General features: G+C 45.4%; 3 protein-coding genes across 4 annotated transcripts; 1 reads left to right on the top strand and 2 right to left on the bottom strand.

Annotated features, from left to right (window-relative positions):
* Positions 1–2037: 2037 nt before the first annotated feature.
* dysf (dysferlin, limb girdle muscular dystrophy 2B (autosomal recessive)) lies at positions 2038–24310 on the bottom strand. Its single transcript, XM_077588340.1, has 57 exons — positions 24123–24310; positions 21874–21929; positions 21718–21809; positions 21553–21658; positions 21356–21479; positions 21036–21292; positions 20849–20977; positions 20723–20785; positions 20610–20660; positions 20515–20545; positions 20327–20442; positions 20137–20263; positions 19967–20070; positions 19833–19901; positions 19720–19763; positions 19556–19638; positions 19368–19400; positions 19153–19268; positions 18959–19072; positions 18713–18890; positions 18513–18637; positions 18343–18449; positions 18077–18272; positions 17862–18008; positions 17594–17725; positions 17353–17519; positions 17168–17282; positions 17000–17105; positions 16801–16943; positions 16556–16729; positions 16404–16488; positions 16264–16341; positions 15793–15974; positions 15589–15729; positions 15497–15526; positions 15391–15426; positions 15285–15326; positions 15109–15208; positions 14829–14992; positions 14480–14660; positions 14142–14215; positions 13654–13713; positions 10326–10424; positions 10133–10261; positions 9908–10063; positions 9748–9839; positions 9513–9683; positions 8470–8612; positions 8261–8400; positions 8108–8196; positions 7910–8005; positions 6062–6203; positions 5892–5991; positions 4164–4336; positions 3972–4081; positions 3761–3908; positions 2038–2522 (listed from the first exon to the last, which is right to left on the bottom strand). The coding sequence occupies exons 1-57, from the start codon at positions 24208–24210 to the stop codon at positions 2466–2468; spliced, it is 6411 nt and encodes a 2136-aa protein (XP_077444466.1). The 5' UTR covers positions 24211–24310; the 3' UTR covers positions 2038–2465.
* Positions 24311–24589: 279 nt separating this feature from the next.
* Positions 24590–36749, bottom strand: adgra3 (adhesion G protein-coupled receptor A3). The gene is made up of 19 exons (XM_077589338.1): positions 35966–36749; positions 35595–35666; positions 34361–34432; positions 32481–32552; positions 32340–32411; positions 32103–32263; positions 30739–30952; positions 30457–30621; positions 30186–30387; positions 29322–29471; positions 29096–29254; positions 28846–29013; positions 28423–28633; positions 28157–28353; positions 26973–27097; positions 26773–26896; positions 26558–26703; positions 26400–26495; positions 24590–26323 (listed from the first exon to the last, which is right to left on the bottom strand). Exons 1-19 carry the CDS (start codon positions 36169–36171, stop codon positions 25057–25059), a joined length of 3879 nt encoding a protein of 1292 aa, XP_077445464.1. The 5' UTR covers positions 36172–36749; the 3' UTR covers positions 24590–25056.
* A 255-nt stretch (positions 36750–37004) lies between these two features.
* Positions 37005–48433, top strand: LOC144065311 (coiled-coil domain-containing protein 149-like). Of its 2 annotated transcripts, XM_077588040.1 has the most exons (12): positions 37005–37152; positions 37960–38061; positions 38139–38177; positions 39291–39398; positions 39463–39579; positions 39645–39817; positions 39876–39948; positions 40055–40139; positions 40199–40343; positions 41195–41271; positions 45488–45577; positions 47530–48433. In XM_077588040.1, exons 1-12 carry the CDS (start codon positions 37105–37107, stop codon positions 47703–47705), a joined length of 1233 nt encoding a protein of 410 aa, XP_077444166.1. In that variant the 5' UTR covers positions 37005–37104; the 3' UTR covers positions 47706–48433. The 2 variants fall into 2 exon arrangements, with proteins under 2 accessions (XP_077444166.1, XP_077444167.1); XM_077588041.1 differs by lacking the exon at positions 38139–38177.
* Positions 48434–60948: the final 12515 nt, after the last annotated feature.

Here is a 60948-nt window from a genome sequence, read left to right as displayed (position 1 = left end):
CTGATCTATTCTTTACCTGATTTTTTTTTTTAAATGGTCCCTCGCGTGTTTTGCGTCATGGCGTTACGTCTTTGTCATCGTGCCATTTCGTGCATGTCAAGTCTAATTTGTGCCCATATAAGCCGCACCCTTGATTTTTTTCTATTACAAATAAGGCTTATATGGGAGAAAATATGGTAGATCGTGGTTTTGATTGGCTAAGAATTGCAAAAATCTCAGTTTTCCAGTGGAAAACAGGACTTTGCAACCATTTTTTTAGCATAATGACGACAGCCTGTGAAGTAAAAATACGGGAAAAAAAATAATAATACAGGAGTTCATAGGTGAGACGAAAGAACGAGGTCGACTTCCGCGACGGGCCACCCACGCTGCGCGGTCAGCGGTTCAGCCGCAGTTCACGATGGCCGTAACAACGCCCCGAGGACGAGGGCGAAACCCGAAACGAGACCAGGCGAGCGGCCGAGGATGAGGCCGGCCGGATGCGTAGCGCCAGGCATGAAGGGAAAAAAAGGCGAAGAGGGGAAGCCTCATTTGAAGCACGGCGCGCTCCGGACACAAATCACTCCGGGTTCGTCGGCGGGTCACGTCGGAACGGGAGCCCGTGCTGTCGACTCCACGTTTATTGATAACGTGGTTATAATAAGGTCACCCAAAAATTGGCTTCCATGCAGTACACTGGACGTGGCGTTTTCTTTCGAGTGTCCGTTTAGTTTGTAAAAGCCGTGTGATTGGACGTCTGTCATCTTCAAATCAAAATTTTAGGTGGGAATGTTCCTACGGCCAATATATGAATTCATATTTTCTCATCATGCAACAGCAGCAGCAGTAGTAGTAGTAGTAGTAGTAGATTGGTTGTACTACTAGTAGTAGTAGTAGTAATGGTAGTGGTAGTGATAGTAGTAGTAGCAGTAGTAGCAGCAGCAGTAGTAATAGTAGTAGTTGTAGTAGTAGTAGTAGTAGATTGGTTGTACTACTAGTAGTAGTAGTAGTAATGGTAGTGGTAGTGATAGTAGTAGTAGCAGTAGTAGCAGCAGCAGTAGTAATAGTAGTAGTTGTAGTAGTAGTAGTAGTAGATTGGTTGTACTACTAGTAGTAGTAGTAGTAATGGTAGTGGTAGTGATAGTAGTAGTAGCAGTAGTAGCAGCAGCAGTAGTAATAGTAGTAGTTGTAGTAGTAGTAGTAGTACTAGTAGTAGTAGTAGTGGTAGTGATAGTAGTAGTAGTAGTAGTAGTAGTAGAGGTAGCAGCAGTAGTAATAGTAGTAGTAGTTGTTGTAGTAGTAGTAGCAGTAGTAGTAGTATTAGCAGTACTATTAGTAGTAGTAGCAGCAGCAGTAGTAATAGTAGTAGAAGTTGTTGTTGTTGTAGTAGTAGTACTAGTAGTAGTGGTAGTGATAGTAGTAGTAGAAGCAGCAGCAGTAATAGCAGCAACAGTAGCAGTAGTAGTAGTAGTAGTAGCAGCAGTAATAGCAGCAACAGTAGCAGTAGTAGTAGTAGCAGCAGCAGTAGTAGTAGCAGTAGTAGTAGTAATAGTAGTTGTTGTTGTAGTAGTAGTAGCAGTAGTAGTAGTTGTTGTTGTTGTTGTAGTAGTAGTAGTGATAGTAGTAGTAGTAGCAGCAGTAGTAGTAGTAGTAGTAATAGTAGTGATAGTAGTAGTAGTAGTAGCAGCAGTAGTAGTAGTAGTAATAGTAGAGATAGTAGTAGTAGTTGTTGTAGTAGTAGTACTAGCAGCAGTAGTAGTAGTAATAGTAATAAACTAAACCCTAAAAATCAAGTTTTTGGTGGTCTGACAGAAAAAAAAAACCAAGTCGCACTTGAGTATTAGTCGCAAGCCTGACCAACCTATGAAAAAAAAGTGCGACTTATAGTCCGGAAAATACGGCATGCCCCCTCTGCCCGGCAACAGCTTGTTATGTTGCGTTTGTTAGGCTACAGTTGTCTAAAAAAATATTTTTGTAACATTAATAGGTGCTTATTTTGTTGTTTGCTGTTTTACTGTTACTTGGTGTTAAAAAAAACAAAAAACACCCCCCCAAAAATGCATTTTTTTCCCTTCCATTGTGCATTTTTTAATACTAAGGTGCCACTTATAGTGTGAAAATGACGGTACCTCAAGTAGCTTGAAGGCACGTTACATACATTTAAATGAAAGCGATTATTAACGGGAAACGAAAAAGGAAGAAAGGCAGAGGCCAGAAGCGAAACCGGTTCCGAGCCTGGCACGTCGGCACGCTACCAAAAGTCTTTCCAGCATTTACGCGCTCAATGAGACTTTTGTTTACAAGCCGGGGGCGAATAAGTCAACTTTTCCACTGGGGTCGAGTTCGCAGACTGGCTTTCCATCTTTTCTGCTGCTCAAGAACATGGCGGCGGGCGGTAGTCTTCAAAAAAATGCATTAGCGAGGGACCACCAAACTAAAGATGAGTGCGGTCGGCCATGTTTGTGGTGGAAGAATTCTCTCAGGGGTTACTCGGGTACTCGGGCCGGTCCAAACGGGCCCACCATCCTCATGGCGGCGTAGTTCTGCAAAGACAATTTGACTTCTGTTAGGTCATGTTGGCTAGCACTTTCATTGGGTTGCTAATTGACGTGATGCTCAATTGGGTTTTAGTCTAAAATCCCATTTTTCATCTCGCCGTTCCGGTTCCAAAAACACGTCTCATTCCGATACTAGCTTAAACCAGATATTTTTCGATGACTCATTTGGACAATTTGTCCAATTCGGACAAAATGAGGACTTTGATGGATTTGTGGGTGATGATGACGTGAGTACATTGTAAAATGGCTAAATAAAGTACAACCGAACTCAGTTTTGCTTCCGCTGCCTTTTTAAAAACGTGTTTTTAGCGTGTGGGTGTAGCGTGTATGTTTAAGTAGTAGTAGTAGTAGTAGCAGCAGCAGTAGTGGTAGTAGTAGCAGTAGTTGTAGTAGCAGTAGTGGTAGTAGTAGCAGTAGTGGTAGTAGTAGTAGTAGTAGTAGTAGTAGTAGTAGTAGTAGCAGTAGTGGTAGTAGTAGCAGTAGTAGCAGTAGCGGTAGCGGTAGTGGTAGTGGTAGTGGTAGTGGTAGTGGTAGTGGTAGTGGTAGTGGTAGTGATAGTCATAGTAGTAGTAGTAGAAGTAGTAGTAGTTGTTGAAGTAGTAGTACCAGCAGTAGTAGTAGTAGCAGTAGTGGTAGTAGTAGTAGTAGTAGCAGAAGTAGTAGTAGCAGTAGTGGTAGTGGTAGTCATAGTAGTAGTAGTAGTAGTAGAGTAGAAGTATTAGAAGTATTAGAAGTAGTAGATGTAGTAGAAGTAGTAGATGTAGTAGAAGTAGTAGTAGTAGTAGTAGTAGCAGTAGTGGTAGTAGTAGAAGTAGTAGTAGCAGTAGTAGTAGCAGTAGTAGTAGTAGCAGTAGTGGTAGTGGTAGTCATAGTCATAGTAGTAGTAGTAGAGTAGAAGTATTAGAAGTAGTAGATGTAGTAGAAGTAGTAGATGTAGTAGAAGTAGTAGTAGTAGTAGTAGTAGTAGCAGCAGCAGCAGTAGTAGCAGTAGTAATAGTAGTAGTAGCAGTAGTAGCTGGTGTATGTTTTGCCATGCCTGGCTGCGTCTGTAAAAACGGTGCGTCCTTTGTGTGTAAAACACAGAAATAGCACTCGTTACTGACACTGCGGCTGAAAATATGATGCGTCGTATAGTCGTGAAAATACGGTAGGTTTAAGGTAAAATACGAATGTGTGTCCATACTAAGAATAATAAAAAAATATTTATATTGGACAAAACTTGCCGGGAAGGAGTACAGGAAGACACCAAGGAAGAGAAGGACGAGGAAGAGGACGAAGAAGAGGAGAATGAAGCACTTGAAGCGTCTCCACAGGATGAAACGCATGGTCTTGTAGGGGGACGAAAACCACAAGAAGGAGGTCTCGGGACGCCTGGAACAGCACATTGTTTTGCTTCAATATTTCTGGGTGGTGTTCTTCAAAGTTCTCGCTTACCGAGGTTCTTCCAGGTGGGGATTCATGTTGGGCTCATCTCGGCCGAGTCCTGCCGGTCTTTCTTCATCTTCTTGTTCGGTCACCACCTCCAGAGACATCTCCACCTTCCCCTGTAGACCCACCACACGTTAAAAACTGTTTTTCAGAAGTTGTCCCACGTCTAAGTTCGGTTTTACGTGGTGGTCTTCTTACCGCTAGTAGTTTTTGTCCGTCCTGGTCTCGGACGCAGGGCCACCAACCCTTGACGGTCTTCTGCTCGAACAGGGACACCCGAAGTTCGGCCGGTTGCTCCAGCAAACGCAGATCGCACTTCTCGGGCGACTTGGCCGGGCGCAACATGCGGTTCAGGTCCATCACCAGGTGACCTGGCAAGGCACGTTTAGTTGCTCCGCCCCCGTCACGCTAAGTTTCATGGCTTTTACGGCGAAAGAATGGAAATACAGACGCTCCCCTACTTACGAACGAGTTAGGTTCCGAGTGATTGTTCATAAGTTGAATTTGTTTGTAAGTTGCTCAGTGCTATATTTTGTATTATAATTTATGTTTAAGGCCTATATAAGTATATTGAAGGTTTATATAAGTGCATTTGTATGTTTAAGGCTTGTATAAGTAACACGCATTGGTTTGTACTGAAAAAAACATGCAATAAAATGGAGAGAATATGTACAGTACTGTATAGAGAGAGAGAGAGATTTAGGTATTAGAAACTGGCCGAAAGAAGCGATCTAACGACGATTGCATTCTTTTTTTCATCATAAATGATGCGGTAGCACTGTATGGCATCATTCAATTGATTTGCAAACTTTGTGCAACGTTCAATATTTGGGTTCTGCTGCTCGATCTTTCTGTTTATAAATGGTACTGACGGTCGAACGATTCTAGTTGTATATGTGCAACGCTCACCACTCTCACGCGCATCAAGCTTCGTTATTATTGCCACTCATTTCAAATGAAATGGCTTGCCTCTTCCTTGCATCTCCCTCAATAGAAGCCTTTCGCTTTTTACCAACCATATTGAATAATGGCTGCACGAGATATTTCATGATAAAATTGAAAAAGGTTCTTTGCGCACTGGAGATACGTCACGCACGTACGCAACTTACGCACTGCAACGACAAAATCGAACTTACGAACATTTTTCGACATAAACGCAATTTGCAGACATGTTCGTATGTACCGTTGTTCGTAAGTCGTATGTTCGTAAGTAGGGGAGCGTCTGTAAACGGTTCAATCTTCCGCCTCCCTCTCGTCAGGTGGCAATAAAATCTGGGGAACATCGCGGCGTTTTGATGTTTCTTCGTCCGCCCGCTCGCCGGCCACAGGAATTCGCGTGATGGCCGGCGAGCGGCGAGACGTTTAATGCGTCCCGACTTGGAAACGCGTCTCCCTCCGAAAGGTCAAAGCTGTTTCTGATGATTTTATGGATTACGAAGGAAAATGAGATCAGCGTCGGCCCCCTTTTTTTCCGTATTGGCGGACCTTTGAGGGATCCCGAGGTGAACGTTAGCGCGGTTTGATCGGAGTTGACGTTAAATATGGAGGCATTGCGGCGTGATGAACGAGCGGAGGGAGACGCCGCGTCCTCTGGAAGTGTTTTTCCAGGGTTCGCCAGTTCTCCACGTTCGGAAAATGTCTGACCCTCGCACCGAGTGGAGGAAGGCGGCGGTCTCGCTGACGAGCTGGAGACGGCCCGGAATGGAAGAAATGCTTTTGAGGACCAGCCCAATAAAGCGGAGCGACAGCAAACGCCGCGGCGAACCCGACATGGTGACAGATCGCAATCTGGATTCCTCATTTTCTTTCCTCGCTCGGAGCAAGAACAGATCGCTTGCCAGAAGGCGAGCGACCGAGGTTATCGCGTGTGACGGCGAGCTAGCTCGCCAAAATTTTGAAGGGTCGGGAAACTAACGGTGGTAATACCAAGGTAGTCGTCGAAGGAGAACTTGTCGTTGTCCCACACCTGAATGGTCAACCTGGGCGCCAGTTTAGTTTCACTTCTCCCCAGATTCCAGAAATGATCCTGTGGGCGGAGACGAAAAAACCGTCACGGGCGACGAGAGGTCACCGGGAAATCTTGTTATTCCGTTTACCTTTTTGTCCACAACGCAGAGCTGCTCGGCCGGAAAGTAGAGGAAAGGGAAGACCAATCTGTAGTTGAAGTTGGCTTCCCCATCCAGCGAACGGTAGTGGACGTCCGTCTTCTGCTTGTTATGCTCGTGGCCGTCCAACCAGCTGAGGAAAAGTCATTGGAGGTTAAAGGTTTTCACCAAGTCTCGGGGTGCAATAATAGCATGAGATACACATTACAGACGCTCCCCTACTTACGAACGAGTTAGGTTCCGAGCGATTGTTCATAAGTTGAATTTGTTCGTAAGTTGCTCAGTGCTATATTTTGTATTCTAATTTATATTTAAGGCCTATATAAGTATATTGAAGGTTTATATAAGTGCATTTGTATGTTTAGGCTTGTATAAGTAATACACATTGGTTTGTACTGAAAAAACATTTAATAAAATGGAGAGAATACATACAGTACTGTATACATACATTAGAGAGAGAGAGAGAGAGATTTACTAGAAACTGGCCGAAAGAAGCTATCTAATGACGAATGCAGTTTTCTTTTTTTCATCATAAATGATGCGGTAGCACTGTATCATCATTCAATTGATTTGCAAACTTTGTGCAACGTTCAATATTTGGGTCCTGCTGCTCGATCTTTCTGTTTATAAATGGTACTGACGGTCGAACGATTCAAGTTGTATTCCCGTGCAACGCGCATCAAGCTTCGTTATTATTGCCACTCATTTCTAATGAAATGGCTTGCCTCTTCCTTGCATCTCCCTCAATAGAAGCCTTTCGCTTTTCACCAACCATATTGAATAATGGATGCACGAGATATTTAATGATACAAATGCGCACTGGAGATACGTTCACGCACTTCCGCATTGCAACGAATTGGGCAGAAGAAGGTAGATGCTGGGTGAGCTGAGCTCTCACAGCGCCAGGCGTCGGTATTAGCGGCGGAAAGAAGTACTACTCGGAAAAAGGCGTGCAATACAAAATCGAACTGACGAACATTTTTCGACATAAACGCAATTTGCAGACATGTTCGTATATACCGTTGTTCGTAAGTCGTATGTTCGTAAGTAGGGGAGCATTTGTACGTGTCGTTGGGGTTGCAGACGAGAACCATTGGGTTCACGGACCCCAACCGATGGGGTCACGAACGAGAACCGTTGGGGTCGCGGGGAATACCGTGTTTTCTTGCATATACACCGCATTTGTAACTAAAAAAATAATGACTGAATCAAAGGTACGGCACAAATTAGACCTGACATCCACGAAACTGCAAGGTGACAAAGACGAAACGCCATACCGCACGACAATTCGGCCGATATGGTCATTTATTTCAAAATAAAAAGCTAAACTAAATTTATTTGGACGTCTTTACATGAAATTCAAGAAAAAATTTCAACCCTATCTTGCATAAAACGTGAAAAAAACTCACTTATTTGTGCTTGCCATTGCTCGCTCAGGGCGCCGCCATCTTACCTTTTACCGGTAGTTAACAGTGCTCTGATTGGCCAGACGCGAGTAGCCTTGATACATGTGTTCGTAGTGTTTACCATGTCAGCACACCCTAATAGTTGTTAAGGCTAATCAAAAGTCTTATCAGCATCGATCCCTGCGTAATGTGTATCCCATGCTGTTATTGCACCCCGAGACTTGGTGAAAATTAGACCACTATGACACACTTTTTCTTAAGATTTTCCCTTGAAAGTAACACATTTATACTCCCTATTAAACCCACGAACATGGAGGTGAAAATTATGAATCAGGGGGCGGCTTATATGAGAGAAATTGTAAAATCCAACGATTTTAAGGCAATTTTAAGGGTGCGGCTTATACGCGAAGGCAGTCAATGTGAGCGAAAATACCCTTTTACGTAGATGTCGCTCATCTTCTCGCCGCTGATACTGACGTCGTCCAGGATGACGTCGCTGGTGTTAAAGATGATGCAACGCAACAAGAACCTGCACGGTTAGAGTCCCAAATAACAGTTCTGTTATACGGGGTCATTCCAGAGTTTTGGTCCAGAATAATAAGGAATAAGCTATTAACACTGAATTTCTTACTTCTTAGCCTTGCGGGGTGTGATGTTAAAGGGGGGTCCAGGTGGTCCCAGACACTTGGGGAACACGTCCACCCACATCATCAGGCGCCCCTGCGGGGAAAAAGACAATGAGAAGCGAATGGGGGATACAAGTAAGAAACCAACTGGGGGGTACCTGTTCAATATCGGGCTGCAGGGGGTTGTACAGAGGTCGGGTCTCCACGTGTTCGGGGACTCGACCCATTTGCCGCAAAACGTGGAGTGCAAGGCGTTCTTCCACCGGACCCAGGTGGTGTTGACACTGCTGCCTGTCAGCTAAGAATCAACACTGCGTTTAAAAACAAAAAGTTCACCGTTGTCACGGTGCGACGTCCGGCGTCTCACCCAGATCGGAGGCAAAATACTGGACCCCTCGAAAGAGGACCGTTTCTCGGTGGTAGACCGGCTTGGCTAGGTTCTGCTGCTCGCATACGCTGGATAGCAACTGCCTGGGGGTGAGCTGGTCCCGCCATCGGTTCAGGCCCGAGCTAACCGTCAAAAACCACAGGACCGTATTTTCACGACTATAAGGCGCACATAAAAGTCTTAAATTTTCTCCAAATTATAATCCAGTGCGCTTTATATATGGACCAATACTAAAATTGTTATCACGATAAAATAAAATAAATCAGTCGATAGGGTACACCATCCTTTACAGCTCTCACAATTATGACAAGCAACCCCCGACTCTACTATTTTCCCGTAGAAAAAGTACTGTGCAGTGACTGCTGGGATATATAGTTCTTTTGTCAATACACCCAATGGATTGTGGCCTGGCGATCGGCATCAACACAGCTTTACGAAGCATGGACGCTAGCTACTAGCTAGCTACTATTTGCGAATGGATTGTGGCCTGGCGATCAGTATCAACACAGCTTTACGAAGCAACGTTGATGGATTTGTGGGTGATGATGACGTGACTAAATTGTAAAATGGCTAAATAAAGTACAACCGAACTCAGTTTTGCTTCCGTTGCCTTCTTAAAAACGTGTTTTTTGCGTGTGGGTGTAGCGTGTATGTTTAAGCTGGTGTATGTTTTGCCATGCCTGGCTGCGTCTTTAAAAACGGTGCGTCCTTTGTGTGTGTAAAATACAGAAATAGCACTCGTTATTGACACTGCGGCTAAAAATACGATGCGCCGTATAGACGTGAAAATACGGTACATAAATATTTAACTCATTTTGGAATTCAAAATGGACACCTGGATCACCCTCACACGACAAAGACAACAGCAGAATCTCCAAAAACCTAAAACTCACCCTTCCCTATCACACCCTAATCCGACCTATCCTCTTACACTTTTGGTTACTAGGGCCTTGCATCCCTACAATTGGCTCCGCCTTATTCCTGTTTGTCTCCGTCGGCATCAAATCCTGGCAAACACTCACACACAGTACGACTGCGGCAGACCGCAACCGGCGCCGAATTTGGACAGCAAGCGGTTCTCCAAGTCGATGACCGTCTCGCCGATCTTCTCGTCTTTGGTCAGGCCGTCGTGGTCGTAAAGCGAAACCCGTAGATCCTTATCCTGGGGGAGCGAACAGCTCAACTCGAACATCCTGGACAAAAAAAAACGTACCCGTTCGAAACGCAAACGCTGACGACCACGTGGATCGGACTCACTTTCCAAAGACGGGTTCCAGTGTACAGGGGGTGTAGTTTTCTTGATCGTTGATGGTTCTCTTCCCGAGCGCGATTTTCACGTAGGGATCGCACTACCCCAAGATGCAAGGACAGTAAATACCAGATAGATTTCGCGTTTTGTCGGTTTGAAAAAGCAAACCTTGCCGTTAGCGTCTTTGGGCTGAAGTCCCCGAGCCTGGACCACGTAGACTCGGACCAGGCACTCCTCCACCCCGTTGGGGGGGAGCTTCCTGAACTTTCGTGGCGGCGCGGGGTCCGAGCGGTCTTCCGGCAGGGCGTAAATCTTAAACATCCCCTGCTCGGTAAAAGCCAAACGGTCTTAGCGCTCTAGCGGGGCGTCGCTGTTTGGACCCCAGAGATTCACCTTGAATTCGCCGACCACCGAATCGTCTTCACCTTCCGTTTTCGTCTTTCCTCGGCGCAGCTTGAAGGTTTGACAGAAATCCCCAAGACCCTGGAAGGCTTCCACCTTCTCCAGTTCTTTGTCATAGACCTGCGGAAAAACGCCATTATCCGATGCGGTGGAAACGTGGGCAAGAAAATGGAGTCAGACCAACCTGCAGGGTGTCCGAACTCTGCTCCAGGTAAATCCCGCACTTGTCAATTTCTCCGGTGGAGGCGAACAATTTGCTCCACCAGTCCATCAGCTCCTCCTCCTGGCAGGGGGGCGCAATCAGGAGGTCAGCCGTGGAAACGGGCGCACCTGACGCCTACGTCAAAGACGGCGCCCCCGCCTCCCCGGGGGTGTCGGAGCAGACCCAAAGTAGAAGATTAAACACGTTCTAAGTCGCTTGTTAACACGTTTCTAGGACTTTCTCCTCAAACCACATGAAAAGTTCGCTCTTGGAGAAAACAAGAAGACTCTTTGTTCTGGAATGCGCGCTGGCGTGAAAGTCAAGCTTGTAAAACGCGAGCGCGGCTTGCCATGAGTCATGTGAGGCCGCGCTCGCCGTCTTCCATTCTCTACAAATGTTGACTGACGGCTTTTTGCGGTTTGGACGCGAGCCCTTCGGATTTTTATGTTGCGCAGGTTTTCCTTTTTTTTTTTTAGGGGGAACGGGGACTCATTTTCCCAGAGCGCCGGCGTCGTCAAGTTGACTAAAAGTCGGCCGTTTTTTTGACAGTCGAGCGGTGGACGCGGCCACGGCAAAGGACGGTGGCTGCCAAGCTCCGCCCCTTTGTGAAAGGCGAAAATCTCACGCGCCATTTTTTCCTTTGTGTGGGCGCTCCAATTGGGTTCTCACGGGCTCGGCGTTGGAGACCCTCCCGGTAAGGGAAAGAGTAGCGTTTAACGTAGCCTATACAAAATATGGAAACTATATTAAACGGTATGGTTTTTGTTCAGGACGATTTTGAAGCCAGCTAAACACTTTCACTTTTTAAAACTACCGTATTTTCTCGCATATAAGCCGCATCCGCGTATAAGCCGTACCCTTAAAACGGCCTTAAAATCGTTGAATTTGAACGATTTCTCTCGTACAACATGCTCCCTGATTCACAATTCAAAAAGGAAGTCATGTGAGCGGTACAACCAGGAAGTGTGTCCGTAGCGGTCTAGTTTTTCAACCTAAGGTAAGATGGCGCCGCCCTGGTTGAGCAATAGCAGGTACAAGTGAGTTTTTTCACATTTTAAGCCAGTTCAGTGTATTTTTTAACCTGAATTTCATTCATAGACGTCAAAATAAATTTGGTTTAGCGTTTTATCTGTTTATCTTTTCTTTATTTTGAAATGAATGACCGTATCGGCCACATTGTCCTGCGTTATGGCGTTTGGTCTTTGTCACCTTGCAGTTTCGTGCATGTCAATGTCATGGTCTCGTTTTCACCAAGTCTCGGGGTGCAATAACAGCATGGGATACACATTACGCAGGGATCAATGACTTTTGATCAGCCTTAACAACTATTGAGGTGTGCTGACATGGTAAACCCTACGAACACATGTATCAAGGCTATTTGCGTCTGGCCAATCAGAGCATGTTTAACTACCAGTAAAAAGGTAAGATGGTGGCGCCCTGAGCGAGCAATGGCAGGCACAAGTAAGTGAGTTTTTTTCACGTTTTATGCAAGATACGGTTGAATTTTTTCTTGAATTTCATGTTTTATTTTGAAATAAATGACCATATCGGCCGAATTGTCTTGCGTTATGGCGTTTGGTCTTTGTCAACTTGCAGTTTCGTGCATGTCAAGTCCAATTTGTGCGCATATAAGCCGTACCCTTGATTCAGTCATCATTTTTTTAGCGACAAATACGGCGTATTTGCGAGAAATTACGGTATTTGTTGGCGAAAACTAGACTTTTGTCCTGTACCTGGGTAGATTAAAACAGCCTGAAAGCTGGTATTTCTTACCGACTCCAAATTTTTGGTGTCAACGCGACAACGATAGCGCTATTGACGCTATCAACGTGAGCGAGCGCGATGACGTCGGCGACAGACGATCCTCTGAAAGGCTTCCAAGTTCCGAAAGCGAACTCGAGACGACCGGTAATCTGGTCGTCATCATCATCATCATCATCATGGCGAGACCATGAAAGAAGAAGCGTCCCATTTTTTTTTTTTTCTGCCGCCACGACTTATTAGTCCTGGCTCTTCGGGTTGCCTTTTTAACGCGGGTGCTTCTGCTTTATTGACTTTGTCCCACCGTAATGCGCCCGTGGCTCGGTGTCTGCGGTGCAGAAGCCCTGTTGACTTTGGCCGCAACCCGGCAGAAAAGCAAGCCTTTAATTTGGCTGGCTTCAATATCTCCCTCTTAATAAAACAAATATCTCTGTTTAGAGAGAAAGAAATCACCCTCAATTAGGGCCCAGCGGCCTGGGGGAGGGGCCAAAACGCGTGCAACATGAGCGCTAACGGGCCTCGTCTGCTCCGGGTCACGCTAAGTCTTCTAATTGACCTGGCTTGGGTAAATAAAATGGAAGAATGTTACGAGGAGCACGGTCGTGCGTGGGGGGGATCCGGTTTCGCGACGAACCGCACCGCGAAGGCCCCGTCTCGCGAACGCCGCTTCTTTCGGCGAGCCGCGACCACAAGGGCGCGACGTGTCGTGTTTCGTCTCATCTCACCGCTGCCATCCATCAGTGTCGCCGTGGAAATATACGCCGTGGATAAAAAGCCTTCCAATGACCTGACGTCTAGTTAGCGGGTGGCTACGTGCTTAGCTTTTTTGAGAAGCGTTGAAAAAAATCGATCGTCAGATTTTTTTATGTTGACACTAAATTGGTCCGAATCCATTTTTTGTATTTTTCATTTTAATTTTTCGTATTTTTCATTTTAATTTTTCATATTTTTCATTTTAATTTTTTGTATTTTTCATTTTACTTTTTTTGTATTTTTCATTTTAATTTTTTGTATTTTTCATTTTGATTTTTCGTATTTTTCATTTTAATTTTTCGTATTTTTCATTTTAATTTTTCGTATTTTTCATTTTCATTCGTTTTATTTATTAAACATGGAAATATAAAAAGGAATAAAATGCTATTAATTGACTATTTGGATTGTCTGTATTGTGTTTGTTGACACTAAATTGGTCGGAATCCATTTTTCGTATTTTTCATTTTAATTTTTCGTATTTTTCATTTTAATTTTTCGTATTTTTCATTTTAATTTTTCGTATTTTTCATTTTAATTTTTCGTATTTTTCACTTTAATTTGTTTTATTTACAGTTACTGGTCTTCTTTTGTTGGAAAAATAATAATTATAAAAAGGAATAAAATGCTATTAATTGACTATTTGGATCATCAGACTTTTGTTTGTTGACACTAAATTGGTCGGAATCCATCTTTCGTATTTTTCATTTTAATTTTTCGTATTTTCCATTTTAATTGGTTTTATTTACAGTCAAATGGGTGTGCATTTATATAAATGTGAACAAAGTTTGTTACCCACGTGGAGGCTGCTGCTAGAGGCGGAGAGGTTAATGATAGCGGAATTGCCTCCGTCTGCAAGCTACACACTCGTGCACACACACACACACATACACACACACATGCACACACAAGGTCAGTAGCATAGAAATGAGATGGGTAATAAACATCCTTTCATTTCGCCTGCAATATTAGCATTAAAATTGCTATCAATGGCATGCTTCTGGGGTGAATGGTCGCCAATGGCGTGGACGTAAATGGGTGTCAATTGAATGGCCGTACATGGACATCAATGAATGTGAATGGTCACCAATTGCCTGTCCGTGGGAAATCAGGGGATGTTTTTCGCTCCAAAAGATGACATTTTGCATGAGTGAAGATGATGTAAATTAATGATAAGATATAAGCTAGCGTCAATTAAGGAAAAGTGTTTTTTTTTCGTTAATATCGCAGAGCAACGAGCAAAGCTTGCAGATTTCAGCCAATTGGAGACGACTAAAATGAGGCCACCTGATGCGGGATGAGTGGCTCCTCGTCATCAACGGTGATGAAGGCGTCGCCGCTGACCACACGGGGCATCGGACCTACGCAGACGAGCGGATCAGTCCAGAACATCGCCCTTACCAACATGGCCGCCTCTACCAACATGGCCGCCCCAAAAAGGCCTTGCCATGCCTTCGCTAAGAATTCAAATGAGCTTATCACGAATGGACGTCCAAGCCGATTGAACTGGGTGGGCTCCGCCCACTTCAAATGGATTGGACGCCTATCACCACTCATTAAAAAATGAACTTTAAAAAAAGAACTCTCAAAGAATGCCGTGTTTTTCCGTCTATAAATCGCCTCACCTTTCCCCGCCTCCGACCGATCGCTATGCGCCGGATCTCCGTCCTCCTCCTCTGGGGGGCAGCGGTACCCCTCCAGGGACAGGATGGTGCACTGGCCCACCACCGGCTTCCTGCCGAACTGACGGTTGTCGATGACCTTGATCACTAGGGGGGGCATGTAGAGCTCTTCTATTGGCAAATTCTGTCAAAATCGAAAAACTGAATGATATACGGAAAGTCTAGTCGAGACCTTCAACTTCCGACCGAGAGAAAAACTCAGGTAACGTATAATAAAGTAAATTGAAGTGGAAAATAGGCAGTAAACAACACGGTAGAAAATGCTGGGTAATAAAACAAGGTCAGCGCTTACCACGTCGAGAAAAAGGGTGTTGACATCGAAGTTGGCTTTCTTCTTTACGTTGCGGATGACGCAGCTTTGGACTGTGATGCCCGCACACTCCACCTGCAGGCTGGGAGACGTAACGCTGGCCAACTGGAAGCTCTTCAGGTTCCGAACACCCCACGCCAACACCTATACACGGGAGATCTTTTTCCTATAGGTCTTAAAAACCAGTTTTCCCAGACCCCAAGATAAAGGATGCTTTTAGGAACAAAGTGGCTTCTAAAATAGAATTTAAAAAGACTTTCTTCGATTGCAGTTCTCTGCAGAACAGGTTTAATCCCACGAGGAACCACGTAGACGTTGGGCTCCCTCTGAGGGGGGAGGCACGGAAGGTCCGACTCCTCTCCCTGCCACGAGAACGCAACATTTTGAAACATTCACCAGGTCCCACGAGGAAAAACTGCATTTTTTAGGAAACTCTACCCATGGTTGCACGCTGTCGCAGTGGAATCCCGGGAACATCAACTAGGCAAACAAAAACAATATATCTGTTTTTATCCAATTCATCTTTGACAACTCGGGGACTGACCTCATCCAGGACATTGCTGCCGCTCCTAAAGTCGGCCTGAACATAAAAAAATAAACTATGATCACAAATCTGCAAAGTACAGTAAAGGTAGAAGACGAGGACACACCTCCAACCCTAGAACGTGGTGAACCGCTGGCTGGAGAAAGAAGAACATTTTCCTGAAGACAACCCTTCGGCATGCCCGAAACAACTACCAACCGTGTCCCGGCGTATGAGCTCAAACGCCGCCAACAATTCCCCAGCGTCCTTCTCGGCGAGGCGGATCGGGAACCAGGCCAGACGGGGCGAGTGTCCCAGCGAGGGCGAGCATATGCAGCGACCCATGAACTCATCCGCTCCCTGCGTGGTTGAACGAACCAATTGGGTTGAACTTCTTCTTTCAACCGCATTCTATCCACTCACGTAGGTGTCCTGGTCATAAAGCTCCACCACCACGTGCGGGGGGCCGGCGGCGGTGGCTTGAGGGTCTCCGAAAATCTCCACATCGTAGAAGATGAGCGTCTGGTCCCAGGTGGGGTTGAGGGTGTTTCGCACGGTTACCGTCTTCTGGGACTGATGGAGGAAAGATACGATGGCGTAGGGGTCTGAAATTTAGAAACCAAAAACCTTGTCATTTGACTGAAACATAAACAAAAGTCAGTAATACCTCGTTTATCGCGGTTAATAGGTTCTGCTCCAATCAGTGAATAACCACACTGTAGGGAATGTCTTTTAAGGGTGTCTTACTATTATCTGGACTTAACTCCTGAAGATAGACACTGCTCTCTAGTGGCCAGTGAAATAATCTCCAATTGTTCAACTCCCAAAGATGGGGACTGCCCTCTTGTGGCCAGTGAAATAATAAATCCATTTTTTTCTGGGCAGCTGACATACCAGAAAAGCTGTCCTTGTCCATGGCCATCAGGTCCCGACCTTGATACAGGTAGCAACGCAGGTGGTAGCGGGTCCCACCTAAGAATAGACGAGAACATCAGCAGAAGATGAAGACCACCCAGCGGTTAACGCAAACTCACGGTCAAAAAAGCAGGAAATGGTGGGTCGGTTGACTCCGAAGGTGGTGGTGATGGACTTGTCTTCGTGTTTGTCTTCTATACTACTCTGTTGGCCCAAGACGGGACGCGGGGTCAAAGGGTTGGCGGCTTAATCCGGCGCCACCGCGTCTCACCAGGGAACACTCCAGAGCAAAGATGGCCGCCGGGCCCGTCTTCTCCAGGGGCTCCATACGGCACCTCCACCTACGCCTCCGGAAGCTGTCAGTCTTCTTTGGCTTCAGGTGGAACCTCCAGCCGAACAGCGAGGAGTACTCCCAGCCTTCCCACGCCGCCTCGTCCGGGCGCTGCTGCAAGGCCAGTCAGTACATTTAGTGCGATTTGGAACAGCGCTGTAGTTTTAAAAAAAATAATGAGTCACCTTTCTCAGGGCTTCCATCTTCTGCCGGTCCCGCCTCCTCATGCGCAGCCACCGTCTGCGCCGGTTGGTGTGGTACATCTTCTCCGCCGGTACCCACGACTTGGGCCGGCGGTCCGGCGGCACGGTAATACCGTACTCCCAGCCTGCAAAGAGGAGTCGCGTCGGAACTGGTCTTCATATTTTGAGGTCCATGACGCACCGTGATCGTCCACGCCCCTGTTGAGGTCTTCGCACCACTCTGGGTCCTCCCAAACCCAGCCCGGAGGACACTCCACGTCGTCTTTCGGCACAGCCTTTTCCCCGTTCTGCAAAACGCACGGTTTCAAGAACTGGTGTACCGATGGAAAACTGCCTCGCCACTACGTACCACGTCGGTATATCCCTCGGGCATGCCGATCCACTGTCCACCAGGTAACCTCATCTGGTTTTCAAAGACTTCCTCCGTGTAGGTCATGTGACCAGCGTCCGCATCAAACAGGAGTCTGCCATCGAGTTGTAATCATATTAGTAATAACAATATTTCCGATGTATGACTTCGGATTTGCCGCTTACGTCCTTTCTGGACTGATGTACCAGTCCCCGGCCCACGTCCAGCCGGGCGAGGGTTTAAAACTCTCTTTGGGGAGTTTCACACGTCCCGTCACGTCACTGAACTTGGGGTAAGTGAGACCCGTGGTTCCCCAGCTTCCCACCAGAGCGAGTCGGGTCTGATTCTCGTACTGTCCGGAAAGCAACAAGCGAGAGATGTTTCCCAAAAAATTCTAAATCGTAATTGGCCGGCGACGAATCTTACCGTCTCTGCGAACACGGAGAGTTTTCCCTCCGCAAACGGGTTGAAGTGTTTGTCGTCAACGGCCAGTCCAAACCACACTTTGACCCTGAGCTGACCCGGAAGTTTGGCCTCCCCGCCGCCCCCTTGTGGGTACTGCGCCAGAGGTACACACACGGTTTGTCGCTAGTTCTACCAGTCTGTTCCCGGTAGTTCCCCAACATTTTCTTTCAACATCAAGAATTTATCATATGTTTAGCAACAGGTAAAATACAACATCGTATATTCTCACTTTAAGGAACACGGTCTGCAGAAGTCCGCAGTGTTTGCCGCTGTGGCGTTCCGAGTAGAAGACGGTATGCGCCGGAATGCGGTAGTACGCCACCCTTCGCTCGCCCTGCAGCATCCAGATCACGATATCGGGGAGGCTGTTCTGAGGCTGCGGAAAAACGTCATTCGCTTCTCTTATCCGACGTCCGTCTTTCCCCGCGTTCTTGTCATACGCACTTCCTCGGCCAAAGTCCTCAACCGGCTGGCCCAGTCCTCCGCCTGCTCCATGACGGAGGAAAGCTCCGTCGCCGGTCCGTGCTTGAGGGCCAACGCCGCCACCGTGATCTGCCGCAGGTGCAGGGCGCGGATGTGTCGGAGGGAGCGGTCCAGAGGGGTCGCGCACGGCCAGTGTTCGAGAGACGGCAGCTCCTGACTGGATACACCGCTTTCCTTGACGATATTTTCAAGCCGGGTCTCAACGAACGTAGGGAAACGCAGCTTACCTGCAGTCTGCGATCACCTGATCCAACAGCTCCACCACTCGCAGTTCCAGTTCATCCATGTCGCTTCTTGCCTTCATTTCCAGCCGAACGCGTTGCAGGTTGGCCTCCTGGACAACACGGACGCACGCTAGATGAGTTTTGCCGCAAACACGCGAGCGCTGGAAGCTCACCAGTCGGTCTAGCATAGCCAAAAGCACGTTGAGCGCCTCGATCCTCGGAGCGATATCTTCCCACGCCGAGGACAGAACAACAACCGGCTTCACGTTTCCCCACGGGAGGTAGTAGTAGTGACAACCTGGAGTTCGCAAAAACCACGGCAACGCTGGGAATGACGATTGATCGGGTCTGGGGGGGACCCTACGTCACCCACCGTCAAACACGGCCCGGCTAAACTGCGTGGTGGAGGCCAGCGGAAGACAGCTGTAGTCGAACTTGTTCCCGTAGTTCCCGATGCTGACCTCAAACTGCACCGCGTCGTCAACGTCCTGGAGGAGCGTGGCGGAGTAGAAGGCCACAAAGAGGGAGAACTTCCTCTTCCTCAGGAACTTCTGCCGGGTCAGAGTTTTAGGAGTTTCGGGTGCGAAATGAGCGACTCCGTGTCCGGGGTCTGTCAAACCTCAACGACGAGCAGATCGTCTGATGGAATATCTTCAATTTTGGACTCTGGTTTGTCTACCAGCTTTGTGGTGAGCTCCAGCAAAACCCGACCCCGGTAGGCCGCGCCCTCCCCCTGACAGGCACAAGAAAACCACCTTCCCAATGTGACCTTAAACCTCAAGTAACAGATGATGCTAAGGCTTCAGAGGTTACTTTTCCAAGGTTCAACGCTCCATGGGGGTCGTTGAAGGTGCTGAACTCTCTGGGACTGCCGTACAAGTTGACAAAACACGGGCCAAACGTGGGCAGGAATCCAAGCGTGTCGTCCACTGCGAATACACACATGGACGAAAACTTAACGGACGAGTTTCTTGGACAAACACCAAAGGGAATCAGCAAGAGAGGAAGAAAAAGGCCAGAAGACATACTGCCAGAGGTCACGCTCCGTGGGGTCAAGTCGTCTGAACAGGAAGTTGCAAGGAAGGACAGACATCCAAAATAAAAGAGCAAGAAGACGCTAAGTTTTCCAAAGTCTCAAACAAGCGTGGAAAGGAGAAAATGCGACAGATTCAGAGTGTCTTTCAATTTCTGGGACAAATAAAAATGGACAACGCACCCTCAATCTCGCCTCCAGGTGCGGAGATCTTGGACATACAGAGGTGGGCGGTGCCAATCACATCGTTGTGACTGGCTCGGTCCCTGTCGGGAAAGGAACAGATCGATCTCGTCATTTGCAGACGCCAACAATATCAAATATAAAAGCAGTTAAGACAAGTCCACCAGTCGAGAAGGCGGATCCTCATCTTCTCACACATGGACGGAAACTGGATGAAAAGGCAATACAGGTTTGTTGAACATCTAATCCGATTTCACCCATAGACTGGAGGTCTCACCCGAATTGGCATTGTGAGACTCTGGTGCCATTGTGGATTGGCGTTTTTCTCCAAAACCTTTGTACACACCTGAAAACGATCCAAAAAACACATGTAAAATGCGCAATTTTACCCACACGGGGGTATACACATACTGTTTTGCCAGCAAAATGGATCTCCACCAACGGATCCACCAAGTTCTTCCTATGGCTGTCGAATCCGAAAATCTGCCTGACCCCGTCCATGAAGGCATCGTCCACTGCGCCATTGAGGAGGGTCAACTCCATGCATGCATACCGACCGCCCCATGGCACCCTGGACTCACTCTGAGGAAGGTCTTCAGCCCTGAAGACCCTCAAATTGAAAGCCGCTGCTCTGAGGGACAGACCGGCGGGTTTCAGCAAGTTCCCCTCGATGTCCTCCTTGTCCTCCACGCCATCTTGTTTGTCCGCCTGCAAATTCCCAAAAGAATCATCAACGTGCCCCATTCTGAAAGGAACTAAACAAATTCTCACCGGCGGCTCGTCTCCAGCGGCCAACACCCACAAGCTGACTTTGAGGTAACCCCGGACCCCGGCAGACAGGTCGTCGGGGTCACAAAGTAGTAGCCATTTCCTCAAGTAGCAATGTCCTGGCAAAGACACGGGTGTCGTCTTTCACGGCGGAGACAACGGGGACGGCGGTAAGCTCCCTCGCGACTTACGGTGCTGGCCGTAGACCACGCCCAAGTCCAACTGTGGGGACAAGCGAATTCAGTTGTCATAAGAGCCCTCCTGTGGCGCCGCCGCGAAGGCTCACCTTGAATTCGCCGATGACGGCGTCCGTCCGGAGCGATCGCGAGTCGCACACCTGCGTAGCCAAACCAGCGGCCTGTCAAAGAGGCGAGATACGGGGACGAGGCTGCCACTCACCGTCATGTAGATGGCGTCATCAAACAAGTCAGATGGCGTCTCAAAGTAGTTCAGGAAGAACATCTGTGCACGGAAAATATCATCAACATTCGTCGAATATCGACTCCACGGAAATATGTTTTCAACCTCGTCAAAAGTTGGATTGTTTCCTCTACGGATGCGGGTCCGCCTGCTCTGCCCAGCCACCGTGACCTTTACGACCGGGTTGATGTTGACCCCCGGGAGTTGTCGAGCTTCTATCACCCTCACGCGAACCTGCCCAGGTGACAAAGATAAGCCCGAGCTGCGTATAACTCACCTTGCCCTGCCACACCTGAATGTCTTGAGGTTTGTTAGCCAGCGGCTTGGGTTGACTGCTAGCGCCTCGGCGCCTCCTCTTCAACCCTCCGTGGGTGTTGTAAGATGGCGGGGAGCGTTTGGGAAGCTGGGCTGCGGGGGATTCCCGTCCCTGAGGACCCTGGGGGCCAACCAATACCAGCGAGCGTCCATCTTCCGCACCCTGATCCTCTGGGACCTCCAGCATGATCATGCTCTCCGTGTCCTCCTCACCCAAAGTGTCCAGGGAGATCACTTCGCCAAAAAAACAAGTTCGTTTTTATAACGGGCAAACGGTGTCTTCTGCGGGGGTCTTACTTGTGACGGTGTCCATCTCCACATTTGGGTTGGAGTGCGGCAGGGGGTCTGGCAGGGAGGGGGATTGGAAGATGGGTGCTGATCCGGGTGGAGGGATGTAAGAAACCTGCAGGGTAAGCGTAGCCTAGAACAAAAAGAAATATTCCCGTGGGATTAGTTTTTGATGGGGATTGTCAGATTTGGCGGAAGTCTCTCACTCCCGTGTTGTTCCGTTTGGCGTCCAGCAGAGGGACGGTGAAGCAGGCGGCCAGACCGGGAGAGCTGAGGAGGTCTCGAACGGCAAGACGACTTTCACCCAGAAACCTGCACGAAACATCGGCAAACATCTGGCCACCGTTGACTCCAGCGTCGGCAGTACTCACCTGTTCCTCCCCATCTTTTCGTGGTCCTTGACGACGCAGTGGATCTCGGCCCCCGGGTCCAAAGGAACTCCCTTCAGGTCCCATTCAAACCCCTGGAGGCATCAAAACGTTTACATCAAAACGGTAAACCGGCTGGACGATGATTCGCCAGTGTACCTCGTTCCAAACCGGATTGGGGTTGTTCTTGATGACCTTGGTCTTCTTCTTGGACCCTGCGGGAAGTTAAACGAGGACATCATCCCTGGTTTATAAGGACACGGAAAAGAGTCATTTTCTTTCTTCTACTTGGCTTTCCTGTTTTCACCAAACACCCGCGTTAGCACACCTCTGCTCTCGGACGCTATCTTAACAAAACACCTCCACCCTTCCTCACAGGGGGTCAAGAGGGGTCACGTGGTCTCCATCTCCCAGAGCAGACGTTCTGGCTTGACGTCTCGGAAAGCGGATGCGGGCCGAGAATAGACGGCGTACCCGCTCTTTTCCTGTACCTTTCAATTTGGGCCGAGGCTGACCGATGAAGGTGCTCTTCACCGGCGTGCCCGACAGCAGGAAATGGCGCTTGCACAAAGGCAGGAAATTCATAGAGGAATCAGACGTCAACTTATGGGAATCGAACTTTCGGGCCGTGTCCGCAACAGCGATACAAGCGTCTTAAGACAATTTGAAGGTAGCCGTTCTTTTCTTACCTCGAAAGATGACACTAACCAAAGGGTCCGAGTGCCTCAGATGATTGGCCCGCTGAACAACACAACGCAACATGGTAGAAACCCCCAAGTTTGTCGGTTACATCCCCTGCCGACTTGCCGGAGACCAAAAACTAAACCGACCAACTCTTGTCAGCCTTCCCAATCCAAAATGTCCGTGTCTCTCTTGTAAAATCCAACGCAAAGGAGACCAGTCCTCACCAAAGCGGCTTCTCCGCAGGACTGGGTCCCACTCAATGGGTAACAATTGAACATGTCCGGAACACCTCACACCCAGAGGAAATCCCAACATTTCCTGTTCTCTCTTCCTCGCCTGTCTCCTGCTAACTGCAGCGTCGCCATCCCTTCTTATTTATTGATTTCATCCGCACCCGCATGTTCCTTTACCCTGAGGATGTCCAAACAGTTTTTTCCAAAGCTCCCCCCACAAAAAAAAGGCCAACTTGAAATCGATGATCGGAATCAGGTAACAATTAAAAAAGCTCAGGGTTTTAACAAAAAACTACATTGATGTCTAAAATGTCTTTTCCTGTGTCTGTATTCTCACCCTTTTGCTACTGTGACAATGACATTTCCCAAATATGGGATGAATAAAGTTATCTAATCTAGTCTAGTCTAATCCAATCTAATCTAGTCTAAACTAGTCTAATCTAGTCTGATCTAGTCTAGTCTAATCTAGTCTAAACTAATCTAATCTAGTCTAATCTAGTCTAATCTAGTCTAATCTAGTCTAATCTAGTCTAATCTAGTCTAATCTAGTCTAATCTAATTTAGTCTAGTCTAATCTAGTCTAATATAATCTAATCTAATGTAGTCTAATCTAATGTAGTCTGATCTAGTCTAATCTAGTCTAATCTAGTCTAATCTAGTCTAAACTAGTCTAATCTAGTCTAATCTAGTCTAATCTAGTCCAATCTAGTCTAAACTAATCTAGTCTAATCTAGTCTAATCTAATCTAGTATAATCTAGTCTAATCTAATTTAGTCTAGTCTAATCTAGTTTAATATAATCTAATCTAATGTAGTCTAATCTAATGTAGTCTAATCTAGTCTAAACAAGTCTAATCTAGTCTAATCTAGTTTAATCTAGTCTAAACTAATCTAGTCTAATCTAGTCTAAACTAGTCTAATCTAGTCTAATCTAGTCTAATCTAATTTAGTCTAGTCTAATCTAATCTAATGTAGTCTAATCTAATGTAGTCTAATCTAGTCTAAAGTAGTCTGATCTAGTCTAATCTATTCTAATCTAATCTAAACTAGTCTAATCTAGTCTAAACTAGTCTGATCTAGTCTAATCTATTCTAATCTAGTCTAAACTAGTCTAATCTAGTTTAAACTAGTCTAATCTATTCTAATCTAGTCTAAACTAGTTTAATCTAGTCTAAACTAGTCTGATCTAGTCTAATCTATTCTAATCTAGTCTAATCCAATCTAATCTAATGCTGCAAATCAATTAAAACTGGTCCGCAGTTTTGACTCCGCACTTTCCATATTTGTATAAAAAAATGAAACTACCAACGAGTACACAGCACCTTCGGGGGACACTGAAACCACTTTTCCAATAATAGCCTCACAGCTGTTTACCAGGGGGAGGGGCTAAGGGCTATAAGCAATAATAATAACACAAATAAACATTGCTTTTTAGGCACATTATGATTAGATCTGCATCCCACTCCCCGGCTATCCGGACCACTCCCTTTACCTTCGTGTGAGACGGTGCAGTAGGCGTCGCTGATGTCGTCATCTGGCGTTCGCAGGCGTTCCGCGCAGAGGATGAAGACTCGCAGCATGATCTGAAATCCAAATATTCTTCTGTGAGATAATTATTTCATAACGGTGAGGGAGAAAATGATAGACTGCTACGTTAGCTGCAGCTCGAAGCTGACTCACTGCAGCCAGTATGCACACACACACAGACGCACACACACATCGGCACCCCTGCGGACCTTATTTTTGGACCACAAGTGCACACACCCACACCAAAATACCCAAACTCAAGATCACTGAGGTCAGACTTCTTTGAAAAGCTATCATAATTTAATTTAAGGGGAAATTAGGGTCATATTTTTGGTTATTTGACAAATGATTAAAAATGGGTTCGTTTGGATAACAAATAAAATCTATATTTTTCCCCAGGGATTACATCATAACTACAAAATAGGATAAAAATGTTGTAATATTTTTTTTTAATTTTTGTGTTATGAACAGGCTTATAAAAAATAGAACATTTATAGAAAGCACATCAGCGGTACAAACATGCTATGAATTGTGAATTATATTTTTCATTTTTTTTAAGTAAGTAGTGCATGGGTCGGCAATTTAACGTTTTTTCACAGTGGAATGAATCTTGATTAATAAACAAAAAAAATATTTTTCTGATGTGAAATAGGAGAAAAACACCAGATTTTTATCAATGCTGGAACTTTAAACCAATCAAATGCGAGTATTCCAGGGGATTGGACGTCAAGTGGTGTCAATGACAACAGTGACTTTACATTGGAGCGAATATGCAGTAATTTAGTGTAAAACTAAAAAAATGTGTACATTATTACAAAATACACAATTGAATCAGAACTTCATTTGAAAAATAAAGATGGCCGACCCCTCAACTACTACCTCAAGGATGGAAAGTGTCTTCATACGGTAGTTTCATGTTTCCAAAAACCAGTTTTGATACAGGGGGCGCTCTCGTCCGCATGCGTTAACGGACTAACTAGTCCGTTTTCTTTGACCGCGCCGCCATTTTGGGCGACGAGGTTGATCCCGTAGCATTTGGTTTCCAGTTCCACGCCGGCGAACGGCTCGGACGAGTCTTTGGACCCTTCGGCGGCGGTCTCGGGCGCCGTGCCCGCCTTGCGAGGACGCCGCGGTAGGCTAGCGCTATCGCTGCTGTCGTGCTGCAGCTGACTCCGGTGGCGCTCTCGGTATGCCATGTAGGCTGCGCGGCGGCTGTTCCGTGCCGCTACGTCGTAATAGTGGTGGCGCCTGCTGGGGGCGCTCTGAACGCTACCGTCCACGCTGGTGGGCACGTCGTAGGCATACTCGCGCAGCACCGTGAGGCGGCTAGCCCGGTGAGCGCGAGATCGGTTTTTATGGGGCCTGTTAGCGGCCGGGTTGTTGTCCGGAGGGCGGAACTGCACCTCCACGGGCGCAACGTGCATTTTGATGTCGTTATCCACCGAGTGCTCAGTCAGGCTGTTGTCCAAAACCGGCATCGGCGGCGCGGGGGTAGAGCAAGGCTTGCATTGGGCGGCCTCGGCGTGCAGATTGGTGAGCTTGCTACCGTGCGCCGAGTTCCGCACGCTAGGCGCGCTCTTGTCGGTGTAGGAGGAGTCGGCGCTGCTGCCGCCAGCGCCCTTGCTGGACTGTCCGTCCGTTTTAGCCGAAGGCGCCGCGCCGGGTAGGAGCGTGTCCTCCTGCGCCGAGTAGTCGCGTCGACTGCAGCAACAGGCGCGCGACCAGAAGCGCCGCATGTCCCTCCTGTTGACGCAGTGGTGCGCTAACATGAAGGCGGCCAGGGCTAGCGCCGCCACGCCGAACAGGCAGGAGAAAACCAGATCCAAAGGGTGGTCCTGCGACACGGCCGTGGCGCCGAACACCCAGAGGCCGGCGTAAATCCCCAGCGCCGCCGCCGCGCCCGTCAACTGAGCGCCGAAGGTGTGCTCGTTCTCCAGCGCTGCCGGCGGGGCGTCGCTGGGGGCCAGAGGGAGGCGGGCGCCGTCCCCGTCCAACTCGCCGGCCAGGTGTCGCTCTTCCTCGGAGAGCTCCTTGAACTCGTAGCGGCGCTCGGGGTGGCGCCGAAGCTGAAGAAGGATGCTGAGGAAGTACATGCAGTCCACAAAGACGATGAAGCCGGCTGGACCGTAAAAAGCGCCGATGCTTGGCTCCCACGCCATCCAGCAGCTGGGAAAATGAAATTATAGAATAAATATGCTAATACTTCTTATGTGAATGAGATCAATTCAAATTCTCTACTTACTACGGAGCATTGATTTGGCTGCCGTAATTCTTGATATTCGCCGCGGCCGTGATACCGCACACAATCGTGGGGATCCCCCCGCCGATGAGGTAGAACCTTCGGGGCGACCCGAACGAAGCTCAGACCTCGAACAAACGAAAACCACATCACGCACCTACCTCAACATCGGACGCGGAGGTGGGGGCGGCTCATCCGGTTCCTCGTAGCGCTTAGCTTTGCGTGTCACTTGCTTGTAAATATTGCGCGCCGTCACGCCCACCCAGAGGGCGGTGGCGAGCGTGGAGTAGTGGAGTAAAATACCAACCTGGAGCAACCCCCAAAAAAGCTCATTAACAATCAAAACATTTTAGAAACTAGAAAATTCAGTTCTCACCGCTTGACACACGGGGGCGTGGCGCGTCTGGTTGATCCCGCCCACAAAGACGGCACATGTCAGCGAGATGTGGAAACAGAGGTTGACCAGCATGTGCCAACACTTGCGGCTGACGCGCACCGACCTTCAAGCGGGGACCGGCGCGAGTCAATTAAATGCGGAAAAAATTCAATGGAAAAATTGACAAGACTTGGCCTTACTTGTGGTGGTAGATGTAACTGACAATGATGGTTGCCAGGCAGAATAGAAGCACGATGGCGGTGGCGTAGACGACCGGATGCAGCAGCTGAACGCTGGGAGTGAAGTAGTCCACAGCGCTGAGGTCCTGCGGTCAAACATTTGACTCGTGGCAGCATGTTTTTGGCCATTTTCAGGTTACGGAAGTCTCGAACCAATCAAAATGCAGTCAACGAGTGACTTGAGATACAAAAAAGTTCCCAAGTTCCGAAATCCCCCAAAAGATAAATGCATTTCATTATCTGTTATTTTAGATATTTCAGCGGCGCAGGGCACATTTTGATCGGCTTTATTTATTTTAAGACATAAATAAATAATGTCCTCCTAATTTTCACATTTTTGTGTTTTCTCACATCTTTCATACTAAATTGGGAACCTTTGACCAATTTTAAAGGGTTTAGTTGGTAGTTGTGTGAGGACCGTGGAACGAATTGGAGAATTTACATATAAAGTACACCTCTACTTACGAAATGTTCAAGTTACGATATGTTCAAGTTACGAAAAAAGTCTTGGTACCAATTAAGAGGTACGACTGTAGTGTATTTCTCCGTGGTTTAGTTTAGTATGTAGTGGTGAACGCCCTCTAGTGGTTCTCCTTGCTCATTCAACTGACTGACCCCAGGCAAACTCCAAACTCCGCCTCCAGCCTGTACACCAGGGGTGTCAGACTCGGGTTGGTTCGCGGGCCGCGTTAACGTCAACTTGATTTCACGTGGGCCGGACCATTTTAGATATAATATTTAGATTTTTTATATATAAATGGATTAGAAGAACTGGATTAAAAGCCCTGAATATTCTGTTTTTTTATAGATCTAAAACAATGTTTATTTTAGCTTTTTTTAAATATATTTTTAGATTTTACAAAATGATTTTTGAACTAAAAACACAGAAAAAAATGGATTAAAAAATTACAATTATTGATTTAAAAGGGGGAAAATCAGCAAATTTAATATACATCTATACTCTTCATTTTAATTTGATCCTAAAACAGAAAGTCGGCACTCATGATTTACTTTCCCGGGCCACACAAAATGATGCGGCGGGCCAGATTTGGCCCCCGGGCCGCCACACATGACACATGTGCTGTACACTATACAAGGGCCAAAGGCCGCCTGTGTTACAACAGGACTATTTGTAAGCCGCCTACCATGAGGAGTCCGTAGTTGCCCAGCGAGTTGCAGGAAATGGTCGTGAAGTTGTCATGGTGGCCCAGGATTCGGCAGCCCTCGCTCTGCCAGCCCCCCAGGCTGGTGTTCCAGCAGGCGGACATGGCGTCGGAACCGCGGGCGAACCGTCGCAGGGTGATGTTGACGGGGGTCCGCAGCAGACGTCCGGAAATGCCATCTGAGTCATTTCAAAGCAATCGTCAAACATACAGGACAAAAAAAACAAATCCAGTCCTGGGCCACTTGCCTATCTTGGCCATGATCACCGGAGTGGCCACGTTCCTCCGTTTTCCACTGTCGGCCAATCGGGAGGAGTTGCCGGTCGATGGAAAAAACTTCCCGTTGCGGAAGCCCAGCAGGTGGAGCTTGTAGACCGTGTCCTCCTCTTGACCGGGAAGCAGTGGCGCTTGGGTAAAGAGTCCCTGGGGAAGCTGCAGGGACGCCTCCACGGTGGTGCTCTGAGGAACCAGGACAATGCTAACTGAGTCAAAGTGTAAAGAACGTCAGAGGTTTGTGGGCATGGAACATGCGGATTCCTTTGAGAAGACCGAAAACTAAACGCAACACGAGCCTTGGACATCATGTTTCCTGCTAAATTATAATTTTAATAAGAGTACTGCAAGTCCTTACCCATGGAGGACTGTAAAAACAAAACGTTATCTTCACCAACCTTCAGTAAGACACTGGAGAACGATCCGGTGGTGTTACATTTAAAGGTGAGTTGGCGGTCTTGCCCAGGGGTTCTCTCTGGACCTGGTCTTTGGAACAGCATGCAGGTCATACCGTTCCATTCGCTGGCCTTGACTAAGTGGGCTTCCAGTGCTATATTAGGGGACGTCTGTTGGCAACCCGAGAAAAAACGGAAAACAGCATTCGCATTACGGGGTTCAGTTTCGTTTGCGTTTTGTCAATGCACCGACCAGGGAGAAAGCCTGCGCCAATGCCAAGCGGTGGGCGGCGATCTTCTGCAGGCAGGCGATGACGCGGGAACACGCCGTGGCGTCGCGCTGGGCCGTCCACAGCACCCGCTCGTCGGCCAGCATCAGGTTGCTGGCCATGCTCACCATCACCTCGCCGAGCTGGAAAACGGAAAACCAAAACCGTAACGAGCCAGGAGAGACTCCAAAAACGAAAGTAAGCGCTTACATCTTTAAACTTATCCACAAACTTGGCGAATTTTTCAATCATCTCTGCCACGAAGATGATATCCATCTTGTCCGAGAAGTTGGCGGCGTCGATGGTGTAGACCAGGAGACGACGAGCCCTCGGGACCACGTTGCTTTCGTTCAGGGGCATCTGATGAAACGGACCGGGTCAAAACCACGGAGGCGCGGAGAAATCCAAAACGGGAGGAGCCATTTTCACCGGTACTCGGACGTTTGGTCGAACGGACGTTCGGTAGAAGGGAGGTTCGGTAGAAGGGAGGTTCGGCAGAAGGGAGGTTCGGTAGAAGGGAGGTTCGGTAGAAGGGGACGTTCGGTAGAAGGGGACGTTCGGTAGAAGGGGACGTTCGGTAGAAGGGGACGTTCGGTAGAAGGGGACGTTCGGTAGAAGGGGACGTTCGGTAGAAGGGTACGTTCGGTAGAAGGGAGGTTCGGTAGAAGGGAGGTTCGGTAGAACGGAGGTTCGGTAGGACGGAGGTTCGGTAGAAGGGAGGTTCGGTAGAAGGGAGGTTTGGTAGACCGTACGTTTGGTAGACTGGACGTTTGGTAGAACCGACATTTGGTCGCCGGGTTGTTACTGTTGAAACCAGCGCTCAAAATTATAATCATGAGAGAGAGTGAGTTTAATATCTAAATATCTAATATTAAAATATCAACAGTAAACTCTCTGTCATAATTTGACAGCGAGCGAACCCGGCGACCAAACGTCCGTTCTACCAAACGTCTGTTCTACCAAACGACCGGGGACCAAACGTCCGGGGACCAAACGTCCGGGGACCAAACGTCCGGGGACCAAACGTCCGGGGACCAAACGTCTTTCGACGAAATGTCCGGTCACGATTTGCACCTGGTTGATGACGTAGAGGAATCGGGTGACGTCTTTTTGGAACTGGCAGCGAGAGTAATCGTCCTCCGCCCATAACCCGTCACGATTACAGTCCCGCCAAGCTCGCTGTTCCTCGCCCGAGGCCCCCATGTAGCTCCCGCCGCTCGACTGCAATCGGTTGCAAGGGAGGAAGGCTCGGATTCCTGCCAAGGTGCGCGGCCAGCTAGAATTTTGTCGGAATTGGCGTTATTTCAGAAATCTTTACCGGTCCACATCATTTTCGTGAACTGACCGAAACTCGCCCTTGTTGTTGGTGACGCGTTCAGGAGCGCAGTATTTGGCGGAACTCTCCAACACGACGATGTGGACCGTCCTGGTGGTGTTGCCTCTGCTGGTTCTAACCCGGCACTCCCAGTTGCCGGTAAAGCCGGGTTGGATGTTTGATATGGTCAATGCGCTGCCAGGAGACACAAATTTTAATCTGGTTCAATGTCACGGGAAGACAATAGACAATTTTAGCTTGAGTTTTTTGGTGTAGGTCCAAGTCAAAACTTTGTGGGTTGCATTCACCGACCTGGCAATCAGCGAGCAGTTCTGCACCATATGTTTCTCGATGTAGATCCCTTGGGCGGCGTCGGGCGTCACCATGTGCCCGTTCTGGTACCACAGCACCTGCATGTCCTCGGCCACGAATGAGGCTTGACACTGGAAGGGCAGGCTGTCCCCTTGAAAGACCACCTGCCGCTGGGACGGAGTTAGCCGGAAAGACGGCAGCTCCAGTGGAGCATCTGCGAAAACGGGTGAAAACGCATCGGGAACCTTTCGTCGTATGACTTTAAAGTCCCACTGTCGCCATGTTTGAACGCGCTAAAGCACATGTGTCAAAATGGCGGCCCGGGGGCCAAATCTGGCCCGCTGCATCATTTTGTGTGGCCCGGGAAAGTAAATCATGTGTGTTTAATAGTACTAAAATTAGACGGAGAGACTTTTTGCACAGCAACGCGCTCGTAACATAACAAACAAATTTAAATGAACTTGGATTACGATGCAGACTCTCAAAAATAAGTTTAATCTAACACACCGCTGTCAAAGTGGCGGCCCGGGGGCCAAATCTGGCCCGCTGCATCATTTTGTGTGGCCCGGGAAAGTAAATCATGAGTGCCGACTTTCTGTTTTAGGATCAAATTAAGTATAGATGTATATTACATTTCCTGATTTTGCCCCTTTTAAATCAATAATTGTAATTTATTAATCAATTTATTCTGTTTTTAGTTCAAAAATCGTTTTGTAAAATCTAAAAATAGATACAAATAAAAATTAAAATAAACATTGTTTTAGATCTATAAAAAAATGAATATTCAGGGATTTTAATCCAGTTCTTTTAATCCATTTATAAAAAAAATATCTAAATATTATATCTAAAATGGTCCGGCCCACGTGAAATCGAGTTGACGTTAACGCGGCCCGCGAACCAACCCGAGTCTGACAGCCCTGGTGTACAGGCTGGAGGCGGAGTTCGGCTGGGGTCAGTCAGTTGAATGAGGAAAGAGCATCAACTAGAGGGCGTTCACCACTACATACTAACCTAAACCACAGAGAAATACACTACAGTCGTACCTCTTAATTGGTACCAAGACTTTTTTCGTAACTTGAAAATTTCGTAAGTAGAGGTGTACTTTATATGTAAAATCTCCAATTCGTTCCACGGTCCTCACACAACTACCAACTAAACCCTTTAAAATAGGTCAAAGTATCCCAATTTTGTATGAAAGATATGACAAAACACAAAACCAACCCGAGTCTGACACCTTTGCACTAAAGGATCAGATCTCGTCAAGGCGTATTCAAAGGTTTTCGCGTTGGGGCGATTGACACAACAGGAGGCGCCAGACGTTTCGTGGCGAGAAACAACAATGCGGAAAAAGTAACTTCCCCTACCGCAGGTGAGAAGCTCCGGCCTGACGGCGGTGACCGGCTGTCCCTGTAGCAGTTGCGGGTACGAGCACTTGGTGCTCTTAGCCGCCACGTTCCTGTCACGGAGCCAGTGCAGCAACCAGGACAGGTTGCAGTCGCATAACAGGTACGGCGTCTGGAAGTCCCTACGAGTCCAGAGGGGGCAAAGCATGAGGGTGACCGGTTGCCATGACGGGCGATCCTTACGCCCTCGATACTCACAGGTACTTCAAGGAAACCAGACTATCAAAGGTCCCCTGAGCCAGCGAAGAGAAGAGATTCCCCGAAAGATTTCTGCAAACAGGATCGGGTGAATGAGTTCTCCAAACGGAACTGAATGGTCAAACAAATCCAAGCCCTCACAGTCGGATCAGACTCTTGAGGCCTCGAAAGATGTCCACGTTGAGGCAGCCGATGCTGTTGTTGGCCAAATCCCTGCGGCAAAGAAAAAAATCCTGAACCAACGATGGGAAAAAAGCGCACCTAATACACTTTTTTAAAAATCTCACGATCAAACGGTTCTTTCGAGGGAGGCGTGTTGGGACACAACTACTTCAAGGTGCGCGTTGATGGGCCTCCAAGTGGATGTTTAGACTTCAAAAGGGCCAACTGGGGTGATTCATCACGTTTGATGACTGAGCGTCGGTAAGCTGCCGCGTACTTTGCTAACCCGTTTGAAAGTCCCGAGTCAAAACCGGCATGTCGACAAACGAGACCGGGCTTCTTGTCCTTTATTCCGCACTCTCAAAAAGCATGGGGGGAGCACGGCGACCTATGAAGTAGGCCGCATGCATGATTAACAGCATGGAGGGGGTCGGAAGGGGAGGCAAAAAAATAGCCTGATGTGATTAGGCTGGAGCTGGGACCTGTTTTGGGGAAAGAGGGTCTGCCAACTTTGATATTTTAACACAGAAATATTAAATTTTTGCTCTAAGACCGGGGGCCCCGGGTACATCCACACCCTCCTTAATGTCCGCCCCTGGTACAGATGACAAACACACCCCGTTTCTGAGGTCTAAAAGCCCATCCTTGCACTGGTGTGTTTGTGACAGTTAACTGCATTAACCAACAAAGTGAAGTGTAACTGTAACTGGGTAATGTGTATAATGTCTAGCCCCGAATGTAAGACGACCTCCACTTTTTCAGTCTTATTTTAATGCAAAAAACACTGTCTTATATCCGGGCCAATTCGGTAGATGCTAATAACTAGCTCACACCAGTGGCGGGCCGTCAGGGCCTTCAAGGGCTTCTCTGCTGGCCTAAGAAATATCTGAATCATATATTATATTTTGTCCATCAATATTTATGAAATAATTCCAAATTGTCTGTTAGCTTCCTTTCATTTATTTCCCCCTGGTTGCACTGCTTCCAAATGTGTGTTTTCATATTGAAGTATTTAACCAATCACATTTCAGCCATTATTTGTTGCCAGGGTCAGAAATCTGCCTCAAGGCCTTCACAATCAGTTCTGCAGGCTCTGCTGCATTAAACAAGCGTCGATAAGACTGTTGCTTTAACCAATCAGATTTCGAGTTGGCAACACCACAATGCCTTCTCGCAGGCGTATGGACACGTCATCGCTTTCACCAACTATGATTGGCTAGTGATTAGCCAGAGCTACCAAACTGTATTTGGAGCGAGCTGCACAAGCAAATATATTGTTGTGTTGATTTAAGACCGTTTTCAAGACGGACTATGCCAGAAATACGACAGGACAGGCTCGACTTTCAGCATTAGCTTCGATGGCGATAGAAAAGAAGGAAGAAAGAAAGGAGGATGGATATTGTGTACAGTTCAAAAGGATTTTGGTGAGTAAATTATGGCTATATTACTAAATAATATTTCAATTGTGGGCCCGGTTCTGATATCTGAAAAGCTCCAGTGTTTGTATTTAAGCTCTAGTGTTTGTATTTAATCACTAAATGCTGCTAGGAAGTGGATTTTACCCATTGAAGGCGCTACGAGAAAATGCACGGACCGCCACTGGTTTGTGAGAAGGCCTCACAGGCCCCAAGCTGTCTCTGGCAGACAGCCAGACTAAACAAGGCCATGGAAATAAAATAGCGCTCCATTGACCATCCTCCCTCACGGACACATAGCAGAGCAGGCGAACACAAACACACGCCGTGCACTGCAAACACAGATATGCCCGGCAGCTGCTCTTGACTTTGTGGTGGGTCTCAAAAAGGGGGCAGGGGGTACGAATCCCAGGCCACGAGAAGGTATTCCGAGGCGCTACTCACAGTCTCTTGAGGGCTGGCAATCCGAGGAAGGCGCCCGGTTCTATCCGGCTGATCAGGTTATTCCGAAGATCCCTGAAGAGGAAGAAAAGAACCACGGTGATCTAGGAACAGGACTGAAAAATACAAAAACAGTCTACTAAATCAGCGAGAGCAGGACTTGATTCTGCAGTGTAGTGGGATCGTGAACTTGTGCTCCAGTCGGTTCGGTTTTAGAAAGACTTTTTCAACAAGTTTAGAGTTCTTGTTTCTACTTCTATGCGTTCATGACCTGGACAACCGCAGAACTCCATTTCAGGAGTACACTTGTCTCATTTCCGGAGTTTTTGCAAGTTGTCCTGAGTCCCAGAGTTTGCCTTACTCATGTAATGACTACTAACATGTTATTGTGGGCAACAGGTCTCAATTCCAACCTGGTTTCCCACAATCAGCATTCCTCCAAAGCAGCAGATTTAGTCAGGAATTAGCATGTGATGCTCGGCTCTCATTTCTATGGACGACGTAATGGAGGGGATTGTGTGTTGCAGGAACACCCACAGTTTCTCGAGTCAGTGGAAAAATCAGAAAAGACACTGAAGAGAGGGTTGGGAGCCTCCATTTTTTTCCACTGGGGCCAATTGGAGGTATACATTAGGGGGGGGATTGAATGGTGGCTTCATTACAATGACAAAGCAGGCAAGACGAGGCCCTCCAGGCACAAAGGACCCCTAAACTTGCCTCAGGATTCAAGCGACTGCGGTCCAGGCGAACTTTTACGGCCGGGTTGTCTAGCCGCTAGCGGACAAAAAGCACGTAAAAGCCCCAGGGGGCGCTTTCTTGCCGAAGATCAAAGTTTTCTGGGACACTAATTAAGCAATTATACCCCTTAAAGAGACAGATCATCTCATTTCAAGCGCTATAGGAAACATACCTTTAATTCCCCAATGATGCAGTCATGTGTTATGGTAGCCTCGGGTAAACGCACAGCCATTAACGTTCTGGTTATTCAATCTGCGAGGAAGTCATTCCCGAGTGATAAATCATGCGTGGTCTATATGCTCTCAGTTTCTGAAAGGAATCTCCCACTCGGAAACGCGGGTGATGACTTTTCGGTATCGCGGCAAGATGGTGACCACGGAAAGAGCTAAATGGTGGAAATGCTAACCACCAATCCAATGGACAGCTCTTAATGAATTAATCCATAGTTAAATTCCTGAACCTTGGCGCCATTACCACTGTGAAAAAAAAATTTACTTACAATTTTTCCAACGTAGACAACCCGACAAAGGAGCCGTTCTTCAGTTCTTGAATTTTATTGTTATTTAGGATTCTGTGGACAAGAAGAATGGATGAATTCATATTCAACACAATACAGAGAAGCTAATTTATTCTTATTATTTTACTTCTGATACCATTTTTTTCAGGTTTACCAGTTTAACCAGTCAAAATAATGGAAAAAAATAACAGTAAATGACAAATTATATATTATTTCTGTCTTTGGAAGGCAAAGAGTTAACATAAATTAGAAAAAAAAACACTGTGAAGCACCTATTGAAAGGTGAAACCATACAGGTAGACGTGACGCGTTCAAACACCGTCGTAAAAGACGAATACGGTGCTTTTACTCACAGTGTGACGGTCCGATTTGGGAAGGAATCGGGCGCTAGCACCTGGCGGAGCTCCATGTTACTGCAGACCACCTTCCCGTCGGACACCAGGCTTTTCCCGGAGCTTTTCGAGTGCTCGTCGGACCATTTACAAGCCGACGCGTCCGCCGAGTAGCCGCCGCCAATGCCGAGCAGCAGAATCACAAACTGGAGCAGATGAGGTCTCATTTTTCCCAAGTGACAGCAAAGTAACCCCAGAGAAAAGCGATAAATCTCACGAATATCTCCAAAAAAGTTGTTTTTTTCTTTAGATGAACCAAAAACATGTCACTTTAGCTTGTAGCACATGGAGTGGGAATTCGACTCCATCCTCCATTTCACTTCAGCCTTCAATGCAACGGAAGGCTTCTTTGTTTCTTCCTTCATTTAGAATCGCTTTCCCCCAAAAAACATGGAGTGATTTATAACTGTTTTTGTTGTTTTTTTGGTCAGATGCAGTCATCCCAAAATTATCCACATAAAAAAATGTCTCAAAATGTGGTTGGATCCAAATACAAGTCAACAGAAGTCCCCTTTATCCTATTTTTTTTCGCTACAGGAAATCAGCCAGGAAAACACGATCGCCCGGAGAAACAGCCCATCAAAAGTGAAAAAAACCGTGAAATCTAAAGAAATTATATTCAAGGACAATGTATCCCAATGTTTTGAAGCATATCGTAAATTCCATATGCGTTTTGGTAAACAATTCCAGGCGAGTTCTTGTCCATTGAGAAGTCTATCCACGATAAAGTCGTCTCCCCGGAGCCAAGCTGTCTACTCACTTCCGATTCTGAATTTCAAAATAAGGCACAGGGCGGAAACGCTGATGTCAGAAAACTTGAAAAATGAACAATGACTTTGTCTCATCCTTAAAGTTCTTATTATAAAATATATTAATATTATTTTATTGTAATTACATTAAAAAAGATGCCATTACATGGATTAAATCGTTGACAAAGAAGAATGCAGCGAGATATTTTATTTTCTCAACTAAACAGGATGCAGTTGTCTCTCTAACTGGTTTTACTTAACGACTCTCGTTTATCTGACGTAGCAGGTAAACAAAACACGTCGTTGCGGGTCTTTCCCCATTCAAAAAAAAATCGCGATTATTCTCGCGGAATGCAGGATTCTCGAAGCGAAGGCGATTGGCAAGGATTGGTCGGCGAGGTGCGTATGTCGGATTTGTCCAGTTTATCTCATGACATCCCATTTTAAGACTCCCACTTAACATATGGAACCAGCAGGTGGGGGTGATGCTCAACTTTTTCTGCACCACTATCCTATAAATATAATTCTGTACGACAAATGATCATGTACAAAAATTCGATTATTTGCAGCTACTGCTGTTTTTAAAATGCCAAGCTGCCATTTTGTGTCTTAACATCATTTGGCACTCCTTGCTGCAATGTTTGTCTTTCCTCTTGCTGGCCAGGTGTTGACACATCCACAGTCACCTGACCGGTACTCAACTAAAACCATATACAGTCATACCTCTACTTACAAATACCTCTAGGTACGAACGTTTCAGGTTATGAACCCCTTTGAGATGCAAATGAGTGCCGAATAAAGATCCAAGTTACGGAAACATCAGTACATTCCCTATATCCGTTATTTTATTTTTGAAATTTTCGCGGATGGATGCCCTGCTTCTTGCTTGAAAACTTTCCCTACACTACTGGGCTCTCATTGGCTGTCTCAAAACAACCCTCCATGTTTCTTTGACCATGGCCAAGTGCCTTATTTGGCTGGGAGCCGCATGTGGCTTGAGAGCCACGTGTTCGCCGCCCCTGCTTCAATGCATGAACCACAGGGGAATATTTTGCATCCCTTATTTTATATCCATAATAAATTGTCCGATTGGGTGTTGCCATTGACAGCAATGGACGTCATATACATTATTTGTGTTTCTGCAAGTTCTTGGTGTGTAAGCGCAAACTGGACAGCAAAAAAGAGGCCCTTCTCATTTTGTCCAAGGAGTTGGACACGTGTCAGCAAGAGCGAGACCAGTACCGACTGATGGCCAACCAGCTCCGAGAGCGCCACCAAGGACTCAAGGAGAAGTACAGGGAGTTAATCGTGAGTGCATGCATGCTTGTGGAAAAACCAATCAACAGGTTTGCTAGTTTGGCCACTGATATGTCTTTACGATTTAGGAAGGCGACCCATCTTTACCGCCGGAGAAACGCACTCAAGTAAGTCATATACAGTGCTACCTCGACCTACGATCAGCTCGTGGTACGTTTATCATTGTAGCGCACTGTCTTTTTTGCCTCATCTCTTTCGTGTATAACTGATATCTACAAGCACTAAACGATTTATTCAGACGAGTTTCGACCAGGAAATGCACAACGCGCATGCGCGGGCAAAAAGAGGGCTTTCTGGGTAATGAAGTATACTCGTGCACGCAACACCGATAGCCAATGGCACCCTTTCTCAGAAAAAAACTTCATTACCCACAATCAATACATGGGTATAGGCTGTTATTCCTTCCTTAGCCTGTTAGCTCTCGCGATCGCTCATTCAAGACTACTTCTCGTTGGCAAGTGGTCGTGCGTTATCCTATTGTGAGGACGTCTGTGTGCATCATTTTCGGAATATTTTGAAGGGAATACAACAGCGATAGCGAACGTGAGGGTGGAGGCGTGGCAAACAACTAACCCGGCCAGAACGAAGGTAAAAAAAATATTAAAACAAAATTAGAATTCAGTTTTGTGTAAAGTTACATTAAACGTATGTTTGAGTGTGTCTGTATATATTAATACAAGTTCATTTAAATTTGTTTGTTCGGTTACGAGTGCGTTGCCGTGGATAAAGTCCCCCAGAACACCCCCCCCCCCCCGCCTCCGTGTATGTCGCTGTCTCTACCCTCCGTGAAATGCGTCTAATTTTACTTCTATTAAACACATTTTATTACTATTAAACCACTAGTTATGTGTTACTTTATTAATAGATGGCGAATTAGAATAAATAAAACTTTTTTTTCAATTCAATATCCTGTTTTTGGTGTTTTTTCAGAGGGTTGGAACAAATTAATTTGTTTTTAATCCATTTCTATGAGAAACGTTCGCTCGAGTTACGAAAAACTCGACATACGATCTCAGTCCCGGAACGGATTAAGATCGTATGTTGAGGTACCACTGTATATACACTTTGGTTTTATTATGGATCTCGCTTCATTCTTCTGCTCTGGATTGAAACCAGTTTGTCACAAATAGCATTTGAACGGCAGCCAATGAGTGGATTTAAAGCAGTTTTCAGTCATAAGTTGCCGACTCATCCAAAAACTGAATGTTGTCTTTGCAAAGGTGAACCTGGCCCAGCTGCTTCGAGATTCCAAGGAACGAGCGAAGCAGCTCGGGGAGGAGACCAAAGAGCTGACCCAGCGACTACTGGAAGCCAGAGGAGATAACAAGGTCTTTGGAGACCATATGTGGCCCCCGTCCCGTTGCATTAACTAGCTCTTCTCAACGTGGTCAGCTCCTGCGAATGACGATCACTCGGCAGCGGCTGGGGGGCGAGGAAATTGGCGTACGGTACTTCCCGGCGCATGAACGTGAAGATCTGGTCCAACGACTGGAAAGAGCAGGCCATCAGGTTGGTAGATCTTGAAATCCACGTCGTTGGACTTATATTTAGGGAGGTGGTTTATGGTCTGATAGATGGAAGTCATGGAGGACAACATCAAGGCCCTGGTGGACGAACTCCATGACGTGAAGGCGGAGCGGGACGGGTACCGCGACAAGGCCGAGCGACTCAACGTGGAGCTCAATCAGGTCCTGGGAAACCGGGGCTCGCGCATCGTGGACCTGGATGCGCTCTGCATGGAAAATCGGTAAGTAAGCCCCGCGCCGCTTCGTTCAGTCATTCTGTTTACGTGACGGCCTGTTCAGGTATTTGCAAGAGCGCTTGACGCAACTGCAAAAGGAAGTGAATCTTCTCAAGTCCAACATCATGAAGTACAAGGTAACGGATAGGACGATAGATCAGATCGGGATGTGGTTGGGCAGAATTTGGTTTGTAATGTTTGGACATTGGTAAATAGTATAAAGACAATTTGGAATTTTTTCAGAATGCTCTGGAAAGGAGGAAAACCTCTGGTGTTGTTGAGAAGTCACACAGCAGTCCTATTACGGGGGTCCTCTCAGCTCAACGAGGTTCCACACCAAAAAAACCCGAATCCATTTGCAAGAAATGACCGCCATTTTTTTTCTAGTGGAGGAGATGCTTTTGGAAGAGCGCGGCTGTAGCCTCCCGCCCACGCCTCAGTCCATTTCCGACCTCAAGTCCCTGGCCATGGCCCTGCTGGAGACCATCCACGAGAAGAATCTAGTCATCCAGCACCAACGGCACACAAACAGGTGCGGCGCAATCACCTCGGGTGTATAGAAAGATATAATATACCGTATTTTCACGACTATACGGCGCATCGTATTTTTAGCCGCAGTGTCAGTAACGAGTGCTATTTCTGTATTTTACACACACAAAGGACGCACCGTTTTTATAGACGCAGCCAGGCATGGTAAAACATACACCAGCTTAAACATACACGCTACACCCACACGCTAAAAACACGTTTTTAAAAAGGCAAAGGAAGCAAAACTGAGTTTGGTTGTACTTTATTTAGCCATTTTACAACTTACTCACGTCATCATCACCCACAAATCCATCAATGTCCTCATTTTCTGTGTCCGAATTGAACAATTGTCCAAATGAGTCATCGAAAACGCTGAGTTTTATACGTTCGTCCAGGCGGCCACAATCCATTCGCAAATAGTAGCTAGCTAGTAGCTAGCGTAACTATTCCAACGCTGTCTTCCATGCTTCGTAAAGCTGTGTTGATGCCGATCGCCAGGCGACAATCCAATCGCCAATAGTATATATAGTAGCTACTAGCTAGCGTAACTATTCCAACGCTGTCTGGGTGTATTGACAAAAGAACTATATATCCCAGCAGTCACTGCGCAGTACTTTTTCTACGGAGAAAATAGTACAGTCGGGGGCTGCTTGCCGTAGTTGTGAGAGCTGTAGAGGATGGTGTACCCTATCGACTGATTTATTTTATTTTATCGTGACAACAATTTTAGTATTGGTCCATATATAAAGCGCACTGGATTATAAGGCGCCCTGTCTATTTTGGAGATAATTTAAGACTTTTATGTGCGCCTTATAGTCGTGAAAACACAGTACTTGCATCTCGCTCCTACTGCAGGATCCTCGGGACAAGGGTTGCTGACTTGGAAAGGAAGTTGAAGACCTTGGAGGTTTCTGGGTTGTGGAGTCTTCCAGGTGGGTCTTCTCTCAACTGCAAAAAGGAATTACCGTATTTTCTCGCATATAGGCCGTAATTGTAACTAGAAAAAAATAATGACTGAATCAAGGGGATGGCTTATATGTGCACAAATTAGACTTGACATGCACGATACTGACAATAACGAAACGCCATAACGCAAGACAATGCGTCTTATACAAGAGAAATAGATTTTAAGGCAATTTTAAGGGGACGGCTTATACGCGAAAATACGGTAGCTCAAGAATGACCCCTATCTTTCTTATTCTTATCATCTTATTTCTATTTTGTCCACCTTTTGGGCTGCATCTCAGGCCTGACCTACCGCATATCAGTCGGAATTGGGAGTATGTATTTATTTATATCATTCATTTAGTGTCCTTCAACCACGCCTCATGTCCATCTACCATTGCCAAGTTGCTTTGTAATTCCCTTCATTTTTTTAAAAAGGCCCCGGTTTTCCTAACGCACGAACAACTCAAGGTCTTCCTCCATTTTTTAAAATTTATTGTAGTTTAGTAAAAACCTTAAAAAGGGGAAAGAAAGAAACATGTGAAACAAGGAAACCACAAAGAATACAACTTGTGGTTGAATGAAACAAACTGAGTTTCCGTTTCCTACCAGTTGCGTATGACCAAAAACCAGTGGTGGTCCGTGAATTTTCTCATAGCGCCTTCAACGAATCAATCCAACCCTCAAAAACTATTTTATGACTAAAATTGCACTAAAATGGGGTAAAATCCACTTCCTAGCAGCATGTAGTGATTAAATACAAACACTGGAGCTTTTCAGATATCAGAACTTGGCCCACAATTGAAATAATATTTAGGAATATAGCCATATTTCACTCACCAAAAATCCTTTTTAGCTGTACACAATATCCATCCTCCTTTCTTTCTTCCTTCTTTTCTATCACCATCGAAGCTAATGCTGAAAGTCGAGCCTGTCCAGTCGTATTTCTGGCATAGTCTGTCTTGAAAATGGCTTTAAATCAACACAACAATATATTTGCTTGTGCAGCTAGCTCCAGATACAGTTTGATAGCTCTAGCTAATCACTAGCCAATCATAGTTGGTGAAAGCGATGACGTATCCCTACGCCTGCGAGAAGGCCATGACGTATCCCTACGCCTGCGACAAGGCATTGTGGTGTTGCCAACTCGAAATCTGATTGGTTAAAGCAACAGTCTTATTGACGCTTGTTTAATGCAGCAGATCCCGCAGAACTGATTGCGAAGGCCTTGAGGCAAATTTCTGACCCTGGCAACAAATAATGGCTGAAATGTGATTGGTTAAATGCTTCAATAAGAAAACACACATCTGGAAGCAGTGCAAACAGGGGGGAAAGCAATGAAAGGAAGCTAACAGACAATGTGGAATTATTTAATAAGTATTGATGGACAAAATATAATATATGATTCAGATATTTCTTAGGCCAGCAGGGAATGGCCTGCCACTGCCAAAAACTGAAGGATGTCTTTGTTTTTTTTGTTGCCGTGGCGTGTCTTCCACTCAGTTGACTTGACAACCATCTACCGGGATGCGGTTTCCCTTCTCCCCACTGGAGGACGGTGTTGTGCCGCTTTTCAGGAGGCGGCTAGGGGGGAGGGGGAGGGGCTGCGGGCCTGTCACCAGACCATCATTCTCCGCCATAAAACTGACAAGCGTCCATTATGGAAAATGATTGCCCACATTACAAACACATTTAGGGGGAATGTGGCGTTATTAGGGGATTTGTAGGCGGCGGAAAGAGAGGTGCGGGGTTGATGTGTATTAAACAGGACGCAATGAAACGGGCAAACTATTTGTTTGGGAGCCCAAAGCGTGATTGACACCCCCTCCCCCCGAGCGGCCAATCACCCCAAAACAAAACATTTGCGCGCCACCGTTTTGGGGTGTTGTTTCGCCGTGGCGCCCTCACACTTCAATGGTTTGTCGTAAAGGTTGATGAGCGCATTTGGCACGTTTGGGTGTGTTTGTGACGCCTTAAGTAGCATATGGTGTCAGGGCAAGAGGCGTGCAGCCATTGCTAATGAAGACAGATGACGGGGAAGTTGAGGCCACTTTTGACGGGGGGCACGCTGACACTTTTTAGGGACGTGACGGTAATGGGTGGGCGGGGGCTCAGATTTTTAACGTCTTGAAAAATATCGAGACACGAGCTGGCAGGTTTTTTTTACGGGTGCTTAAACGGAAAATGATCCAATTTCACTCAGCCGGTGATAATAATAATTGATAATAATCGAATGGAATAATTGGCTTTTGGTAAACGTATTCAATTCGGTGACTGTGATAGGGTATGAAGTGAGAGGGCTAAAATGGCTAGTGACCTAACTAGCTAACTCGACTCTGTTGGGAAGGGAACCTTGATTTGAAAGTTTCTGAGGTGAGAGTAGTCTTCAAACAGCATTAAAAGAATTGGATTGGATAACTTTATTCATACTGTATTCAGGAAATTTCATTGTGGCAGTAGCAAGAGGGTGATTAGACAGAACAACAAAGCAAAAGCACAAAGTACAGAGCAAATCAAAGTAAATGGGATCATTAAGAATCACCAAATCAAATCATTAAGACAGAAAAGCAGCAAAAAACACAAAACGAAGAGGAGTGGATGGAGCTACTGCCACCGGCTGCCACTTGAACGGCGCCACCTTGGTTGCGGTAGCTAAAACGGATACAGACTCAAAAAGACTTTGTAAAGTTGGACAAAAAATTGATATCAACACACTAGAACTTGTGTTCTGGGGAGATTAAATTGGCATGGCAACATGCAAAGGCTAAATTCAGTATGCACTAAATTCAAGATTCTGTAGATGTCGTTGCATGATGCTAACAGCTTGACTGTCTGGATACATTGCTTGCTGACACGCTATATTTATATAGTGAAAACGTGATTCTGCATATTTAACCTCAGTCTGCCTGTGTGTGGCTCTAATTTTTTCCCTAGGTCTACAATGACTTCTGTGTCTGTTTTGCTACCGCAACCAAGGAAATTTCCCGAATATGTGATTAAATAAAGTTCTAATCTAAATCTAATCAAGATTAGGCTTTAAGCATGACGATATTTGCAGTCGTCTGCTAACAGTGACCGAGATGATCCGGATTGGAACCGAAATGGGTAAAACAGGATCGGTTTTACAAAAAAACCTTCCGTACAAAATGGTTAATACGGCGCATGATCAAAAAATACGGGAAAACATAAGTTGACAAGTATGTAAGAATAAAAACTACCTTATTTTCACGACTGTAAGGCGCACATAAAAGTCTTAAATTTTCTCCAAAATTGACAGGGCGCCTTATAATCCAGTGCGCTTTATATATGGACCAATACTAAAATTGTTATCACAATAAAATAAAATAAATCAGTCGATAGGGTACACCGACTCTACTATTTTCCCGTAGACAAAGTACTGCGCAGTGACTGCTGGGATATGTAGTAGTTCTTTTGTCAATACACCCAATGGATTGTGGCCTGTATATATCGACATCAATACAGCTTGACAAAGCATGGAAAGCACCGTTGGAAAAGTTACACTAGCTACCAGCTAGCTACTATTTGCGAATGGATTATGACCTGTATACATCGACATCAACACACCTTTACGAAGGGTGGCAGGCAGCGCCGGGCTAGTTACGCTAGCTACCAGCTAGCTACTATTCGTGAATGGATTGTGGCCGCCTGGACGAACGTATTAAACTCAGCCTTTTCGATGACTCATCTGGACAATTGTTCAATTCGGACACAGAAAATGAGGACTTTGATGGATTTGTGGGTGATGATGACGTGAGTACATTGTAAAATGCCTAAATAAAGTACAACCGAACTCAGTTTTGCTTCTGTTGCCTTTTTAAAAACGTTTTAGCGTGCATTTGGTGCATGTAGCACCAAATTAGTGTGTTCGCCGTTGTAGTATATTGATACTATTAGTGCAAAGTTATCACAGCCGTCAACCTGGGTGTATTGACGAAAGGACTATATATCCAAGCAGTCATTGCGCACCGGAAATAGCATCTGGGGCTGCTTCCGTAGACAGCGCTATTACGGTTCCATATATAATATATATGCCATGCCTGGCTGCGTCTATAAAGACGGTGCGTCCTTTGTGTGTGTAAAATACAGAAATAGCACTCATTATTGACATTGCGGCTAAAAATACGATGCGCCGAATAGTCGTGAAAATACGGTAGCAATTTTAACTTGCAGTAACTCCGGCAGGAACTTGGGACGAGGTGACGCCCAATGAGAACCTCCCACTGGAGCTTCACCCAACGCAGGTGGCGTCTCAGCAGCTTGGCCCGCCCGCAGGTAAAGCGAGTTAATCGCGCGCAAACCCGCGGCGCAGACGAGATGGCATAAAGAGCGCCATTAGCTCACGCGGCCGTCGCCTATGCCGTCCCGTCCCCTCATTGGCGCGAGATGCCCAAATGCCATGGCATTTTAAAAATGTGAGGCAAATTCTCGCCCGCTGACATTCAGAAACTTCTCTTGAAAAATGACCGAGTGTGAAATGTGTACGCCGGGGTGGGGGCATAAATATGGATGCTCCATGGAAAAACCACCAGGCATTGGGCCTTTGAGAATCTTTAACCTTTTTTTTTTCCATGCGTGTCCACAAATATGGGTCAGTAATCCCCCAAAGTGCGGCCACATTTTAACGAAAAAAAAGCAGAACTAAGCTGTTCCTGTCACACCTTCCCGTTTCAATGCGGGTAAATTTAGCCCGTTGCCATGGAATCACTCCATCACAATTGAAATGATATAACCTATATTGAATAAACCTATTATGCGTTAGGGCAGGGGTCAACAACTCGCGGCTCGGCAGCCTCATGTGGCTCTTGTCGGGATGGACAAGTTAGTGTAGTATTGGTTTCATTTTTAATAGTTGTGTTCCGTGCTTTTGGTTTTGGCAAATAAACCAACTTTTCGTCCATTTCTCAGCAATAATGGTATATACAACATCTTATTATTTTTGTTGGAATGTATTTTTTTTAATTATAAAGTGGTACCTTAACATACGATCTTAATCCATTCCGGGACTGAGATCGTATGTCGAGCTTTTCGTAACTCGAGCGGACGTTTCCCATTGAAATGAACTAAAAACAAATGAATTCGTTCCAACCCTCTGAAAAAACACCCAAAACAGGATATTGGATTGGAAAAAAATGTTTTTTTTCTTCTAATTCGCCATCTATTAACAAAGTAACACATAACTAGTGGTTTAATAGTAATAAAATGTCTTTAATAGAAGTAAAATTAGACGCATTTCGCGGAGGGTAGACACAGCGACATACACGGAGGCGGGGGTGTTCAGGGGGACTTTATCCACGGCAACAACGCACTCGTAAACGAACAAACAAATTTAAATTAACTTGGATTAATATATACAGACACACTCAAACATATGTTTAATGTAACTTTACACAAAACTGAATTCTAATTTTGTTTTAATCTTTTGTTACCTTCGTTTTCCGGGTTAGCGGTTTGCCACGCCTCCACCCTCACGTTCGCTATCGATTGGCTGTTTGCTGTTGTATTCCCTTCAAAATATTCCGAAAATGATGCACACAAATGTCCTCACAATAGGATAACGCACGACCAATTGCCAATGAGAAATAGTCTTGACTAAGCGATCGCGGGAGCTAACAGGCTAAGGAAGGAATAACAGCCTACCCACGTATTGATTGTGGGTAATGAAGTTTTATTCTGAGAAATGGTGCCATTGCCTATCGGTGTTGTGTGCACGAGTATACTTCATTACCCAGAAAGCCCTCTTTTTGCCCACGCATGCGCATTGTGCGTTTCCTGGTCGAAACTCGTCTGAATAAATTGTTCAGTCCTCGTAGATATAGTAGTTATACACGAAACAGATGCGGCAAAAAAGACAGTGAGCTACAATGATAAACAGCCTCTCATGTCATGGCCACCTGGCTTGGTCGCATGTCAAAATTTTGATCGTATCGCGGGCGAATTAGGTCTTAGGTAGAGCTGATCGTAGGTCGAGGTACCACTGTATTGACGTGAATTCGAGGACTCCCTGTGTATAAATAGCATATATACTACACTAAAATACATAGTTCTACTGAATACAGCAGAAATATCAAACTGAGTGTCAAGAGTGCTACCTTCTAGTGGTCAAAAGTGGAATTGCTACTGCAATTTCTAAACTTATTGAGTGCACCATGTCCCGATTGAAGTATTTGAAGTACTTGGACCCATTCCATGTAGTACTTTATCAAGAACTGTTCTTTCCCTCGCAGTGATCCCACACGAACTGAATTCTCAGGAATCACCGCAAGAGCGCCACCTGGATGGTGCCAACCTTGATACGCATGGCCCACCTGAGACCATACGGGGGGTGACCTGTCTCCAAGCCAACGCCCAGCCAGTCCCTGGTCCTCGCCCGCCGGACACAGCTGCCACGCAAAAACGTTAGAATCCACAAAGTGATTACGCGGCGCAACTCGCTATTTTTAATCCCCACGCCACTAAATAAATTGGAGCGGCGGTGTGAGCCCGGCACCAGCCAGCCGATTTGGCACGCCGCTAAGAGCCCCCCTTCCCTATTCCTAGGAGCGCAAGTTTTGAAACCAGATGGGGTGGGAACTAATGAAGTTGTAAGACGATACCAGCTTGCGTTTGGATTCCTCATCAGGAATCTTCGCATGCCTTTAAGACAGCGAGGAGATTTGCATAGTTGTTAGCGTGTGTTGGGCGGAGGGGGGGTTTGGCGTTATGGTTTTTGGCGGGGTATTTTGGCAGGATCCTGGAACTCTTGTGGGCTTCTGTGACACACATTCCATAACTGCTCTTCCAAAGATGGCTCCCAAAAAGGGCTTTGAATGTGAAGTTAATGCAAATCGGGTGGGGAAATGGGAAGAAATTGCAATCAATGGAAATACAAATGTCCAAGAAGTTTTTCGTTCTTTGTTCAAGGCTTAAGCCGCTGGAACGGAACCGGCTAAATCCATTTTCGTTGAATTGTGGTCTACATTGAAAATCAGTTCCTATTTTGGTGCAGTTCTTTACGAGTTTTCGTGCTTAGCCTAGTTTATCAGCGTAACAGTGGGCTAACTCCCATTTACAAGGCGGTATAAACGCGGGAAAGGGAAGTTCTGAGATTGGTTTAAAGTTTGGCTGCATCTGAAGTATTAAATAAAATATCATTAATATTCTTGCAATCCGTTTTTTACACCACCTTTTTGGATCCTATTGTTTTGCTTTTTTCAGGTAAACATTATAATCATTCCCACCTTAGAACACGAGTTGCTACGTTTTGCTAAATATGCAAACAATATGAACATCCATCACCATCCAATTCCATATTTGACAAAATTTCACAATAGTAATAGTTGTAGTTGTAGTCATAATCATAGTCGTAGTCAAAGTCGAAATCGTAGTCGTAGTCAGTCATAGTCAGTCATTGTCGTAGTCAAATTGGAAGTCGTCGTAGTCTTAGTCATAGTCAGTCAGTCAGTCATAGTCAGTCATAGTCATAGTCAGCCATAGTCAGTCATAGGCAGTCATAGTCAGTCAAAGCCAGTCATAGTCAGTCATAGTCAGTCATAGTCAGTCATAGTCAGTCATAGTCAGTCATAGTTGTAGTCATTCATAGTCGTAGTCAGTCATAGTCATTCATAGTCGTAGTCAGTTATAGTCAGTCGTGGTCGTCGTCATAGTCATTCATAGTCGTAGTCAGTTATAGTCAGTCGTGGTCGTCGTCATAGTCAGTCATAGTCAGTCATAGTCAGTCAAAGTCAGTCATAGTCAGTCATAATCAGTCATAGTCAGTCATAGTCAGTCATAGTCAGTCATAGTCAGTCATAGTCAGTCATAGTCAGTCATAGTCAGTCATAGTCAGTCATAGTCGTAGTCATTCATAGTCGTAGTCAGTCATAGTCGTAGTCATTCATAGTCGTAGTCAGTCAAAGTCAGTCATAATCAGTCATAGTCAGTCATAGTCAGTCATAGTCAGTCATAGTCAGTCATAGTCAGTCATAGTCGTAGTCAGTCATAGTCAGTCATAGTCGTAGTCATTCATAGTCGTAGTCAGTCATAGTCAGTCATAGTCAGTCATAGTCAGTCATAGTCAGTCATAGTCAGTCATAGTCAGTCATAGTCAGTCATAGTCAGTCATAGTCAGTCATAGTCAGTCATAGTCAGTCATAGTCAGTCATAGTCAGTCATAGTCAGTCATAGTCAGTCATAGTCAGTCATAGACAGTCATAGTCAGTCATAGTCAGTCATAGTCAGTCATAGTCAGTCATAGTCAGTCATAGTCAGTCATAGTCAGTCATAGTCAGTCATAGTCAGTCATAGTCAGTCATAGTCAGTCATAGTCAGTCATAGTCAGTCATAGTCAGTCATAGTCAGTCATAGTCAGTCATAGTCAGTCATAGTCAGTCATAGTCAGTCATAGTCAGTCATAGTCAGTCATAGTCAGTCATAGTCAGTCATAGTCAGTCATAGTCAGTCATAGTCGTAGTCAGTCATAGTCGTAGTCATTCATAGTCGTAGTCATTCATAGTCGTAGTCAGTCATAGTCGTAGTCAGTCATAGTCGTAGTCAGTCATAGTCGTAGTCAGTCATAGTCAGTCATATTCAGTCATAGTCAGTCATAGTCAGTCATAGTCAGTCATAGTCAGTCATAGTCAGTCATAGTCAGTCATAGTCAGTCATAGTCAGTCATAGTCAGTCATAGTCAGTCATAGTCAGTCATAGTCAGTCATAGTCAGTCATAGTCAGTCATAGTCAGTCATAGTCAGTCATAGTCAGTCATAGTCAGTCATAGTCAGTCATAGTCAGTCATAGTCGTAGTCAGTCATAGTCGTAGTCATTCATAGTCGTAGTCATTCATAGTCGTAGTCAGTCATAGTCGTAGTCAGTCATAGTCGTAGTCAGTCATAGTCGTAGTCAGTCATAGTCAGTCATATTCAGTCATAGTCAGTCATAGTCAGTCATAGTCAGTCATAGTCAGTCATAGTCAGTCATAGTCAGTCATAGTCAGTCATAGTCAGTCATAGTCAGTCATAGTCAGTCATCGTTGTAGTCGTCATCATACATAGTCGTAGTCATAGTCGTAGTCTTAGTCAGTCATAATCTGTCATAGTCAAAATAATAGTAATAGTAATATTCCACCCATGCTAATCTTAATCATTCATTTATATTGAGATGAAACGTTTTTGTTTCGCTTCCGCTTGTTTTGACTGCCCGTCTCGCATGTTTTCTTTCGTTCTTTTTCGCTTTTTCGCACAATTTCGTGACAAGCGAGACCCGTCGACGGGTCTCCCGGGCTCAAATAAGTGTGAGCGTCATCATCATCATCCTCTCTTCAAAGGTTGAAGGGGTGGAAGATGAGCTTTTTGTAGGCCGCACTTTCTGAGCCAGGGTTAATTACTCCAGAAACTGGCTGATTCGTTTTCTTCTTGGCGATGGCCTCCGCTCACCCGGGTGTTCTCACATCTCCGGAGACGCTTCAAGGCCCGGAGCTTTCGGGGCGCCGTGACAAGTCTAACTTTCTGCTCTGCTGCTGACAGGCCTCCTTATTACCTGCCATATTAGGACAGCGGTGCGGGTGAGCTAAACAGACGGACCTTGTCACTCATCTTTTCATATACAATCGCATTGGAAAGCTAAGAAAAGCTAGCTGGCTTTCTGCAATTGATGCTAATTATTTGCTGTTGCTAACTGTTTTTCAACTCCCATTTAAATATGTGGAAATCGAAATAATAACATATATTAGTGCTATTCTGACCACGGGGAACTATGATTTTTTTTTACAAAAAAGGCGCAAATTCTGTCATCTGTGGTAAGATTATTTGAATTTGCGGGTGGACTTTTATTTTTGTTTTTCTCCGCCAAATAAATATTCCATTAACCTGTCAGGACCAGTTTTGTGTTGCCAGAGCGGCAATGAAGCAGTTTTTCCAGCCGAAAGAGGTTCTCATCTAGCATGAACCGGCCGAAGACGTCAAAAACAAATCCAAAATGGCTGCCTTTCAAGAATTACGTGATAGGGTAAGAGCTAAACCAGTGGCCAATCATTTTATACGGCAATAGCGGAGCTTGTATCAACGGCAAAGTGATAATTTGGTCCGACTATTATCGATATAATATCTGTATCGCTCAAGCCAAATGATATTGTTGGGGTTATTCTAGGATATTATTATATGTGCGTATTAATCATTATATGTATGTTTGGAATATTAGTCATTATATGTATATGTGATACATTAAATCATTATAAGCAGACAAAAGCTCAGTATAACAAGGACACTCCCCCCACAGCTGGCTCCGAGGACATTTAATTGTTTTTAGGACTATTGACCTGACAGATCACCAAGTTCCGGGCCGAGGACTGTTGATCTGAGTTCGATGCCTTCCTTGTATTGTTTTATATTATATTAAAGTATACCTATTAATAAACCTATCAATATATTAAAAGCGGCAATATAATTGGCCGAGAGATGTCATGTGAATTGTTCCTCGCAGGTTTTGCCGGAAAGTCGCATCTCAAGCTAAATGCAATTTCCTAAATTAGCAAAGAGACTCTAAACAAACTGTAGTCCCTCAAAGCAGCGCTAGCTCCGCCCATCAGCAATTCCAAAGGTGACTGAACACAACCTGAATTTAACGGATATGCCCTTGTTGTTCCATAAACCGGAATCTGGCGTTGATTGGAATGCTCCCGAAGCAGATGGATAACGCCTTGGTTTGTTTGTCATTGTGGAATCCGAGGTTATTGGGAATGATCCGCCTCCCTCCCGCACGCCCTCGCCATCTCCCGCTGAATTCGGGATGTTTAATTTGCCTTGATTAAGCGCAATTACGATGCCCCGCCAAGCGGAAAGGCAAAATGCGGAGACGCCGTCCCCGGAAAATATGGGAGATTGAAAAGGGAACGACGTGCTTTCCATTAGAATCCTAATGGACTCCATTTCTTGACTGTACCTACCATGGGGGGGACGAGGACCGCAGCGTCCTGGTTTGGGTCACTGGCAGTTTAAAGATGGCTCCAGCAACTCATACATTGAAACAAGGACTTACCGTTTTGGTCCGAGTATAGGACGACCCCCTCTTTGTTGAAGAAAAAACCTTTTGAACAGCAAATTCAATTTTTATACAGAAAATAATGGCAGTAAATCTGGAACAGTGTGTGGTAACCTCAGTCTCAGTCTGCAGAAGGTCCCCACCTTGTGGACTTCCTGTGTGTGGCTCCAGTTTCTTACCTAGGTCTACAATGTCTTGTGTGTCTTGTGTCTGTCTTGCTACTGCAACCAAGAAATTTCCCGAATACGGGATGAAATAAAGTTCTAATCTAACCTAACCTAACAAATGATTATAGCATTATATTCCAGATTGTTATTTTGCTTTGTTCAAATCATAGAAAAAAAAACTGTCTATCACATCTTAATATCTAAACATTTAAATATGTGAACTAAAGTGCAATCCCATTTGTAAACAAATGGCTTCTGTTTTTTTAAATGCAAGTTAACCAATCTATTGTGATTAAAAAAAACAAAAACAAAATTGCAATAACTGCATTAACCAACAAAGTGAAGTGTAATTGTAACTGGGTAATGTGTATCATGTCTAGACGCTGAATATAAGACGACCTCCACTTTTTCAGTCTTATTTTAATGCAAAAAAACACCGTCTTATATCCGGCCCAATTCGGTAGGTGCTAATAACTGGCGCACACCAAGGCCTTCTCTGCTGGCCTAAGAAATATCTGAATCATATATTATATTTTGTCCATCAATACTTATTAAATAATTCCAAATGGTCTGTTAGCTTCCTTTCATTGCTTTCCCCCCTGGTTGCACTGCTTCCAGATGTGTGTTTTCATATTGAAGCATTTAACCAATCACATTTCAGCCAATATTTGTTGCCAGGGTCAGAAATCTGCCTCAAGGCCTTCACAATCAGTTCTGCAGGCTCTGCTGCATTAAACAAGCGTCGATATGACTGTTGCTTTAACCAATCAGATTTTGAGTTGGCAACACCAATATGATTTCTCGCAGGCGTAGGGATACGTCATCACTTTCACCAACTATGATTGGCTAGTCATTAGCCAGAGCTACCAAACTGTATTTGGAGCGAGCTGCACAAGCAAATATATTGTTGTGTTGATTTAAAGCCATTTTCAAGACGGACTATGCCAGAAATATGACAGGACAGGCTCGACAATTATCATTAGCTTCGATGGCAATAGAAAAGAAGGAAGAAAGAAAGGAGGATGGCTATTGTGTACAGTTAAAAAGGATTTTTGGTGAGCAAAATATGACTATATTCCGAAATAATATTTCAATTGTGGGCCCGGTTCTGATATCTGAAAAGCTCCAGTGTTTGTATTTAAGTTGCAGTGTTTGTATTTAATCAATAAATGCTGCTAGGAAGTGGATTTTACCCGTTGAAGGCGCTACGAGAAAATGCACGGACCTCCACTGGCGCACACTATCAATTTAGCTAACCACGCTCAGTCTATCGAAGATGGACCAGTTTTTGGGAAGCGAGTTCTTACAAACATACTCTCTTGTTTGCGTGTGTATTCATGATCAGCGCCTCCTAATTGGGTTGAAGGAGTCTGATGTTCAAAGGGTGCCGTTGCAGCCCCCTTCTGGGCGCTTCTTCTTCTTCTTCTTCACCTCTGCCCTGTCAAGAACTTTGATGTGGACTAATGATGGGTAGGCGTCTACTTTTTTGGGGGGTGTCTCGCTCCTTTTTTTTGGAGTTCGAACCGTCGGGAAGTCTAAACGAAACACCTGCTCTCAACACCAAACCGTCCCAGCTGTCGCGCAAAGATAAGTCCTAATATTTAAGCTTCCCCTTCAGCTGTCAGCGTCAAAACACAGCAGTTTGTCGAGGGGGGTGCAGAGATTGGGTGGCCCAGTCAAGAGAAGTGCGGGTTATTGGCACAAAACAACACGTAGGCCGTATTCCTTCGGGAATGCCGGCCCAGCTTGTTTCCAGCGCTTTGGCAAAGAGCTGCGGGCTTTTTATTTTTTATTTTTTTTTACCCTTCTCGCCGGCAGCTGCTGCGTCCCGAGGCTTGATAGGCTATTAATACTCCAGCTAATTCGACCGATCCATTCAGATTTGCTGTTTCCCCACTTGTCACTGCCTTGATTAAGAGGCACACGGTGGGCTTGGACTGGGTGTGATGTACGAGGGTGCTGGACTCTATCTGTCTTGGGAGGAAGAAATATGAAAAGCCTATTGAAGTTTTTCAATTTCGCCATAAATTGGGCAGAAAATGAATATACAGACAACAGCAGTAAAGTGTAAAACACGGAAATATGTACAAAATGATGTGAACGGATCCCCGGTCCTTAAATTTCCCACCTTTGTGTTTGGTTTTTATTTTTAATACAATTAGGAAAACCGATAATTATTCCGGTGGTAGATCAAGAGCAGACTACAGTGTATTTTTCATATTTTTTTGCTCATATTTTTCTTGTATGTGTATTTTTGTGCAATGATTTTTCTTAAGATTTTCCCTTCAAAATAAGACATTAGTACTCCCTATTAAAACCATGAATATGGAGGTGAAAATTGGGAATCAAGGGGCCTCTTATACGAGAGAAATTGTCAAAATTCAACAATTTTAGGGCAATTTTAAGGGTGCGGCTTATACAAGAGAAATTGTCAAATTCAACAATTTTAAGGCAATTTTAAGGGTGCGGCTTATACGAGAGAAATTGTCAAATTCAACGACTTTAAGGCAATTTTAAGGGTAAGGCTTATACGAGAGAAATTGTCAAATTCAACAATTTTAAGGCAATTTTAAAGGTGCGGCTTATACGAGAGAAATTGTCAAATTCAACGACTTTAAGGCAATTTTAAGGGTGCGGCTTATACGAGAGAAATTGTCAAATTCAACAATTTTAAGGCAATTTTAAGGGTACGGCTTATATGTGGAGGCGGCTAATATGTGAGAAAATCCGGTTGTTCATTCCAAAATACCGTATTTTCACGACTATAAGGCGCACTTAAAAGTCTTAAATTTTCTCCAAAATAGACAGGGCACCTTATAGTCCAGTGTGCTTTATATATGGAAAAAAATAAAATGTGTCATTCATTGAGGGTGCGCCTTATAATGCGGTGCGCCTTATAGTCGTGAAAATACGGTAGTCTCATTTTGAAAGGAAGATGAAGATTCAAAACCCCGGGTCTTCATTTACGCTCTTTCTAGACAAATATCGTAGATAAGTGTAACCAACATATGTACTTTTAGGTACTGTATATAGAAGTTTTTCAATTTCGCCATAAATTGGGCAGAAAATGAATATACAGACAACAGCAGTAAAGTGTAAAACACGGAAATATTTGCCATTATTTTTATAGAAGTGAAAAAAACTAAATATTTTTCCCTTGAGGGCCAAACTAAATGATGTAAACGGACCCCCGGTCCTTAAATTTCCCACCTTGGGTTTTGTTTTTGTTTTTATTTTTAATAAAATTAGGAAAACTGATAATTATTCCAGTGGTAGATCAAGAGCAGACTACAGTGTATTTTTCATATTTTTTTTTGCTCATATTTTTCTTTTGGCGGCCTGCTGGTGGTGCTGCAGCACAGCTTTGTAGTCTGGTGGTAAAAAGGCTGAATAGTCAGAGAGATTCAAAAAGGGAAAGATATGTGCAGTTTGAAATGTTTATATGTAGATGCAAGTGAGATAAAATTGTCCAGTTTGTAGACTTTGAGTACACGTGTTGCGTAGCAAAGCCGTTTGCTCAAACGGGATAGGTTCTATTTTTCGTATTTTTGTTTTACAGGAAATTGAGGATGCCTGTAGGCGAGTGGAAACGGAGTTCGTTGACCTGGTGATTAAAAAAAATAATGAATAACGACAGCAACTGAATTTAAAACACAGTGGTACCTTGACATACGATCTTAAACCATTCCGGAACTGAGATCGTATGTCGAGCTTTTCGTAACTCGAGCGAACGTTTCCCTTTGAAATGAACTAAAAACAAATGAATTTGTTCCAACCCTCTGAAAAAACACCAAAAACAGGATATTGGATTGGAAAAAATGTTTTATTTGTTCTAATTCGCCATCTATTAACAAAGTAACACATAACTAGTGGTTTAATGGTAATTAAATGTGTTTAATACAAGTAAAATTAGATGGATTTTGCGGAGGGTAGAGACAGCGACATACACGGAGGCGGGTGGGGGGGGGTGTTCAGGGGGACATTATCCACGGCAACGCACTCGTAACCGAACAAACAAATTTAAATGAACTTGGATTAATATATACAGACACTCAAATGTACGTTTAATGTAACTTTACACAAAACTGAATTCTAATTTTGTTTTAATTTTTTTGTACCTTCGTTCTGGCCGGGTTAGTTGTTTACCACGCCTCCACCCTTATGTTCGCTATCGATGGGCTGTTTGCTGTTGTATTCCCTTCAAAATATTTCCAAAATGATGCACACAAATGTCCTCACAATAGGATAACGCACGACCACTTGCCAACGAGAAGTAGTCTTGAATGAGCGATCGCGGGAGCTAACAAGCTAAGGAAGGAATAACAACCTACCCACGTATTGATTGTGGGTAATGAAGTTGAAACCAGCTCTCAAAATTATAATCATGAGAGAGAGAGAGTGAGTTTAATATCTAAATATCTAATATCAAAATATCAACAGTAAACTCTGTCATAATTTGACAGCGAGCGAACCCGGCGACCAAACGTCTGTTCTACCAAACGTCCGGTCGACCAAACGTCCGGGGACCAAACGTCCGGTCCGATCTCCCCTCTAGACCAAACTAAGAACATAGCAAATACTGTCCCTAAACTGTCTTTATGTTTATTAATCTTAATCTTACCTGTCTTTTGATGCCCGTGTCAAAGCAAGACAGGGTTCACTCTTGCAAGGCATTGACACAATGAGGAAAATACAAAATGTATCAGCAGTTTGAGCAGAACTCAGCAGAAAGCGTCCATCCAGAAAGTCCTGTCCAAACTTTCCATCCATTCTACTGCTCTTCAAGGCCCTCACACTTGCTTCAAAAGCATAAAATTCATTTCAACCAGCCACATTCTGCTTTGGCAAGCCTAAAGTGCAATTACCACTGGAGCACACCAGCGACTCCACTTTTTTGGAGAAAAAAAATAACTCACTCGCGTATAAGCCGTACCCTTAAAATCATTGCGTATGGTATTTCTGGGATACATAATAAATCTGGATTGAACATTCCTAAAGGGTGTTGCCTGCACATAGACAAATTCAAAAAGGAAGTCACGTGAGCAGTACAACCAGGAAGTAAGTGAGTTTTTTCGTCAAAATTTGGTTTAGCGTTTTTTCTGTTTATCTGTTCTCTATTTTGAAATAAACGACCGTATCACTCACATTGTCTTGCGTTATGGCGTTTCATCTTTGTCACCTTGCAGTTTCGTGCATGTCAAGTCTAATTTGTACGCATATAAGCTGTACCCTTGATTCAGTCATCATTTTTTTAGCAACAAATACGGTGTATAAACTTCAATATACGGTATTTTTGCCTGGAGACCATTTTGGCTAGCTGCCGATCTCGTGAGTACGCCGTCATCGTCTAGTTACCGAGTACCAGTATTTGTCGTGATAGCCGTATCTCCAAGTATTTTGCTTCTACGCAGTATTGTGTCTTCATGGTCTTAAATAAATATCATTCACTTGTTTTTCTCCGTGACCGGACGTTTGGTCGAAAGACGTTTGGTCCCCGAACGTTTGGTCCCCGGACGTTTTGTCCCCGGACGTTTGGTCCCCGGACGTTTGGTCCCCGGACGTTTGGTCCCCGGACGTTTGGTCCCCGGACGTTTGGTCCCCGGACGTTTGGTCGAACGTACGTTTGGTAGAATGGACGTTTGGTCGAACGGATGTTTGATCTTGGATGTTTGGTCGCCGGGTTCACTCGCTGTCAAATTATGACAGAGTTTACTGTTGATAATTTGATATTAGATATTTAGATATTAAACTCACTCTCTCTCTCTCTCTCATGATTATAATTTTGAGAGCTGGTTTCAACAGTAACAACCTCGCGACCAAACGTCCGTTCTACCAAACGTCCGTTCTACCAAACGTCCGTTCTACCAAACGTCCGTTCTACCAAACGTCCGTTCTACCAAACGTCCGTTCTACCAAACGTCCGTTCTACCAAACGTCCGTTCTACCAAACGTCCGTTCTACCAAACGTCCGTTCTACCAAACGTCCGTTCTACCAAATGTCCGTTCTACCAAACGTCCGTTCTACCAAACGTCCGGTCGACCAAAGTACCGTTTTTCTCCACAATAACCGGACATCATTTCCATTTCAAAACCAGCATTGGGTTTGTCCAAAATAATGATCCAGGCCTTCTCCTGAACGAAGTCGCCTGAACACACCGGCATCTACCGTGCTCACCAAGATACGAATCAATGGGCGGAAAGTCTACAGGTACATTAAACCTCGGTTGCTGTTTCAAAAAACTTTTGGAAATGCCACGAAGCAAATGAAACCATCAACCGATACGTCGTTGACTTTTGGGGCTGATTAGCAAGACGCTAGCAGCAAGTCCACTGAAAAAAAACCCACACAGGATGGAAGGAAAAGGCAAACAAAACACGCCGTTAAGTCTTTATATCACAGCACGCCGCCTCGGGAGACACATCCCAGGCTGGTCCATTTACTTGGAGGCGGGCGCATAAAAATCGATCGGAAGCTACGAGATATTATAAAGAGTCGGTCCGGGACTCAAAGCACGCGGCGGCGTCCAGGAGCTTGTTAGCTTGTGGCGTCAATGCCAGCGCCGGATCAGAGAAATAAAAAGTCATCCTTCCTCGGCAGACAAGGCCGATCCGATATGTTGACGCTTCCATTTAGCGAGGAACGCGGGGGTGATGGTGGAGGTCGGTCACAGGAGGAATATTAAGGCGGCGCCAATAGCCGAGGTGACGGCGGCGCTGTTGATGCAACCAATTCCGTTGGCAAAATGGCGCTTGCCAAGTGGGGGGAGAGATGGGTTTAATCTCAGAGGTGAGATGAAAACGATATTATGGGGAGTAAGGGGGGAGGAGGGGGGAGTCTCCTCGGGAAGATGGAGTAACGCACGCTCTGGCGGGGAATTTGTTTGGCCTAATTCCGACGCGGTTCGCAGCAGGCGCCGCGCACTTGCAAGTAAAGCCGCTCATCAAAAGTGCAGAAATCTTCAAATATGCAGCGTTTGATATCCACCAGGATCATTTGATCTTGTCGTCTTTTGCCTGCTCTCGAGTGGCGAGGCGGACCTCCATTTAATAGCGCGCATCAAACGCCCGCCACGTTTCAGGGCGCTTTTGCGTAACGGCGTTTGTATCGATTCAGAAGACGCTGATCCCTCCCAATCAAGATGGCGGAGTTGTCTGATATTAAATGAAATAGGATTGAGGACGGAGATCCGTTTGGCTAGAAATTCGGACAATTAAATGTACCGTATTTTCATGATTATACGGCGCATCGTATTTTTAGCCGCAGTGTCAGTAACGAGTGCTATTTCTGTATTTTACACACACAAAGGACGCACCGGTTTTATAGACGCAGCCAGGCATGGCAAAACATACACCAGCTTAAACATACACACTAAAAACACGTTTTTAAAATGGCAACGGAAGCAAAACTGAGTTCGGTTGTACTTTATTTAGCCATTTTACAATGTACTCACGTCATCATCACCCACAAATCCATCAAAGTCCTCATTTTCTGTGTCCGAATTGAACAATTGTCCAAATGAGTCATCGAAAACGCTGAGTTTTATACGTTCGTCCAGGCGGCCACAATCCATTTGCAAATAGTAGCTAGCTAGTAGCTGGCGTAACTATTCCAACGCTGCTTTCCATGCTTCGTAAAGCTGTGTTGATGTCGATGTCCAGGCCACAATCCATTGGGTGTATTGACAAAAAAACTATATATCCCAGCAGTCACTGCGCAGTACTTTTTCTACGGGAAAATAGTAAAGTCGGGGGCTGCCTGCCGTAGTTGTGAGAGCTGTAGAGGATGATGTACCCTATCAACTGATCTATTTTATTTTATCGCGATAACACTTTTAGTATTGGTCCACATATAAAGCGCACTGGATTATAAGGCGCACGCCCTGTCTATTTTGGAGAAAATTTAAGACTTTTATGTGTGCCTTATAGTCGTGAAAATACGGTAGTTTTTATTCTTACATACCTGTCAACTTATGTTTTCCCGTATTTTTTGATCATACGCCGTATTAACCATTTTTGTACGGAAGGTTTTTTTGTAAAACCGATACGATACCATAAAATACGATACAAGATTAGTGTCTCTGCTGTGATGACATCATCATTTCTCATTGATTTCAGCTAGCCTCTTTGACTTTTTTGATATTATGTTAGCAGTGAGCTAGCAGACTTAGTTTGGTGTTCAGACATGAATGAATCATTTATCAAGTGTCACCTGGTGGATCTGATTCTGATCCTGATCCTGATGACTCCACACTAACGCGAGGGTTGTCCAGTTGGGAAATCCGCAAAGGAGGCCATTCGTTTTTACCCATGTTGGGCCGATGCAAAAAGCAACACATGTAAAAACAAAGGGGAGACGATCTCCGGCATGTTTGAGTTGCCAGATCTGTTTTGATTATAATTATCCCGACTCCAGCGAGGCCGGCGAGGAGAAACGACAGTCAAATGAGTCATAGCGGCCGACGG

The sequence above is a fragment of the Stigmatopora argus genome, chromosome 20 (assembly GCF_051989625.1).
Source record: "Stigmatopora argus isolate UIUO_Sarg chromosome 20, RoL_Sarg_1.0, whole genome shotgun sequence".
Taxonomy (NCBI): domain Eukaryota; kingdom Metazoa; phylum Chordata; class Actinopteri; order Syngnathiformes; family Syngnathidae; genus Stigmatopora; species Stigmatopora argus.
Note: the sequence above shows the minus strand (reverse complement) of the source record. Positions and strands in the feature narration are given on the sequence as shown.

Bases quoted from the DNA above. Each gene is read 5' to 3' on its own strand.
- dysf (XM_077588340.1), bottom strand. From the start codon at position 24,210: ATGCTGCGAGTCTTCATCCTCTGCGCGGAACGCCTGCGAACGCCAGAT. The intron at 19,902-19,966 runs GTATGTGTATAC...GATCGTTTTCAG, and splicing joins TCCATTTTGCTGGCAAAACA to GTGTGTACAAAGGTTTTGGA. The intron at 18,891-18,958 runs GTTTGACAGACC...CTGACCCGGCAG, and splicing joins ACGATCTGCTCGTCGTTGAG to AAGTTCCTGAGGAAGAGGAA.
- adgra3 (XM_077589338.1), bottom strand. From the start codon at position 36,171: ATGAGACCTCATCTGCTCCAGTTTGTGATTCTGCTGCTCGGCATTGGC. The intron at 30,953-32,102 runs GTAGGGGAAGTT...CCGTTTTCGCAG, and splicing joins GCCGGAGCTTCTCACCTGCG to ATGCTCCACTGGAGCTGCCG. The intron at 28,634-28,845 runs GTTGGTGAAGAT...CTGGTTCCTCAG, and splicing joins TCTCCAGTGTCTTACTGAAG to AGCACCACCGTGGAGGCGTC.
- LOC144065311 (XM_077588040.1), top strand. From the start codon at position 37,105: ATGCAGGATTCTCGAAGCGAAGGCGATTGGCAAGGATTGGTCGGCGAG. The intron at 38,178-39,290 runs GTAAGTCATATA...GTCTTTGCAAAG, and splicing joins CGCCGGAGAAACGCACTCAA to GTGAACCTGGCCCAGCTGCT. The intron at 40,344-41,194 runs GTGCGGCGCAAT...CTCCTACTGCAG, and splicing joins CACCAACGGCACACAAACAG to GATCCTCGGGACAAGGGTTG.